This window comes from Carassius gibelio, chromosome B13 (assembly GCF_023724105.1).
Source record: "Carassius gibelio isolate Cgi1373 ecotype wild population from Czech Republic chromosome B13, carGib1.2-hapl.c, whole genome shotgun sequence".
NCBI lineage: Eukaryota > Metazoa > Chordata > Actinopteri > Cypriniformes > Cyprinidae > Carassius > Carassius gibelio.
In genome coordinates, this window is record NC_068408.1 from 12,690,678 (window position 1) to 12,762,766 (window position 72,089).

Below are 72,089 nucleotides of genomic sequence, written 5' to 3' on the forward strand. Positions count from 1 at the left end.
GATTTACACCACATCACTGACTAATATATATGACCCATGTTGGCATTTGAACTTTCAGTGTTTATAGTCCATGTTCCCAAAAGGCCTTTATGAAGGCAAATGCTATTTAATTAAGCATTTAGCCTTCATCAATAGGACACACACATGCATGCACACACATAAAAAGAGAGCAAATTTATTCTTGATTTGGATAAATCAACCTACATCTCCCTGATGAGACCCATTTGCTTGGCTCATTCTCAGCACATTATGCTTGAGCTAAATGTGTGAGGAGGACAAACTAAATAAATGAGCAGAGAAAGAGAGGAGAAAGATGCACAGATGTGAACTTGGTATGCTGGGAGAAGAAGCACCCTCAATAGAGCCTAATCTTGTACTGCCACTTACTTCAAATCACTTCTGTTGCATGAATGCTGCAAATGTGGAGTAATTGTCTGGATACTTCAATCAAGATTGTTTAATGGAATAAATATGTTTCCATGGAGATCAATTGTGTGGATACTTAAAGAAGCAACCATATTTAATTGAACTAATATGTTTCTATGGCAATCAGAGCCATAACAGATAGCTACTACTTTTAAAAATCAATTATAGATGATCAGACTCATAATTAAAACAATGTATCATTTCATGTTTCTGCCTTAAATATTTGCGTATTTGGAGGAATAAATATTGTAAGTGAGTCCTCTTCACATTTAACTCAGCTGTCAGATGCAGAGGCCTTCTTCTCAGCAGACTGTTCCGTCTTCTCAAATCTCATATTTCATGCTCAGGTCTTTACACAGGTGACAGTGAGATGTAAGGACTGGATTACTCAGATCTGCGCTGCTTTTATGTGCTCTAAATGCCACATAGTGTAAGCATCAACCAGAAGCCAGCTATTTCACGGAGCGCTGACTCATTCTGAATGGGTCTGTTTACCCTGCAAACAATTTAGGATGAATCTCCTCTCATAAAAAAATAACCTGCTATTTAGTGGCAAACCTGCATTTTGTGTGGAATACTGTAGGTCTTCAGTACAACTGACAGCTCTGAAAGGTATTGTGCTTCTCTCTGTCAGCATGTAATTACAAACAAAAACATGCATTTCCGATTAAATTCTGTTTACCCGCACCACCCTTCGACAGGAATATGAGATATGCCAGGGTTTTGGAAGCTATTTGAGATCTGAAAATGTTGTTGAAGTAATTTGTCTTGTCTCTTTATTTTAATGGTATGCTGTGCTAAATTATAGTATGGACATTTGAGTTCTGTTTTCTTGTAGAACATCTACATTGTTTTAAAAATGTGAAATGATTAAGATTTCAATGGTTTTGAAAGAAGTCTCTTGTGCTACCAAGACTACATTTATTTGATAAAAGAAATGCAGTAATATTGTGAAATAATAATGAACTGTTTTCCATCTGAATTCATTTTAAAATGTAATTTATTAATGTGATGGCAAATCTGTATTTGCTGCTCAAGTAACATTTCTGATCAATGTTGAAAACGGTTTAATATTTTTTGCAGTACAGTAATATAACACTGTACATTAAAAAGTTTGTGGTTAGTAAGATTTAAAGATAAATAAATATTGCTTAAAATCAGCAAGAATGCATTCAATTGACCAAAAGTGTCAAAAAAGACATTTATAATCACAAAACATGTCTATTTTGAATGTTTGCTGTTCAGTGAACTTTCTGTTAATCAAAAAATCTACAAAAAGCCATGAACAAGAATCGAATTAGCTTAGTAGAATGAATTGTGAAGAATTGAGTAATGGCTGCTGAAAATTCAGCTTTGCTATTACAGGAATAAATCACTTTTCTATATATATTCAAATAGAAAGCAGTTGTTTTAAATTAAAATATTTCTAAAAACAATAATAAAAATATTTTGAAATAATTTAAAACAACTGCTTTCTGTTTGACTATTATGTCTTTTTGAGGATTAAATGCAAAAATAAATGCAGCTGTGGTGAGCATAAGAGACTTCTTTTCAAAAACATAAAATCATTTATTATTCCAAACATTTTACCAGTAGTGTACTTGCTTGTTTGCTTGTATTGTTCAAAGTTAAATGAACCTTTAGCAGATACGTTAGCTGTTTCATGAGAAATTTCTTGGGTCTTTTATCACTAATAAATAATTCCTTTTTGAGCAAGTTTCGCAGAACTTTGATCTGTTTCCCTCGTTGATGATCCTAGCAGTCCACGGTTCCACATATTACAAGCAAGGGATTCTGAAATTGAAAAAGCAGAAGGTAAAGACTCTTGGAAACCTTTGTCTGACCTCTCTGCCATGCTTTTTTACTTTGTTAGCTTAAGGCCAACTCCTACATTTCAGCATCCAGCTGATGGAAAGGGTTCAAAGGAGCATGCGAACAGAAAATTCTCATTTTTCCCAATTGTTGTGGCACCTTTAATTTCATTAGCTTTTCCCCATAGCCCCGCAGGAAAGCTGAGTTTCTAGGGCAACAATCAGAGTAATAGTCTTGCCCATGCAATCTGCTAAAAGCTCCTGCGGCCCACGGGCCCAGGTGTACCCGGGGATTAGAACAAGGCGGGACAGGTGAACTCAGCATGGAATCACTCACAAGTCATACTTATAACCATGCACCCATTATGATAGGGCCTTTTCATTGTTATCATACTGAGCTTATTAGTATGTTTTCTGTATGTTATAACCCAACACCTACCCTTAAATCTAACCTACAGTGACTGTTTTTGCAATTTGAGATTTTAATTAAAATGTTACTTAGCCATTTTCCTCGAGGGGACCATTGGAAGGTTCGTGTCAGGTTTTACATTCCTCGTGGGAACCAAATATTTAATATTGACCTAATTATTGTCTATTTATTGTCTATACACTAACCCTACACCTACGTTTAAATGTAATGTTTAATTAAAACATTATTCATCTTTACGTGGGAAGGTTGTAAATGTATTAAGGTTTAACTTTCTAGGGATGTTTCCCACAAAGTATGATCAGAAGAAGAAAACATATCTTACTTGAAATCTATGGCATGACTTCCTTTCTAGCGCAGCAGGAATAATAAGTCTGTGGTTTAGGGCAGCTCCATAATTCCTGAAAATAATTTTCTGTTATCCCACTCTATTACCTACAGACTATTTTAGGGTGTCCTTCATGAATTTAAGGGACACGTTATATGCTTTTCAAAATTTGATTTTTAATGCGAGCAGTGCTAGACATATATTTAAGCATTTTTCTTCTAATGACTATAATAGAATGTGCATGTTCTCTTTGTCTCTCTTCAGTGAGCAGCATCATCTTCCATTATTCATCCTCTTTACCCCCACGCTTCTGTCATTCTCACTCCTTACCTACTCAGCTCACTGTTACACGGCTCATCATGAGTTACATTTCCAATTAATCTCAACATTATTCAGTCTGAAGCACCGCAAATCTTATCGCAATTGCCATCTGCACAGCAACTGAAGATGTGTTTGAGATATGCATGGGAAGTAATGAAAGCAAACCATGTTCCATTAGTAGGCTGCAAACTTATCTGAGCTGATGACACAGAGGATCAAATCGTTTTGACAGTTTGCTCAGCTAGTTGCAGTGTCTTATTGATTGAATTAAAGATACAGCAGAGTAATTCTTTATGTCCATGCTCACAAATCTGCCATCATTATTAATTGATTCTTGAACCTGAGTATTAAACCAATAGTTCACCCAAAATTGAAAATTTGCTGAAAATGACTCACCCTCAGGCAATCCGAGATATAGATGAGTTCGTTTTTTCATCAGATTTGGAGAAAGGGATCCTCTGCAGTGAATGGGTACCGTCAAAATGAGAGTTTTTTAACTGCAGAGGAACCACTGTGGTGAGCAAGTGATGAAATGCATAATTTCTCCAAATTTGTGCGGATGAAGAAAAACACTAATTTACATCTTGGATGGCTTCAGGGTGAATATATATATATATTTTTAGCAAGTATTCATTTTTGGATGAACTAATCCCGTAACCATTCACTCTTTTTTTGCTTGACAAATCTTATTTATTGTATTTTATGACCAGACTAAACTCTGAATTCTGAAACACATCCAGGTTCCAGGAAACTGAAGAGGGAAAAATGCGGCGAATCATCACTGGTCCGCTGGGATTATGAGCTTTCAAAGTCAGATTTGTGTTAAAGACTGCCAGACACAGTCATTTTAGCATGAACACTGTCTGACAGTTAACGAGACTTTCTTTTTACAAGCACCATTTTTAGTATGTCTTCACAGGATGTTTTTTTTTCTTCCTATTAGCTACTTTAGCAGGTGTAAATAGAACATATTTATAAACTTAAGAATTTCACCTGATATATGGGGTAAAAAAGTTGTAGTGCTGTGCCTGTAAACCATGAAAAACTTTTCACATTTTCTCGATTTGAGATCTGTAAACATTTAGACTTTTTAACATTGACAAATCAGTGTAAACTCTCATTAAATATCAATTTAATGGTTGTTTACAGAGCATTTCCCCTGTCTGCTACCCGCAGATCAGGAACTGCTGCCCTTTTTAACATTGATGATGGTCTATGATGGTCCTCCTCCATCTGCATTACAAACGATTTTGCTTCCTGTGGTAAGTAGACTGCAATTTGAATAACCTGTTTACATTTTATTTCCTGCTTACACAACCAAAACTTGAGAGCTCTGACTGCAGCCTTCTGAAGGGGAACAATGAAACCAAATGGACACTAAACAATCAGCCCATATTCAGCATCTAAAATGATTCAAAAGCACATGTAGAAACTGTCGCCCTCTTGTGGTGTTCCCAAAAACACGTTCATTAATGCACTGAACGTGAATAAAACGTGCTGGGAGGCATCACAGTAAATTGTGATTGTGTTACTAACACTAATACTAAAGCTAACATTAACACATTCTAAACACCGTTCATCCAAACAACCCTTTATTAAACATAATAACAGAAGATCATGATTAAGTACATGGTAAAGGTCAAAGAACGCAGCTCACCTTACTAGAAAAAAACGGTTACATGAATAACTAAACAATTATTTGTTTATTATATTTATAAAATATAATCTATACAACAACAAAACGACAATAATAATGACAACAACAACAACAACAACAATAATACTACTAATAATACTAATAATAATAATAATACAGTTCCTTTTAAAATTAAAAAATCATTTTAATTCAGCTATAATTAATATAATGGATATTGTTCCTCCCCGTGAATCCCTGAATCCGTCTCCGTGATTTCCGTGTTTCCATCCACATCTCTATTCGCGTCTCTGCTCGCCAGCGCTCAGTTTGGGTCTGTGAAGGTTGATGATTGGTTGATGGGAGATGAGAGTCTGGAGGCTCGCGCTTCATACCCGTGTCCGTGTGTTTACACTCAGTACTCCAGACACAGAAGAGCGGCAGCGTCTTGACTATGGCGCTCCACAGATAACAGCGGAGACCACACAACTATGGCATTATAATTTAACGCTTGCGGACAACTTTTTCTACTCGTCCCAACAGGAATAAAGCTGTCAAGTACTTTTGTTTTCGACTTGTTCACGGAAAATCCAGTTGTTTTCAAACAGTACCAGAGAAAACGCATTCGCTGCTTCAGTGGAGTTGTGAATGGGATGAACTTTACGCAGGTTGTTGGCTATTTTGTGTCTCACTACGGAGGGAGACTGCAATGTGCATGACTGAACATTTTCTGTAACTGTAATTCAAAATTTGTCGCTTCGCGATTTGGGTTATTATTATAAACCACGGTGCGATCTTTTGTGAGTTTGTGAAGTTTAAGGAAAAACCCGCCTCCACGTTTTACACTCTGTTTGGAGTGTCCTTCTCAGAGGATTCAGCGAGAGTTCAGCCGACTGGAGCGAGAGCACCTGGGGGGCGTTTGGCAGTAGCGTGACCGGGTGAAGATGCTCTCAGCGTGGACACACCGCGACCAAACTCCCGCTTCCCTGCTCGGTTTAGTTCTACTCTGCGCAACCTTTGTGATCCACGCAGGTACGAGCCATTTTAATAAGAACATATTAACATGCACTGTGTACGTATTAATAATAAACCACTTCCTTATACTTTCGGTCTGAAACATACGAGAGAGGAGAGGAGTGGAATGGATTTTCTAATCACGCGCACTCACGTATAGGCTACACACCCAAAACACGGATAAGTTTAGAGATAACGAGGTCGTCGAGCAGGATTTGTGTTTCTCAACATTTGTCGACTATCAAGACCATTAAGTGATGCCTTGTTTTACACATCAGCAGATGACTCACTGATCGTTTATAAAGAAAGCAAGCTACTTTTTCTGGCCTGCTTTAAAAAAAATTGCATAGAAGCTCCTGCAACCTTTTACAAGAGATAGAAGCATTAATAGAGGGATTATGGGGGAAAATATATTGAATAATGTTTTTGTTGATCCACTTTACTAAATGTCTTTATGCATTATCACTGAAATATAACAGGTGGCACTGTTCATTTGAAATAGTAAACCCTGTATAAAACCCTATCTATCTATCTATCTATCTATCTATCTATCTATCTATCTATCTATCTATCTATCTATCTATGCCGTGATATAGATAACTAAGAACCAGATGAAGGGATGTGACTCTCTCTCTTTCTCTGTCTCTCTCTGCCTTCAGAGAGGAATATTCAGTTGATCTCCTCTCTTTCTGCTTGCCATGCTGAGCTTCCAAGCAGCGGATAAAAAGCAGAACCCCTGGTGTTCTTGGAGTAATTAAGGTTTAGCTCAATGCCTTCCTGGCTCCTGAAAGACAGAAAAAATAAACCTTGTAAAAAAGGAAACAACATCTGAAGAAAAGCAGAGATAGAGAGTTCTGAATTAAAATGTCTTCCTCTCTGGTATTTTACTTTTCCGATTGATGTAGTTTAGGGTTAGCTTAATTTTGTGGAGTAATGAATTTTGCTGAAAGTAGCTCAATTTTGTTTTCATTTGTAATCGGTAATGTGGTCTGAAGTTCATTCGGTTTAAGTACTTTTTACAGAAGAATTTGGAAGAAACCGTGTTGAATTGGCAGCAATGATCATATAGGGATTCCTTTGAAAATGACCTAATATAAATAACCAAACCATTCACTGACATATTTAAAAAGTTCTTATCTGATTGTTATTTGTCATACAAAGGAGACATATTCATGAGTAGATGTTTTTTTTTCATGTTTTTGTTTCTGTATGAAGGCTAGCATACCTTCTGTCTGACCTTAAAAGTGACGGAAAGCAATGAAGCGTCGAAGAAATCTCTATCCCTCTCCGCGCTCTGGCCACATACTGTATGTAATCAGAAGTGCACATTCTAAGGGTTTGGCTGATTGGTTTTCCAATGGGAAAGAGAAATCGGAAAGAAAAAGGACAGGTTGATTTAACGTCAGATTTGGAGACGGATGTGAACTGCAGTTTAATTGTCCTTGCCCTTGATCTGCCAGCAGCGGAGACCATTTTAGAAAACATGCTTATTTGGACATCAGGTTTTTAATATAGACTAGATCAGGCCTAGTTGTCACACAGGGAAGTTGTCTAAAAAATGTAACTGAAAAGGTGAAAAAAGTGTTTTGAGGATATGTGTAGGAACAAGTTGTTTTAAATGTTCTAAATTAATCATCATGAGACAACATGCCATGTTATTGGATTTGTGTTTAGCAAACTATTTTTTTTTCCTTTGGGCAATAAATATTGAAAGTATTCAGCTGCTTTTTTGTAGTCAAGAAATAATTAGATAAACCCACTCAAAGAATTATTCATTGTAGTGTATAAAAAAAGTGACAACTTGCCCTGATCTCACCTATACAGTATGTGAGAAACTGCTTCTGCATACATTTAGCGTCTAGATTTTACAGACAGAAGTACTCCAAGCCTGTCTCTCGTTGAGACGGAGATGTCAGCGCATATTTCATATCATCCATAAAACATCAGACTCAAGATGGATAACGTTTATCTTCTCTCTCATTCTGTCCAGTCCTGTATTCTTCCTCTGCCCCTCCTGTCTGTCTGTATTGTGGATGTGCTGAGCTCAGATTTCCTGTATGGTATAGCTCTCTCAGTGTTGACATACACATTCATTACCCAGACTGCCAGGAACCCACTTCTGGCTCCTTTGCCCAATCAGCTTTTCTCCTCCCTGTTTGTGTGTGTGTCTATGCATGTGTGTTTGTTTGGCAGAACGTCCCTGTATACACTCTTGAGCTGGATCGAGACGGCAGACGTGTGCTGTTGTATACGCAATGGAGTCGCACTGTCTGGATTCACGTGCAGTCGTGCACGGGTTGTGTGTTTTGGGAGCTGGAGAAGATTCCACTCTCGAGACTGCGCTGAATAACACCTAAACTTCTGATTCGTATTGTTTGGACAGTTTCAAGAGGATTAAGTTCAGGCCTAGTGAAAAGTGGGCGGATGTAGGTCAAGCTGAAGTGCCTAAGGTCAAGATGGAGTAGGGAGGTGTCCTCTTGCTTGCCTATCATGTTCAGAGAGCATAACATGTCGGATCCCCCCCATTCAAGGCTGCCGGAATTCTCTGCCGGTAGTCCAGGGCATGGGGGGATAATTGGTTATGTCTGAGAATAGGTCAACTGTGGTTGAGTTTGCTTGCTGTGAAAGGTAAGATTCATGTTGTTAAATTCGTCCATGAATGCAAAATCTACAAAAGGCATAGAGAAGAAAACTTAGGTAGGAAGAGAACCAGCTTGTAATTAGGTCTAGAGGAAGGGAAATGCGAAGGAAGGAATGCATGGATCGGTGAGAGGTCTGGCAGAGATCTGAACCGCCAGTCTTGTGGTGTGCATTAGCTTTATGGCCGCTGTGGGAGGCAGAGAGAGGGGTGAGGAGAGGGCACTGGAGGAGATTGCTGGTTTTCCACTCACCCCCAAACTGTATTATTCATCACTGTAAAGTGGCCCTCTTTAATATTTTAAAGCAGTTTATGGTTGTGCGTGTGATCTGTTTATGATGCAATGGATTTCTGAAGTGGTGTTGGACATGTTTCGTCTGTGCAGGCAGGTGTGAGAGGGGTGGTACAGAAACTTGTTGAGGGTTGTTAGTAACACTTCATTATCGCCTGACTGAATTACATGCTGAATTGTCAGATTATTATTATTATTATTTTTTAAACATTTATTTCAGCCGGTATTTGATATATAATAACTTTTATTCTGCAAGGGTGCATTACATGTATCAGAAGTGACAGTAAAGGCATTTATAATGTTACAAAACATATCAAGCCGCACAACTGTTTCGAGCATGGCTAATCATAAGAGATGTTTCTTGAGCACCAAATATCATATTAGAATGATTTCTGAAGGATCATGTAAGACTGAAAACTGAAGTAATGACTGCTGAATATTTAGCACTGCCATCATAGGAATAAATAACTTTTTAAATTTGTTTATATATTTTAAAAATAGAAAACTGTTATTTTACATTGCATTACATTATGTTTATTTTTTAATTAAATAAATGTGGCCTTGGTGTGCATAAGAGACTTTTCTGGAAAATAATCTTACTGACCTCAAACTTAAGTTTGTGTGTATAAAGTATATATATATATATATATATATATATATATATATATATATATATATTGTAATCTTCATTTTGATTATTTACTCATAGGGACATAGAGAGTGGGTGTATTTTGTTGTTTATCTACCTTAACATTAAAATAGATATGTTTTTTTTCTTTCTTTTATGTGGATATGTGTGTGTGAAGTATGGAGTGCAGCTGTATTCATACTTAAGAGTAAAAAGCAGTGATAAAGAAAAAGCCTGAGAGATATCATCGAGAGATGTAGATCGATGAAGCATAGGGATTGCCTTTTAAATAGACTTTATTAAAAAAAGAGGGTGAGAGTGGAAAGTCAGGAGTCAGAAGCATTGGCATTCAAGCATCATTAAGTCCCTGGCACAGACTGAGAGAAGAAGACAGCGACAGGACGAGAGAAGGAGGGAGAGTGAGGGACAGCGACAGAGAGGAGCGAGTGATGAGCAGATCGTTGAGTGGAGAAGTTTTTATTAAGGTTCTTATCGATGCCTAGAGCTATCTATATTAATGGTGGACATTTTTAATGCTTTGCCAATACTGTGCATGTACAATATCATAAATCTGGAACAAACAGGAAAGGGAGTGTGTGGGAGCGGAAGGACACTAGACTAAAAAGATTTATTGCACATCTCTCTGCAATACTGGTTCTGATTGGTCCATTGCTATATTCAGCGGTTTTTTTATTTTTATTTATGTGTAATGAAGATTCAATTATTAATTTCACTGTTGCTCATGCAACTTTCATATCTGCCAATGACTTCGCTGTCATTGTCTTTTAATGCCAGAATAGCTGACTATAGTAAAAATCACTTTTGGCAAACTTTTAGCATATATATGGTGGGCATAAATTCTGCTAAGCTCAGAAGAAAATAGAAGTAGAAAATACTGTTTATAAAAAAACCCACAAATAGCTGAATAAGAGATTATTTAAAATTAAGAAGGAATTTGTTTTGGCTTACTAGTCCATATAAATATGTATTGCACATGAATAAAATATGCAATTGAATTTTCTTATAGTGTTCACCTTGCTGCTAGGCTGATTTTTTTTTTTTTACTTTGTAATTTACTAAATGCTTTATTCTAATTTAAGTTAATATTTAATTTCAGCTCAAATCAATATTTAATATGGGTGTATTTGTTTATTTATATATTTGGTAAGTAGTCTTTGTACTACCTTACAAAATAACCATGGTTTTATTACAGTAAAAGTGTATCAAACTTTTTTTGGGGGGTGGGGGGGGGGGGATTGATTGTCACAGTTTTACTACAGATACTATGTGAGTAATAGCAGAAAGACTGACTTCAAGGATACATGAACAAGAAGAACAGAGAATCTGTTCAGAGAGTGTTGTGGGGGAACATTGTGTGTAAAGCAATGGGTGGATGATGGGAAAGCAAAGAAAGAGACTTTAATGAAGTCAAAGCGAGGAGTGGATAGCTGAATGAGAATACAAGAGAGAGAGAGAGACTCTTCACCCCTCCCTGGTTTACGGCAGCTGGGTGGTGGTGGTGGGTCGGAGGGGCGGAGAGTGACAGGGTCCGTAGAAGAATGACTCGGTGGGGTGGCTTTGTGGCGGGCTGAATAGAGAACTGAATGGGGCTCTTTTCTGCCACCGTGTGTGGGGTGTTTGTGGGGTGAAGGGCGATGGGGAGGAGGGGTCAGTGTACTCGCAACTCCTTTAGGCACTGAGAGAGTGACTGACGGTGTATGTTTGCGTTTCCTGTCCCGGCTTTCCATTCTTAGTCACACTTGTTTTTCAGTTCTCCCGAACAATGAGCCGTCATGTTTGAGTTTAAAGTCGTAGGGCTTTACTGTACATGTGACCAAGTCTTTCATCTTCTTCTTTTTAATGCCAGCCAGTCGACTCCAAGCTTCACACTTCCCTTGTAGGAGACTCCTGAATATTTCACAATGAGCCAGACCTGCAGCCGAGGCTCATGCCAAGCCAACAGTGTCTTTGGCGGACAGCCTTTCCCCAGGCTGCTGTGTCTGGCAAGGTCCAGCTATGGCTGCATACAGTAGCATCCATTCCAAACCCAACTGCATGACAGACATCTAGAAGTGTCATTCGCTCACTCTCAGGGTTTGCTTTGAGTTGCTGGCTAGAGAAACGATACTCCTCGTTTTGATTGATAGATGGATGTGACTTGTAAAGTTGGTCTTTTTTTCTCTCTAAGCCTCTCTTCTGAGTCAGACTGGCAAACCGATGGCTTGCATCAGGATCTTGAAAGTAATATGTGAAAGTTAAAAGAGTTATGAAAATGAATGAAGGAATGAAGAGCCTTCAGCTCAGACCCCCTGATGGTGCTGGTGGGGGTTTGGGTAGCATGTCAGATTCCTTTCGGCAGGGGTCTGGAAGCGGTGGTGCCAGGGCCACGTGAATAGTTCTCCTGCAGTCCACCTGCCTTTGTGCTTTCTGCCTTGAAAGAGAGACTTTCTGAGGCCATGGAGATTTCCCTCATCTTCTTAGCCTTCAAAGGAAGTTCAACCCGGTCCATGCCTGAAGATTAGACCACAGCCAACCTGTGGTTTATGCCCAAGTGTGACGCTATGGTTTTGTTTCTGTATCTCATACAGAGACAAAATATGGCATCTCTTTCCAATATTTGATTGTTTTTGTTGTCAAACACCTTTCTCTTGTTCTTTTTAGTAGTTCATTCATCTCCTATCCACTCCCTCATGTGCTCCCATTTGTTCTGGTTCCTTTATTGTGAGGGGAGTTTGCATTCCCTTTTCGAAAGCTGGTGTGGAGAATCCTATCATTTTTGTGATTTGAAGGCAGATCTAAAATTCGTGACGAAAAATATGTGCAAACTGTAATGAAAAAGAGATCAGTTAATTACTCATTATCCGCGCTGAAGTTGTAATCGTTCGCCAGCTTAAGTGAAACAAAACACGCCACATTGCACGTCACATTACATGTCACATCGTAATGTCACGTGTCTTTACGGGATGTGTGTGTGGATGTGTGTGAAGATTTGAACAGAAAATCACTTGCAGTGTGAATGAACCACAATTATACGATACCGGGACAAATCCCGGGACACAATATCCATGTGTTTTCAGGAATTTCTGTGTGAAAGAGGCTTTAGTTTAACGCCTATTAAGACTCCCATCTGCCCCAGGGGTGGAGGAGATCTCTTGGGGTTTTTATTAGGGTTCTGCCATGGTTTGCATGCTACAGGGGGCCTCTTGGGAGGGATGTGGCCTGTCTTATCCGAGAACACACACATGCTTGCTCACCGGCTGGTTTTCAATGTCGAAGTGCTGGAACGAAACGTCCCCTGTGTGTGTGGCGTGCTGGTAAAGGCAGTCTGATGGTGTGTGACCAAAGAGTAATGTCCTCTTGTGGCGTCGCTGTAGCTTTCTTTGTGCCAGATGTAGAAGGCCACACACAATGTGCTTTTGTAATAAAGCAACCCTGACTCTGCCTGACTTGGAAATGAGAATGTTTGAGAGTGTATGACACCCGAGAGAAGTGTATAAATGTTAATAAATATATCCAGTCTAGAGGTTCACAGGGAAAGCAATGCAGTAAATGTTTTATCCACTGGAGCTGTTGTGTAGAATTTGACCTTTACAAATGAACCCAATGAAAGGCACTCTTTACACATCTAAAGCAGGTCATGTCTAGTCAAGGAGGCCCAGTTCCACAGTCAACGCCCTTGGGATGAGTGTCATGGATTTTGGCTGCACCCTGACTGCTGGGCTTGTTCTGGAAAAAGCAAAATAGTGATGCTTAATCCCTATGGAGTATGTGTTTTTGCCGCTTCCACACCCTCTGGCCCGACTCCCAGACTCTGGTGATGCGTCCCCACCGACAAGGTTCTGGAGCCATTTAATGTTTTTAAATGCAGAAAAGGGTTAATCGGAAAAAGTTGGTTCTGTGATTCCCTGTGAAATCTGCTTTTAGGGGTGGGGTACTTTCAGTCGTACACCAAGTAAAGTTTTACTTGTAATAGTTATAGTGACTACTTCTGGAAGCTGTTTGAAGTGGGAATGCAGAGGTGCAATGCACGCTTATTTTACAGACATCATACACAAAGGCTTCAGACACTTTTTTTTTTTGAGCAGTCTCTTCCATTTAAAAAAGCGTATGATTGCATAAAGACAGTGAACTAAAAAACTTTTTAGGGCTGAGTAAATATAAAGATTTTTTTTCTTCTTCAAATAATCACAGTTTTCATTGGAATAGTATGAAGCGTGTATTGAATTTGATGCAGTAAAACTACAGTATACCAGCCACATAACGGTGAGAAACATTTTTTTTTTTTTACTTGTTCTAATGGGCTGCTGGCAAAAACAAACAAAACTGAAAATGTCTAAAACCAGTTCTTTTTAGTGAATTAAAAAAACATCACAACCCGCTTGATTCCGAACGAATGACTCTTACAATACGTTTATTTTAAGGAATAGTTAAAAAAAATACAAATTACTGATTTGAATGAGTCTCATACACAAATGGGTTTTATAATGGAAATATATTCAATTAATCTCCAAATTACTTTAGATGTTTAAATATGTTCTCAAATCTTTTAGTTAGCCGGTTAAGTAGTAGCATAGCAAGTTCAGACACAAGAATGGTTTAAAAATGTGAGCGGTAGCTGAACCTGACAGGTTGTGGGTGATGGGATGAGTGCGAAAGAGCAATTGGAGAGTGAAGTGAAGCAGAGGGGGTCTTAAACTACTAACTGGGGTTCACAGCAAGGCCATTTTCACAAGGCCTGTCAATCAGGTGTGTTTTCACACACCTCACTTGTGCAAACTCAACAAGCTTCACTTTGACACTTTACCTTAATCTAGATTGGCATCTTCGCACTTATTGCTAGTGCAATGTTTGGATTTTCTGCGTTCACTTGTTTTTTTTTTACTTATGCCCCCTCTTCAGTTCCCCAAGCCTCTTACCCACTGATGGACAGATGGATGGCACGGCCGACCTCACTCTCACCTTTCTGCTCACTCAGCTCCGCTTCACCTCTCTAATATGGCTACTTGCAGACCCTGATACTTTGCGGAGACATCTCATAAAAGCTGTCACGGCCGACACTTTCCCAATCCCCGCCTGCTCATCCATCCATTCACAGTGAGCACTGTCCTTAAGTGTGTAAATCACAGCAATGGGGTTGACTAGCACCCTATCACAGTGTGGCTCATGTTTACAAGGATTAAGGAAACAGATGGACGGCCATGCTGACTGGTGTGGCTTCATTAACTCCCTGCGCGACCGTTCTAAACTCTGCCGCCCCTGCACGTCTCGCTCCGGAGCGCTCCGTACAGAGCCCAGCCAGACCTGAGGTCTGTGGGGAGGGGGAGCAGGATTGCACTCATGAAGGCTGTGAAGATGTTTATCGATCTGAAAGCTGAGATGTGGGCAGGGTGTTTCTCTTTGATTGATTAATGTTGAAGTGAAGCAGTGGGACTTTCTTTAAGAATGATTTCTGACATCATGTTGTCAGACCATCGGTGGGAGAATGTTTTTTTTTTCTATCCCACTACAGTTCTGTATATGACGGTTCTTAAGGTTTTTATGGCTGTATTTGACTTGACTGAGATTAAGCTTAATAATAATAACAAACATTATTTAAAATGTACATCAGGACTGATAGGAGTTATTTTTATTATTTGACCACACATTTGTCAAGATCCAAAGTGTTTCTTTCTGATTTTTGTTGTGAATGCATGATATTTCAGAGCAACATTGTTTATTGAATGGTTTTAGATAATACATATTTACATTTTTAATTTTTTAATGTTTATGCTCATTTTTCCAATTTTATATATAAACAACCATTGCCATTGTCTTACGCTTAAAGTTTACCTTTTAAAACATGAATTTAGTTACATAGAAAAGTGTAATCTTCTGCAGGTATTAAAATGAATCTCAGTATCTGATAGTTTACTACATTATTGCAGCATTTAAATCTGAAAATAAAATGAAATTTACATTTTAAAATTTTTATAAAAAAATTTCTTTAAGTCATATGATGCTATTTAAATTTTCCTTTCTCTTTGGAGTGTTAAAAGATCTGTAAAGTTTCAAAGACTAAAGTCTCAAAGCCAAAGAGATATTCTTTATAAAAGTTATATATATATATATATATATATATATATATATATATATATATATATATATATATATATATATATATATATATATATATATATATATATATGTATATGTATATATATGTATATGTATATGTATATGTGGTTGAATAAAAATATTTGGAAATTATTTATAAAAATTACCTCAAGTTAGCACCAGCAAGCTTGTTAGCTAGACAGTTAGCATCAGCTAACAATATTTACTTATTTTCAGTACGGTTATGAATAAACATTCATGTCTGTCTACTCGTCTAGTTAATCCAAACAATATACATATGTATAACGTTACTGTTGATAAACAATATAAAAACAGACGTCACATAGGACATGGTAGCATTTTAATAAAGCTGTTAATATTACGGCAGCAGGGAATTTGAACATACACAAATTATTTTATTTAATCTATTAGTTTAAGGTTTTTTTTTTTAGTTTTTTTTTTTTAACCTAAAACACAGAGAAGCTGATTGATTTGTCTGCATCGTCTGCACTCGAGAATTTCAGTGGGCTTTAACAGATTAACTCCCAAACAACTGACAATTTTGACCTAAATATGATTTTCAGTTACAATAATTAATCCAAAATTTTGACATTAATAACTTACTTTTAGCAACATCAGACGCACGCGCACTCACAAGATCTCTCTGTTCTCACTTCTGTAGACTCGCACTAAATGGTTCATTTGAATCAGTGAGTGGTCGACTCCAGAACAGCTGCAATCGGATCATTCTAATTCGTAAACAAATCGTTTGGTGCGCTTCTGCGTGTCGGAGCACGTGATATATTATAGGGAGTAACGATGTGTTTTATGAAATGTAGTGAAGTTAAAAGTACGATTTTATGCTTTGGAATGTAGTGAAGTAAAAGTAAAAGTTACTCAAAATAAAACTACTCCAGTAAAGTACAGATACTTGAAAAAGTACTTAAGTACAGTAACGAAGTAAAGCTACTTCGTTACTGTCCACCACTGAACGCCGCCCAAATGGTCACTTAAAGAAACAAGGTGTAGCTTTTATTGTCACTGTTGCCACCGGCGCCATGTAGTGGAGACACTGTGTGTTTCGCTGTGAAAGAGAAACTACCATGTTTGGCCTTCCAAAAGAGGACACAACTACAAATCAGTGGTTGAGTTGTATTTACAACACTGTTCCGGAACAGTTCAACCCAAATATTCAGATGTGTGCAGCACATTTCACATAGGAGGAGGACTGTTTCCTGAATCGGTAGCCTACGATGCATCTGTGCACAAAGGCTGTTTCTGTAAAGTGGGGCAATTCCAACTTTGCAAGGACATTCTGGCGCTTCTGACTCACAACCTGTAAATACGTTTACATATTGAAAGAATTTGCCACTGATGTTATCTAACGCAAATTTTGAGCAGTGTAGAGTAGCGCTTGTTGTTTGTTGTTTCTCTGATCACAAATGCAGATATGGTTTTATGTTTATGTGGCGCCATACGCAATGCGTAAAAAGACAGTATAAGCCATTATAATCAGTAATTATATTCCCATTGGATGAAACAAATGCCTCGTTTGTAATGGGTTTTATTCTGTCGTCGAACTGGGACACACGGCATCACAGTATGTTAAGGGGGCATAACATTTCCATCACACGCTTGAGACATTCAGTCAATCACAACGCACTGGATAACTGGCCAATCGGCGTACACCTCGCTTTTCAGACCGATGAGCTTTGTAAAAATTTTACCTTAAAATTACACAAAATAATGTTATTTTTAGCAATTTCATATAACCCATTTAAAGAATTCAATCATGAAAGATATCTAAGTAGTTATGGAAAATACAATTCAGTTTGAAATAATCAGATACTAATAAACAGATAATTATTTTCATGTTATGACCGAAAACTGATAAATGGCTAATATTAATATCTTGATCAAATTAATTAAATAACTAAATAAAGATACTACAATTACAACATTATAACATACAGTATGGAAAATTAGATTTTTATTATGACATTATGTGAAGATTACATTTAACAGTGTGTATTAAATTATTTGCGTTTTTAGAGATAAACTTTAAGTGTGATAATGGGTGCCTAAAAATTTAAAAACAGGGGATATTAGAATTAACAATTAAATATCCATTAGCAAGCAGTTGAGAACAATAAATAAAAAAATGACATTGGCTGTTTTGAAAATGAATTTTGTTTCTAGCACTGAAGATGACACAATAAATTTGTCTTTTACTACAGAATGAGAGAACTGAAATCAGTTACACTTCATAAGATTCTCATTCGTTCTATAGCAGGAAAAAACAGTCTTCTATCTGTACCTTCTCTACTGTAAGCCACGTAGAGTGCAGTTAAGCCTCAAAGCCTAACCTTTTGTGCCAGCGCACAAGGTTAACCTAAACCTCCAAACCCTCTTCCTTTGTCTGAAGTGTAGCATTTTAACATTAAACGACCAAACATTAAATCTTAATAGCTGACTTGAGCAGGGACAAACAGACAACCAGCAGCCCATGGGATAGAGAGGTTTGACAGAAGATGCTTTTGGAAGGACAGGCTCACAGGAAGTCTTTGTGTGTATTCTCCGGTCTGTCAGGAGAGATGTAAGAGCTGTACCCTACAGTATGTCACTCAGGGGTTGACAGGTGGTGGAAGAAACAAACTGGCATGAAAGACTAACTTCTGTTCTGGGGTCAGAGAATACTTTTGGTGGAGGTCTTTATGTTGCCATCTGTCCATAACAGGGATTTAGGCACAACAAAAGCTCTACGGGGATCTGCAAGGGTAAACGTATTCCCAGTCATTTAAACTTTTTAAACTTTTTCCTATTAACAGATTTTATTTTATTCACTAATATTGATCAATTAATTCGTCTATATTTTTGTTTATATTATGTTTTAATTTGAGGTGTCATCACTGTAATACCTTCTTCTAGTCTCTCATAATCACTTATAAATACCCCATTTGTCCCTTTTAATTTTTTATTTCCAGAATAAATTGAAGGTGAAATGGTGGAGAAAAGAAGGCACATGAAGCCTATCTCGCAGTCATTTGCTGCTTACATCTTCTGCTGTCAGCAGCAAATAACGATTATGTTGTTGTGCACACGCTCTTGCTATTAAGTGCAAGAACGCTTTTGTTTCATTGATTTAAATTACCAAGTGTTACTGAAAGCAAGTCTTTGTTAGTTGATGTGTCCACCCTTGTCTCATACGCTTGCATACATCTGCGTTTAAGCATTTATTTGTTTGTGCACGTGTTTACATTGAGTGACCGTTATACAGTGGTGTGGAGTGTGTAAATCTGGACGCTTAAGCGCCACAGATATGTCCCGAAGACACAGACGCATTGGAAAACATGACCTACAATCGACTGGAGACAGTCAGATAGAAATGGTGGGAACAAGGATGAATAGGACATATTGAAACAAACCCACCTGCCCTCTTTTCCTCTTCCCTCAGCGAGAGGGCCAATTACATGACTATGTCTTACCTGTCTTTCATCTAGTGAGGGGAGCAGTGTTGAAATGACGGCCCTCTTGCATGTAATTATACAGAGACGTCCTGGATAAGGGTGTCTGTCGCACCCTGTGACAGAGATACAGCCTTAAATACCTCTGAAGGACATAAAAAGAGTCGTCTGACTCTTTGATCAATTCGAACCTTGAGGCTTCTTCTGTTTCTTGAAGAGTCTCTTTTTCAATCTGGTTTGGTGATTTGTCAGAAACATTAACACTAATTATTATTCCGTAATGTGGTTCTGTTTCTGTTACAGAATGTCTGATGTGTGAAATAGGCTTCTCAAAAATGAAGGACAACTCCAAAAGAGGCCCAAGTTAATCAAATATGCAATGGCAGTGTGATTTCATAGCTTAGTATTAATCTAATTTGATTAAAATATTTGTTTGTGAATTGTTTTAGTACTCCAAAAATGTGAGATTTTCTATTTTCAGATGTAACTGAAGGGTACTGTAACTTTACTCAAAACTTCCTCCATAAAAAAAGAAAACGGATTTAAAATATGACCTTATTTAAACGTCAGTGACACCTTTTGAGTGTTCAGAAACTTTGCCCACCCAGTCACAGTGAGGTAATAGAAAGTATGGCCGATACTGTTATTCCCGAACATTTTCTCCCTAAATTGTTTGGTAATTATCACCTCGAGAGATGAAACTAACATTTAACTTCAGAAATGTTACATTGTGCAATAAAATTACCACCAGACGAACTGTGAAACTAAATATTCTTGTCTATTATAAACCAAGCTGAGGTCTTTAGAGTGGCTGTTCTTCAGAGGAAGGAAGTATAAAATAAATGTAAGGGATTTTCGTTTGATATCTGCAATTTGGTTCAAAAAGAAATAATGCTAGGTCTTTGTAGATTGAAAATATTCTCCAGACTAACTAGCCTATAAATTAGCTGATTTCATTGAGCGTAATAAAGTCAGACCGCAGTCTGCTGTAAGATTTAAGAGCCATTGATGTCATGCATGGTCGAATGGCATTTCACCACAACTCATCCAAAGGTCAGAAAACAAAGGCTTCAGTAAAAGACAGATTTTGAACAAAAGACAGATTAATATATGAAACACAAGACAGTGTTGAATAATGTTGCAGCTATAGCAGATAAAACATTGCCATAGACATAAAAATGCCATGGAAGATGTGCCTGTGCAAAAAATATCTTACCAGTGCAGATCAGTTGCAACAGTTTTTGTTTAACATTTTTATCATTCAATTATAATTTATTAATGTTCCCACCAATTTTGATGTGTGTCTTGCTCACAACATTAGCTGTCTCCTGTGGTGCATCGCTCACAACTGAAGCACAAAATCTATATCATGTTCAGTGTCCCCATGCTGTGACTGGACTGGTCCCTTTTTCCAACAATTGCATAAATGCCATTCACAGCCTTACATTTAGTCATTTTTATGTCTATTTCAACCACATTTTAGTAACAGTGATTTTTAACCACCCATACCTTAAAGAGATTTGACCCATAATTGTCTTTTATGTTGTTCCAAAGACTTGGAACTCAAAAGAAGACATTTATTTGAAGACTGTTTTTGTCCATACAATGAAAGACAGTGGGGTTCAGTGTTGTTTTGAACCCCACTGACTTCCACTTTATGGACACTGAGATTTTGTTCAATTTCAATTTTTGTTCATTTTTGTATGAACTATCCCTTTAATTTTCAATCTCACTTACTACTCCAGTAATCACGTCAATTCTGGAGCTCCAGGTTTCCTGGATCACAGCCATGGATTTTCAGTCCTGGCTTTCAGATTAGCTTTGAGGCTTTTGGGAGATGGATGGTCAAAGGGAAAGGAGGATGGGATTGAGGAGGCTCACAGAAGAGAGAGAGAGAGAAAGAGAGAGAGGGATGGCATAGGGATTAGCGTGGTTTTGATGAAATGGTGTTGTCCATCTCAGAGGACCTACAAACGGACTTATTATCAAATGGTGTCCGCAGGAGGGAGTTCAACCCCCACCTAAGCTTTTTTTTTCATGCTCACTTTTTTACCCTGTTTATTCAAGGGATTACGGACCCCTAATCTCTTTGAACCATAATTCAGATTAGATTCTGTATTATTTTTAGGGCCTGGCCGGTCCTGTACCCAACTCGCGCTCTTACTGACCATGTTACTCTAATAGAAAATGTATTAAAATGCTTGACCACTGTCCTAGATTCCAAAAACATGACATCAGAGTGATGATCTAAACAGACAGACTCCATCAGCATACAGCGCATGTATTCATCACTTCGCCACTTATGACACACCGCTATTGATTTCTTCGTTGGCATGTTTGCGTTGTTGTTCATGTGAACGTTTAAGCATGCCCACGGGGAGTGCGGAGCGACTGAGACAGAGCGGGAACAAGCCAGCGTTGAGAAGATTACTTGATGATGAGCTCTGTCATTGTATCATACATATTCCCCCTTCAACATATTTTCTCTGTTGATTATTACTGCATACATGGCCTGATCTGCCCTTTTTGTGTGTGTGTGTGTGTGTGTGTGTGTTGATTCCGGCAAAAAATAAAAACAGATTAGGGATTACATAGCCTCTGACACATGCTGTTCACTGACCACTTGATGCATATTTTACACACAAATGTCAACTGAGTTCAAATCTTATTATTTGGTGCAACTTAAGTGCACACAGAATATTTTTTAATCACTCCTAAATCAAGGCAAGATACCAAGTTCGTACAGTGGTTTCTTTTGAGGAAGAACAAACCGGGAATAGTCTTCAGAGTTTTAAGGCATTTAGCAGCAAGGTGACTACATACTGTATCCATGAACAAAGCTGAAATTGTGTCTGTGAAGTAATGAGTGTTTTCTTTTTTTTTGACTGCACAACTTCTGATCACAAAGTCTACACATTTTTCTGCCTTTTTTTTTTTCTTTTTTCTTATTTTTGGCCAGATTGAGCTACAGGTTTCCATGGTCTTGAAAGATCTGGACATTTTATAAGAATTATTGAGATTAAATTAATATATTTTTTAAATTAATATAACTTTATTTATTTAGGATTTTGTATAAAAAGAACATGATATCAAAGTGAAACAAAAATATAAAGGTTTAAAAGGTTAGGGTTGGTAAGATAAAAAAAAAAATGCTTTTGAAATAAGTATTTTATGGTCACCGAAATTGCATGTAGTTGATCAGAAATACAGTAAAACATTACAGTTTTGAAATATTATTAAAATGTAATATTAAATATTTCTAATTTAATATATTTAAAAAAAATTCCTTTGATGGCAAAGCTGATGTGTTTCATAGTCCTTCAGAAATCATTCTGATATGATGAATTGGTGTGTGCATAAATAAATATATACATGTATATTTTATTATTAATTCTTAATATTTTTGTGGAGAATATTAAGTTTTGAAATAGTAAAAAAAAATTCTGAATTCTTTGAATATGAAGTAAAAATGTTGTGGAACATTTATTAATATTTTTTACTGTCATATTATTCAGTTTAATCAGAAATAGAAAGCATTTTATTTCCACACAAGGAATTCGTCTTGGTGTCAGGCATCCTCAATAAGTGTTCATTTCATTTAACAACTGAAATTAATATGGTATGTTACCCCATACTGAACCCAAACATTCAAATGAAAGTTATGTGTACCTTATCTGCAAGAAATTATTTTTGGTAAGTACAATATTTTATTCACTGATTATTAATCTATAAAAAAATGTCTGGGAAATTCATTGGTCAAAAGGTGTGCTCGAGGCTGCAGTGAGTATCAGGCATGCTGTCTGTCTGAGATGAAGAATTACATCACTTATTCAATGAATGTTTAGTATTGTGTCATTCAGCTGTACCTGGGCACTTGGGCTGTTATGTAATAGCAGAGGCTCATCTTTAAGACAGCCTAGACACATACACACGCATCTGTCCTCTTCTGCTTCCCCTAACATACAGTACAATCCTTTGAAAGATGGGCTTTGCTTTTAGCATCCTCATGTTGCTTTACTGCTTGTTTGCACCCCCCCCGTTTAAGATGAATTATGAAGCAAGAAGAGGGAGCAGAGAGCTGCAGCAAGTGAGCGTTGAGGTGTTCAGCCCCGGGCAGAGAGAGATACAGAGATAGAAAGAGACTTTGTCTTCTCCTTTAGCTTACTAATGCATCTATTCTCACTGGACCACATAATATGCACCTGAGCTAAACAAATAAAAGCATGCATCCAACTGCATATTAGAATTGGTTTTATTGCTCATATGAGGGAGATTGAGGGGTTTGCTGTGTGTTTACACTAGCTTCCTCTCAGCCGGGGCCCGGATCTGGCTGCAGTGTACATTTCATTATTCTTCCCTCCTCCAGGGAACGCCTGAGAGGATCTAGTGGGCTAGGCTAAACAGAGCGCAATTAGATTATGAGCTGGAAGATTTTAGGGTGCTGGCAGGTAATTGGTCACCACTTCTTTTAATATCACCTTCCCAACTTGAGCGCATCAGTGATGTTATCCAATTTACACGCGCTACTTTGTGTTTTCATTGCATTTTCCTCTCGTCTAGTTCGGTTTGCTGATAGCGATCTTGATGTCTCTTGGTTTATCATTCCCTTACTCTCTCGCACTCTCTCTGTTTTTCCTCATGTGATGTTTACGAATTGCATTTCATGGTACAGTGAGATTAGAGCATGACTTGAAACGCCCTGGTTCACTTCAGACTTCTGGGATGGATTTTAAGTATGCATGAGTCACAGTGGATGCGGACTAGTTGTTGAATATTTTACTTCATAAAAGTTAACTAAGAACATTAATATACAACATGCAGTGTACGTCTGTTGGATGTTGTACAGAATATGGTTTAGATTGTACACTAGGGAGAAATCTTATGTTTTTACTGTACAGTATTATTAAATATATAGCACTTATGTGAAGTGATAAATTGCTCCATGTCGGTAAGTGACTCATGGTTGCCTTGTAGTGGTAATAAAGTTTCTAGGCTAAAATATAGCCTCTTAAACTATGTACAAATACACAGGTGTGATATTATTTAAGTACTTCATAGTCTCTTAAAGAACTTCATTACATTAAAAGCTGACTGGTGTTCTCCACAGTACATTAAGTAGTCGAACGTGTTTATGTGAGGTGATAAAAATGAACAGATTTTAATAGTATTTATACTTTTAATTCGTACTGTGGTTTTAGTAATAGCCCCTAGACATTTTTTGTTAATTTTGGTTTAGATTGTTAATTTCCCTCAAGGTATTATACTTGCTTTTTGTTAAAAATCTTTAGTGAATTTTTTTAACCAAGGATTTTTTTTTTATCTTAAAGTATTGTTACAAAATTTGCAATTAAAATTGCTCCTTAAAATTCTAAGTTCATAGACTTTGCACATGTAAATGTAATTCATAGTGATTCATCAAAAAGTACAATGTAGTATAATTGTGCACATGGCAGCTTAGTGGCGAGGTTCTTTTACAGGTTTGATCCCAGGATGAGGTGACCTGTGAACTGGCAATTATTAAGAGAATGCTATTACCATTTTGCCCTTTGAGCAGGACACTTAACCTCAGGTTGCTCCAGGGAAACTGCTGAGTAACTATTCAGCTGAAGTTAAATACCCAGAAGTCAAAAGACTTACCATTCTGTTAAAAATATAATACTTTGTTCAGCTTCTTTTTCATTCAAGCAATTCATTTTGATGGGCTGGCTGTTAATATTTTAAGGAGCCATTATTGACATTATTGATCATTTAATGTATAGTGACAAGGAATTATGACGGTTGTGGTAATATATATATATATATATATATATATATATATATATATATATATATATATATATATATATATATATATATGATAATTCAGAAATAAAACAAATATGCTGATTTGCTGCAAAAGAAACAATATTATCATTGATGTAAACCATTGTGTGTTAACTGATGTTTTTTATGGCTCTTTGAGGAATAGAAGATTCAAAAGAACAGCATTTATTTAAAACATGTTCTTTTGATTAATTCACTGCATCCTTGCTGAGTAAAAGTAATAATTTATTGGGGGAAAAAACAAAATCTTACTCTCCCCAAACTTTTATGGAAGTGTAAATTATAGAACTATACCTGAAACTGCTATTGAGTCAGGCATAATTGCTCTGAACGCACCTCATTTACCATCCATTTGTACCTTCAATGTGAAGCTCTGATTGCCCCTTTTACCCCTGCTGTAACCTTTCATGTCTTTTCTGAGTTGTCCCATGGCCAAAGGCCCACTCAGGCTTGTTGTCAGTAGTTGTCCTGGGTATTGTTTCAGACAGCTAAGTGTGAAGAGTCAGTTAATACAAGACCCCTGAGATATGCAACATTCATATGACAGGCTTTTCTCTTAATAGCAGACAAGCGCTTTCAAAAAATACACACCCATTCCACTGAAATAGCAGGTTCATTGGCCCTAAAAGGTTTGAGAGCGTCCCACAGGGACACTTGGATATTATATTGGTTTGAGTGTGTGAGGATGTGTGTGTGCATGCCGGTTGCGGTGCACATGGAAATGATTTTGGACTCATATTGGTTTTCTATTCTCTGTTTCCATGTACAATAGAGGCTATTTTTTTCACCTACAGTATGTTTTTCTAAAGCATTTCCCGGGAAAAAATGTTTTTGGCTTGCATGTGATTTAGCTATGATTTCACAAAGCGATTATAGGCTCTCGTGGAAATATAATCTATTATGATTGACTGCAATAATCTGGGCTTTGGTGAAGGTCTGAGGGGGGGCGAGTATGGGCGGCATTGTTTATTCCTATACTCCTGTAGACCACCCTGACCATGACATCATCCGTTAGAGCCCCCATATGTTGCCTTTGCTCATGTTAATGACATTCGTAAGTGGATTTACCCACTCTCTCAGATTTTGGCTTTAGTAACGGTCACCGTGTTGCTGTGGAATCCGTACGGATTTGTCTGTAACAGCACATTCATAGATAAAGTGATTTTTTCTAAAGCACCTCATGTTATTTGTCTCTGTCCTCTCTTCTAAGCTGGCTGGCTTGCCCTAATTGTGTTTGGCATTGTGTTTAAAGGGATAGTTCACCCATAAATTTCATTTACTCCCCCTTATGTTGTTCTAAACTTCTACGACTTTCCTTCTTGATGCACAAGGACTTGAGCTTAAAAGCATCAAAAAGGAATGAAATGCATCATTGAACTCCATATGACTTGTGCACTATATTCCAAATCTTCTGAATCCAGATAGTAATTTATATGAAAGCAGACCTAAATTGAAGTTTATTTAGTAATAGTCATCACTGATAATATGCTGAGCCACTGCTTCTAGTCAGAGAGTTGAAAGGATCAATCCAATTCATGAAAAAATCAATTCATAAAAAAGGATTCAAAAAAGTAGTACATGAATTAAACTTCTTTTAGTTCACTTGAACACACTTTTATAACATTTTTATTGTAATTTAACATCCTTGTTGAAGCTTGAAAGCTTCTGTCTTCATCCATAGTAATTGCATAGAAATGTATTTTTATGTTCTACAGAAAAAAATAAGTAATACATGTTTGCAATGACATAAAGATGAGTAAATAAAGATAAGGTTTTATAAAGTAATGCTGTCAGTCGATTAAAAAAATATCTAATTAATCAAGCACGTTTGTGTTTAATCACAGTTAACATAAAAATGTGTAATCCTAAATATATTCTTACATTGCATCTCCAAATGAACATAGAAGAAAGAAAGTCTATTTTAAATAATTGTGTGAAGTGGTCATATGATGCTTTTTTAAAGATCATTATTTTGTGTATTTGGTGTAACAGAATATGTTGACATGCTTTAATGTTCAAAAAACACATAATTTTTCAAATACTGTACATTATTGTATGTCCTCTATGCCCCGCGTCTCTCAGACACTTCAAGTCCCTCCTTCAGACAAGCACAGTCTGCTCTGATTGGCCAACTGACCCAGTGCATTGTGATTGGCTGGTTAATAATGTCCTTAGTTTTACCATCAGGTCAAGCCTGAAAGTGATAGTGTTTAATTTTGATGAAGAATATCTTTTTGGATTTGAAACTTTAGTCTTTGCAACTTTACAGATCTTCTTTATGGACCAAGAGCTTGTTACTCTCCAAAGAGAAAGGAAAACATTTAAATTGCATCATATGAGCCCTTTAATGGCATTTTTTTAATGGGATTTTTTTTAATCAGTTTTTTCGGATAAAATGAGTAAATATAGCCATTCAACATTGCAACAAAATTTGATTTTGTACCATTAAAGTGAATGAAAACAGAATGAACACATAAACCCATTATAATAAATGTCACATTTAGCTGTGCCTTTAATAATAATAATAGTGCGTTGAATATAGTTTTTCTTAGTGATACATTGATGCTTTTGTCTTCATCTATGTCATTTTAAATATGATGGTGAGTAAATGATAACATTTTAATTTCTTAGTGAACTGTTACCTGTTCAGTCTAGTCTTTACTCTTTTAAACGTTGCGCTCTTGGTCAGTCCAGCACTAATTTAGTAATAATCAATATTATTCTCTGTTATGCAGGTCAGACTCAACCTACATCATTTTTCTCTTACCTTTTCCTCATTATTTCTCTCTATCAGTCCACACTGCATCTCCCCATCAGTCTCCCTGCCTTTCTATTGATTTACCCTCTACATTTAAAACCTTAGTGCTTTTGTACTATGAAGGCTCCTCTGTTACACCACAGCCTAAGAAAATCTAGACTACAAGCTTAGAAATATAATAAATATGGCCAAGAGGTACAGTCCTCTTTCTTTCTGTGTTTTCCCCCACTCTATCTCCGTCTGTTCAGTCTCTCAGCAGGCTGTTTGGCGTATACGAAGCTCTTTTGAAGGTAAATCTTATGTCAGCTCTTGGCCAGAGGGACTGAGCTGATGAGAGGTCTCTTTATCATCCTAATGGGAGCCACATAGCTCTGGGCTTACCTGAATGCGGTGAGGGACAACGGAAAGCTCCGCAATAGTCAGGCCCACGCCGCCCCTCTCTGCTCTGGAGACAGTGTCCATATGCAGCCACAGTATCTAGAGAGCGCTGCTGCATACAAACAGCTGACCCAGAGACAGCATGTGATCCATGCGGCATGTCAAAGCCACTAATACTGATGCACAGTGAGTGGAATGGTAAAATTATGTAGATGTGTAAAAGAAAACTTTGCAAACAACAAATATAGAAACGCTTAAATTCCTAGGGTCTGAGGCTCAGTACATGTACCAGTACCAGAGGGGTCATGGTTTGGCTGGTTAGCACGACCTCATTGGCCTCTGGTAGGAGAGATCATAACTACACCATGTTGCTGTAAAAAGCATTTTTCTCCATTGATAGTTGTTAAAAATTAGCTGACGGTATACATTTTTAGAATACTATATATTACTGTTAAAAAGGGTTCGGTAAGATTTATTAATTTATTAATAAAAATTAAAATATTCAAAATATTAAAATATAATTTCTCTTTGATGGCAAAGCTGAATTTTCAGCAGCCATTATTGTGGTCTTCAGTGTCACATGATCCTTAAAGGGGTTATTATTATTTTTTTTATAAAATAATAATAAATTAAATAATAAAGTGTGATAATACTGTTTAATTTTAATATTAAATACAAATATAGTTTATAGTAAACTTAAAAATAAAATGCTAATATTTTGATTATTATTATTTTAATTTGAATTATTTAAATGTTTCATTTTCAAACTTAATATCAGCATTTTATTTTGGCGGGTTGCCGGCGCGTCAGTGAATGAAATGCCACAGTTTTGGATTGTGCTTTGAATACGTTACTGGGTAGCCTAGATTTACATTTAGTCATGTAGCTAAATATCATAAAGATTTATGTTTTCAATTTGAATAGAAATCTTATACAGTACAATTTGTCAATCTAAAATGGTAATTGTGCATTAACAGCTGTCAATCAAGTCGTTACGTAAACGCATGCTCTGAGTGCAATTTTCTTATTTTGGTCGCGCCTGCGGACCACTTATGTGCACCCCTGATTATAATCAAATTCATCACAATTACACACTTATATATAATTACATTTAAATTCTACATTTTACCATATATTTGCCTATTGCTTATTTAGCTATTATTGGCGTTTATGTAAACACTACAAAACAGCTGTAAAATTCATCAGACTGCTAATGAATCAATCATGCAGGGTTGTGATAACATGCACAGCAGGAATGCTTGAACTGATAGAGGCACACAGTTGGCATCCTCTCTGCACTCCAGAGCACTGCCACTGTTACAGAGACTGGAGTCCTCATCCATTGCCCTGGCTGTGTGAAACGAGTGGGAAAAGACACCGTGAAGGAGGGAAGAGCAGCTGAAGGAGACGAGAGAGAGACAGGGGACGTCATTGCTTGTTATCGTCATAGCAGGCACAGGGGCTCGTCACGCCAGTCGCTGTGTCTAGGCATCAGAGAAGAAAACATCCAAGCCCAGGGCTCTGGACATGTGACAGGACCAGTCTTTCTTTACCACAGCTCCCAGTAACACACTGTCACTATCTGTCCATCACTGCAGTGCAGCTGTGATTTCACACAGCCTGCATTTTGCTATGCATCAAGTGGAAGGCTTTCATTTGACAGGACCCCTGATAATGTGTTTTCAATTAATGATGCAATATAACAGTTTCAAACAAAATTGATCAAACCCTTCTGCCAAAATATAGTTAGTCAGAGGAATTAGATCAGTCGTGACACATCAAATGACTGACGTTCTGTGAAGATTTCATTCATCAGAGGTTACAATATTTTGCCTCATGTACAAATTAAGTCAGACTTTGACTTTAAGTATAAAATCTGGTCCACACTCAGCTTGTTCTGGCCAAGGAACATTATTTAGACAGGAAGAGACTGTCCAACTTAAGTCGTGCCTTAAGGCTGTGTAATTAATCGAAATAAAACCAAAATCTCAATATGGATAAGTGCAATTATTAAATTGCAAGAATGTAATTTAATTAAATATAGTCTATGCATTGAGTGTTTCGGAGTGAAGTGCGGCACTGTGTTCATTTACACGCATGCAGCTCATGATCCAGTGTTTTCAGTGTTTTAGAGTGGCTTGGTTCATAGTAAATGCTGCAAGCGTGGGTTTAACTAAAATGCATATACAGCAGTATTTTTTTCCAACCGAATAACTGTCATAACGTTTCTCCAGGAATTCTAGACTTCCATGGTTCAGACAACCCATGTGAGCTGACAAATTTGAGACTTGTAAAAGATTTGGTTACTTATTTTCTACGCACTGTGCACTAAATATTGCATTTCAACTTGCTAGCTACAATCTAGCGATGCCATATCATGTTCATACACACTCGCTCATGTCTGCTTATGATGAAAATACCATCAGCATGTCAGTCACTGTTTATGAATAATTTACATCAGAGTGCCAAGTCACTAGACTGGGAAAACAACCAGTAATGTAAGTGAGAGGCATTATAGCCTATAAGAGCTTTTTTACTGTTGTTTTAATGGAGGTGAAGGACAGGAACTCTGTGCTGTCTATCTACAAGGTGAGTGCAGGAGAAAATTAGAGGTTATGAGGGGGTTGTGGGTCAGAGGTTAAATAAGTTAAATCTACAAGATGGATAGTGGCATGGCGGATGGAAAATAAATCAGTAGGAAAGAGCAAAAAGCAGGGTAGATAAAGATTGTAAACTGCATTACGCTTTGCTAATCTGAACCCAGGACACATTCACTTAGCCAAAGCCAATGTAGGGTCAGGAGATCAATGAAGCGCTCTAGTATTACCTTATTTCTTGTTTTATCTATCTTTCGTCTTCTTAAGTAAACTTTAGGTTTGTCTGCTAATTTTACCCTACGGCTCCAACTCGAAGCATCTTTCCATCTTAACTGTGTGTACATGTGGAGTGTTTTGTAAGGAGCGCCATTGGTGCTCTTTGTACCTGTTCTTGCCTGAGTGAGCACCAGGGGAACACTCTGATGCAAGGGGACGCAATGACAGAGCAGAGTGATGCCAATCCCCCTGCTTGTGTGTGTCTGGCTGTTTACAGCCAATATATCACATCCCATCCATTCACAGGCACGAGTGATCATGCCAGTCTTTCAGCATCTGTTATGTACGTGGAATATCGGAGTGATACAGCATTGCGTCGGCTCATCAGTGAGCTTCAGTCGGCTGTCTGTTCTTACCGCTGTGCATCTGTGCATACATCAATATGTTCGTGTGCAAGACCATCGCAATGTGTCGACTGGTTGCCGGTTTTGCACGTCTTCACACGTCTTCATTAACATGACGGGTGCAGCATTGCTGAAGCATTTTTTCAGGAGATGCTGGGCTGTCACAACACATTTCGTAAGGACAGCTCAGCGCCGAAGACAACAGCGGCCCAACATACCCCTGGCCACATTAAACTCATTCAGGGAATTGCATTAATACCTTGTCTCTTTATTTTCCTCTAGCTTTCTCTCTCCATGTTCCAGTCTTTCCCATGGTTACTTAGACACGGCACACATGTTTTCATTCCCTCCCTCTTCCTGGTTCTGTCCTCCTCCTCTACAACAGATTGCCTTATTCTGTCTTCACTCTTCTCCTTTCTCCTTGGTTACTTGAACAATCAACCTCTTTCTCAGCCTGGTCTCCAAACTATGTCGTTTCATTACTAGACTTTCTTATTTCTCTTTTTTTTTGTGTGGAAGTAAGATTCTTAGGATTAGCCGCTGTGCTGCACATCCTTGTGTTCTCCAGTGATTTCTAGGGTTGCTGGGTAAATTCCCCTTTGCTCCATCTCTCGTTCTATTCTGTCTGTCTTTTCTTCCTATCTTTTTTAGTATCTTCTCTTGAGTCCTGATGAAATTTTTCTGGAAGGTTCATCTAATCGTATCCCTCTCTAGAGAACCCTGCTGCAGATAAAGTCCTGATGTTCACTAGCACTCTGATATTTGCTTTGTCATTTTTTATTCTATTGTGTGTTTTGTTTGCATTTTTTTGTTTGTTTGGATTTCGTGTTTTTGTTTTGTTGTTTTTTTATTTGTTTTTGTTTTGTTGTTTCCTTTTTCATGTTACTTTCTTGTGATCTTTTTATTCTGTTGGATTTTTTTAACTGTATGTTTGTTTGCATTGTTCTGTTTTGTTCATCTTTTACTTTTTCATAGTTTTAACTTGCAGTGCTCCTCCTTTCCCTCATTACATGTGTGAAGCCACATATCTCAAAGGCAACACTGGTATTCTGATGATGCAGCAGTTCACACACACGCACACACACACATACACATAAACACACGCACACACACACACAACCAAGCAAAAGCTCATTACATGTATACAGTGCTGTACCATTTAACATGATTTTTAAAGTGAGAACTTGTTTTTGCCACATATTTGAATAGAATTATTCACAATTATAAGCTTTTGGCTGCTTGAATTTTCTTTTGTAAATGATGACAGCTTATTGTCTTAAGTCTATGTTTCCACAATACAGCATATTGTTTTGTTGTGGTGTGATTAGTTTACTATTATTGTAATTATTCCCAATGCATGTGTACCTTTTTTTTTTTTTTTTTTTTAAGAGGTTCGTAAGACAGGTTAGGGTTGTTCTGATCCACTAAGCAACTTGACCACTAAATCAAAAATGAACTAAAGATCTATAACTGAGCACATCTGTGGAAGTGATCTTTGTATTTAGCAAAGAAATTAGCTGACTCTGCTCTAAAAGAATGTGATTATAGACAAACAACAATCCACCACACATCACTGGCTCTGAATCAGAAAACGAGACTGGTTTCAACGTGTTTTGTGAGTGTAATGTAATGCATCGCATCGTGTTAATCTTTTATTTTTCTTAATAATGTTTTTCCTGGCGAATACACATGCACATACAAACAATATTTATCTGTTTGCCTATTCTTTCTGTTTAAATGTCTGGGAAATATTGGATCTAACTGATACACGTTTGAGAGTGTGCTTATGAATGTTTCAGAAATCTGAGGTTTGAAAAGAAATGTGTTTAGTCTTTGACTCTCTCAAGCGCAAAATAAGACTTAATGACTTACAGGTTGGTCTTCATTATAATCCACAGCGAGTGAGCGTCTCTCAACATACCATTTTCTATAATTACCACAGTCTCTCTGATATGATACATTGAAAGAAAGACAAAGAAACGGTCTGTGTCCATGGTTTAAGGCGAAGGTATTGTTGGGCATTACTCCATCACTGCCTGAGACGTGTGTGTTGACATCAAGGGTCAAAGGTCAGAGCGTTCAGCTCACCTCTCCAAAATTGGCATTTTAGGGTTTGAGTGCTTGTGTGTGCATGTCGTCCTCTATATGTCCTTCTACTGAGTGGTAATCAGGTGGAGTAGTTTGTTGAGGGGAGAGAACATTCCTGTGTGTGTGTTTGGAATAGAGTGGGTAATTGTAGGGAGTCTAGAGAGGGCCTGTAATCACCCTGCCCTCAGGAAAGAATGCTGCTCATCTTCTCATCTAATTACACCCATTTAAAGCAGCCTGGCTCCACGGCTCAACCCGAGGAGGAAGGGGGTGGGGTATGTGTTGGGGGTAAAGGTGCACAGATGGAGAACTCCCCATGTACTCACTATAGTAGTAAAATAGGCTATATATATATATATATATATATATCAAATCATCATAGACACCTTAATTAAATAATTACTGGTATGTCAGATGAAAAATACCTTTTTTTATTTTGCATGACACCAAAATATTAAAACAGAAAAATATAAATGATAAAGGAGCTCAGCTTGAATCCGAGATGAAAAGCTTCTTCCATCCAGATATGACACTGCTTCTGTCCTTTGGAAAAATTATCTTGAAATATTTAGTTCTGACAGGAAACTAACAGGAAGGGAGCACTGGATGGTGTTGAATTCAGTAATGTGCTGTTCCATGGAGATCTGTGTATCAACTAAAGGTCCTCAGGGGGATCTGGTCCATGTGACTGAACGTCATGGCAACCAGCCACACACATACAGAGCGACTGGCACCGGTGCCACCTTGCATTGCACAACATACACACCCATGAATTGCTGTCACTTGACTGACTTTAAGAGCTATTTGTTTCAGCGATCGCATTCACATGAGTAAAAATCCCTCACTTGATCTTACTTTTTCTTTCTCCTCCTGGTGTTTGTCTGGGGGTGATTGATGGTTTGGGGGTTCTCTGTCTGTTCCCATGCGGTAGGTGGTGTTGGGGGAGAGTGGTTTTCAGAGGGGGGTGCTGCGGAATGGGGCAGTTATTGATGGTGGCTGATAAATGGGCTCAGTGGGGGGTGGCGCCCTCTAGCTGCGCCCCAATACAGAGTCAGCAGCACAGGAAGAAGAGCACTGATGGGCTCTCCATCTTCATGCCATTCCCATCTAATGTGTTAAATGCCCATATAAACACTCTAGAAACTCAGGAACTACCTGATTTAAGAGGAAAATTCAGCCAAATGTGAAGATTTGCCATCAGCGTCTTACCATCATGCTCTTTTTATGACACTTTTATGTTACTTTCATGATAATATATATAAATAAAACAATAAGTTATAAAATAAACTTTAATATAATTTAATAAAATATTAGACATGTTTGTATGTATGTGTGTGTGTGTATATATATATATATATATACCGGTCCTTCTCAAAAAATTTGCATATTGTGAAAAAGTTCATTATTTTCCATAATGTAATGATAAAAATTTAACTTTCATATATTTTAGATTCATTGCACACCAACTGAAATATTTCAGGTCTTTTATTGTTTTAATACTGATGATTTTGGCATACAGCTCATGAAAACCCCAAATTCCGATCTCAAAAAATAAGCATATTTCATCCGACCAATAAAAGAAAAGTGCTTTTAATACAAAAAAAGTCAACCTTCAAATAATTATGTTCAGTTATGCACTCAATACTTGGTCAGGAATCCTTCTGCAGAAATGACTGCTTCAATGCAGCGTGGCATGGAGGCAATCAGCCTGTGGCACTGCTGAGGTGTTATGGAGGCCCAGGATGCTTCGATAGCGGCCTTAAGCTCATCCAGAGTGTTGGGTCTTGCGTCTCTCAACTTTCTCTTCACAATATCCCACAGATTCTCTATGGGGTTCAGGTCAGGAGAGTTGGCAGGCCAATTGAGCACAGTAATACCATGGTCAGTAAACCATTTACCAGTGGCTTTTGCACTGTGAGCAGGTGCCAGGTCGTGCTGAAAAACGAAATCTTCATCTCCATAAAGCTTAACAGCAGATGGAAGCATGAAGTGCTCCAAAATCTCCTGATAGCTAGCTGCATTGACCCGGCCCTTGATAAAACACAGTGGACCAACACCAGCAGCTGACATGGCACCCCAGACCATCACTGACTGTGGGTACTTGACACTGGACTTCAGGCATTTTGGCATTTCCTTCTCCCCAGTCTTCCTCCAGACTCTGGCACCTTGATTTCCGAACGACATGCAAAATTTGCTTTCATCCGAAAAAAGTACTTTGGACCACTGAGCAACAGTCCAGTGCTGCTTCTCTGTAGCCCATTTCCTGCACACGCCTGTGCACGGTGGCTCTGGATGTTTCTACTCCAGACTTCCGCAGGTCCCCCAAGGTCTGGAATCGGTCCTTCTCCACAATCTTCCTCAGGGTCCGGTCACCTCTTCTCGTTGTGCAGTGTTTTTTGCCACACTTTTTCCTTCCCACAGAGGGAACAGCCTATTCGTTCAGAAATTTCTTTCTGTGTCTTACCCTCTCGCTTGAGGGTGTCAATGATGGCCTTCTGGACAGCAGTCAGGTCGGCAGTCTTACCCATGATTGCGGTTTTGAGTAATGAACCAGGCTGGGAGTTTTTAAAAGCCTCAGGAATCTTTTGCAGGTGTTTAGAGTTAATTAGTTGATTCAGATGATTAAGTTAATAGCTCGTTTAGAGAACCTTTTCATGATATGCTAATTTTTTGAGATAGGAATTTTGGGTTTTCATTAGCTGTATGCCAGTAATCAGTATTAAAACAATAAAAGACCTGAAATATTTCAGTTGGTGTGCAATGAATCTAAAATATATGAAAGTATAATTTTTATCATTACATTATGGAAAATAATGAACTTTTTCACAATATGCTAATTTTTTGAGAAGAACCTGTATATATATATATATATATATATATATATATATATATATATATATATATATATATATATATATATATATATTGCACTTTAATATGTAAAACATTTAACTTTTATATATTTTTCTGTATTGCTTTATTGTTTTAAATGTTTAGTTATTTTTGTTATAAGGAAAAAACAAATTATAATAATACCGTATACCGTGATAAAAGCATTATCAATTAACCGTAACAGGAAAATTTGATACTGGCATATCCCTAAATATAATATAATATAATATAATATAATATAATATAATATAATAAGTTTTCTTTTAAATATTCACATTTTGAAAAAAGTGTGGAAATGACTAAATAAATATTTTTTTATTTTTAGATGACCTTCAGGAAACTTTACCTTTTAGAGTCCAAATTTAATTTACAGTCCATGTTCACTTAGCCTTTTTAAAAAATCTAAAGCAAACTTGAAAGTTTTCCAAAGAAAAGGTTTTATCCAAAAAATTAAACCCCCAACTTCCAATTTCCATTGATCCATTGACGAATGCCCCACCAAAACTCATGGATATTTTTTTTTTTTTTTTGGAGATTGTCTGGTCTAGTAGGTTTATGTTGGACTTTTGAAAATGACCACCAATCATTGATATTGAGAACTAACACACACCACAGCTGCCGTCATTAATATTCTCAATGGTAACTATGAGGCCAGATGGAATGGATGTGCACCAGAGGGGCGGAGTCAAGACCTTGTGCAATAATGTCTAAACATTCATGCCATGTGTTTCTTTGTGTCTGTTTACACACCAACATACATCTCCTAAGGGACTTCAGCGTCTGCGAAAATGCATGTACATGTGCCTATTTGTCCGGCAGCTCTTAAAATGCGCTGAACGTGTGAGAGCAGCATTCTTGTCAGTTCAAATATCTGCTTCCCACAAACCCTCACCTATGCCAATCTGCCAGCCACCCTTGAGACTCAGTCCGCACACATCCCCTCATACACAGAGGACAGAAATAGCCCTGTCACACTAGAGCTTGTTAACATGCTAGATTCAATCAAAGGCGTGACATTTCTGTTGCCATGATGATTCTCGAGCCATTATTCTTAGCTCTTCATCTCACACCTCATTTGAGTAGACGCATGTGTGTTTGTACATGCTAGTGTTTACATGTTGCAGTTTGTGTTTTTGTGTGTATCGGTGAGAGAATGCCAAGTGATAACAAGCTCAACTGTCCTACAAGGGAAGAAGTGTTGATTCTGATTCAGATTAGAGAGGAAAAAGAGGCTGATAAAGTGAAGGGCATTCTGGGAAATCCATCCAGGGTGAAATATGTCTTTCATGTTTACTGATTGTTTTTGTTCTTTTATGTTTTGTAACTCTTGTCCTCTAACATCACTCAGTTATTCTAAACACGTTTTGCCTTTTTCTTTAAGCATTGTGCATGGCAATTTAGCGAGTAAAGACAGTTTGTGTATGTGTATGTGTGTGTGTGTGTGTGTGTGTGTGTGCGTGCAGTGAACTCGTTGTGACCTTGTAGATTTGCGATGTTCCCGCTTTCTTTACGTTAGATGTGTTAATGGACCGGCAAAACCTGTCAATATACACCTTACTCACCCGGTGTTTATAAAAACACACTCTCTAGCAGGCTGTGTCACTCTCTCTTCATGTCTCCAGTGGTTTTTATCTGTTCTCACTCAATCTTGTCCTTTTCCTCCTGTCTTCTTTACACCATTTTCTTGATTTCTTCCATCACACTTCTGTTCCCCGTCTCCTTTTCCCTTTACCCTTGATTCTTCTTCTCAGTGTAGGCCCAGACGATTCACCAAGCTTTTTTCCCTCATATTTTCTCACTGAATTTTTAAGGGAAATTTACAGAATTTTATGGAATGGATTTAAATATGGCCTATTATGTAATACTAAGATTAATAGACATTTATTGGCAGCTGGAAGCATATCAATAAGGCCAAATATTGAATAAACTAACATGGAAGGGTGAAAAATGTGTAGAACAGATCTGTCCAGCTCATGTTTCTGTCCTTGCTCCAATCCAGATATTATGTTTGTGTAAATTTACTCAGAATATCAATCACTCATAAATGTCCTATGAGAAGCACCAGGGGATGTTTTATTATCCATCCCTCATTGTCTCTCTTTAGTCCAACCTGTGTGCCCATTACTACAGTGTTCCTGTGGAGAACTTGATGATGATGATGATGATGGTAGTGGTGGTTAGAACACACACACTCTCTCTCTCTCTCTCTCTCTCTCTCTCTCTCTCTGTAGTGCTGTTAAAATGATAAAGAAACCTGAAGTAGACCAGGCAAAACTCATTGAAATAAGGTGTGTGCGGTCCAAAATGAACTTTCTGACACCTGCCAGTGGGTGAATATTTCTAAGTGCCCATGAAACTATATTTTTGTATTATATTTTTGTTAAAAAAAAAAAAAAAAAAAAAGTTCCGGGTTGGTAATTTTTTTTTATTTTTGAAAGAAGCGTCTTATTCTGACAAAGGCTGCAGTTATTTGATAAAAAAACACAGCAAAACCAGTAATAAAGTGAAATATTATTACATATTTATTTAGATATAGATATAGTGAACTAGAATAGCCTAGTTTTGCTATTGTAGTAGCCTATATTTTTCTGTGGTGGCAAAGCTTAACATGATCCTTCAGAAATCATTCTAATATGCTGATTTGCTGCTCAAGTAACATTTGCTAATTATCTTTGTGACGAGAGGGGCGGGGCCAGTGGAGTTAATGTTAATGCGCTACACCTGCTCAACTCACTGGTCTGGAGTCCCACGGAGGAGCTCCGGTAGGATAAATGGAGGAGTAACGACAGTGCAAGACGACAGAGGACCAGGCCGGGTTTTTGTTTGTGTTTATTTTATTATTAATCTTTCAAAATTGTACTGTATTTTTCATAACAAATTACGACTTCAAAAATGTGAATGGTAGTGTATTTCTTTAAAAAGAAATAGCAAAAGAATAAAAACCAAAGTTCAGTATATAATTATATTTATTAATAGCAATAAGCACAAACACAGTTCTTCTGCCAAACAGTGTTGTGCAATAAATTAACCATAGGCTGATTAAAGTTGCCAGGCAACGTGTTCCATTAATAGATTATTGAACGAAGGTGTGAGAACAGGTTTCCATAAATCAACAGTTTTCGACCTCATCCAATCAGACACAATCATAAGAACCGGTTATTGTTGTCAGTTAAGATGAAACATAACAGGTTGGTGTAACACAGGTTATATCAAACACTTGCTGATGAGTCAGTAACACTAGCTGTTTGCTGTGCAAATTACTGTAAAGTGGTAATTATTTTAAAATTTGTAAAATGTGTTTTTCTACCTGTTTTGTGTTGAGTGCTATTACATGGGTTTGAACAGAACATCTTAAAGGAGAAGTTCACAATCTTGTCGTTTAAAACCTGTCTGGTTTTCCTTCTGCTGCTGAACCTAAAATATATTTTAAGGGGGCTGAGCTATCCCTTTACATACCCTTTTCACATCCTCATTATATTTCTGTCAATAAAAATACTAATAAGTAAGTAGTGAAAACCACTTTAGGGCAGAAGATTTGAACACTCTAGTACTTAGAGTCTCTGTGGGCAGGTTTTCACCACTCATTTTCACCGCTTGAGGTCTGACTGTGAGAAATGTTGATTCTCAGCATTGATGAAGTCCAGATCCTCTAGTTTTCAAAGCATCATTATAACAGCTGCAAAGTTGAGGGTAAAGCTGTATATGTCAATATATATTATGTGGACTGTAATGACAGCCTTTGTAAGCTAATGATAAAGTGTGACTCCCATGGCTGCAGACTTTCTGGAGCTAGCAAAATTGCACTGTCTGACACCCTCTGTGGCTTCTTCAGTGAGCGTCGCCATTCTTTTGTGTATAATTTTGACTTGCATTGTTCGTTTGCGTGGGAGAGAGACGAGACAGGTCCAGGAACATTTTTGATTTCAGGCCACATCATTGTTAGCCATGTGTTTGTTTGTGCGTGTGTTGTCCCTTTGAGCATTTCTGTTTCTCTTCCATTGCAATCTTAACAGAATCGCTTCACGCACATCCCAAAGTGCATCTGCCTCTGCTTTGGACGCGGCCTTGTTTTTGTGTTCATGAGTGTGCATGGTTGTTTGCACATATGTGTGGATGTTTACACCCTTCCCAGAGACTGAGATCTGGGAGGCTTTGGTCCCGGCTGTGTCTTGTCTATCATTACAGTGATAAAAGACCTGCAGTCGGGGGCCTCTTAAGAGCTTCCCTCTTTTTAGGAGTGCCAGGACCATTCCAGCTAAATTGTGGGCTGCCAAAGGGCCTGATGGGTATTCATGTCTGCTCTTCAAACTGTTTGAGAGCCTTCTTTGTAAAGTTAGTGTCCAGCCCAGTGGAGTATGAGCTATTATGTGTTTCAGGCAAGTTGTGCTCTTCCAAAAAAAAAAATGTATGTGTGTAAATATATATATATATATATATATATATATATATATATATATATATATATATATATATATATATATATATATATACACAAACCTCCTTATTTAATTTTTTGCCTCTTGTTTTATTTTTGATTTTTTGTATTCATTTTTTGATTTAGTCTTTATTGTGTGCTTTTTTTCTACATTTATTTCACCTTATTTTTAACAATCAAGCTAATTTTACAATTTAAGAAATCAAGCTTTGTTGATTGACAGACAGACATACATTTAGACAGGCAGATAGATAGATAGATAGATAGATAGATAGATAGATAGATAGATAGATAGATAGATTAGAAAAACCATCATCTCCTTTCCATATGCTCAGGACTGTATCTGTCTCACTGATTCTATCTTTTTCACACTGACTTTCACACATGTTTTGTCACCCAAAAGATCCTGCATTCACACACGTGCACACACACCCACACACACACACACACACAAATACACATACACACATAAAGAACTCTAGCACACATTCTCTCTCAGCTTCTTTCCTTGTTTCCACAAAATGTCTTTCTTTTTTCCTCTTCTCTGTGTGTGTGACAGGGAATGACAGGCTATGTTTTTGACTGGTGATTTTCTGTAGCAATCGATGCCATATGGAGGTAGTGGGGAAAAAGAGAAACACAATTGCTTATCGACAGAGAAGTCAAAGTCTGAAAAAGACAAGCTGACAGCTGTCGGAGGAGAGAGCGACACAAAGGGAGGAAAGGAGAAAAGGGAAGAGAGAGAGAGAGAGAAAAAAATAGAGATGCAGAGTTAGTCATTGGCACAATGCACTTTCATGTCTTGAAAGGGAGAGCGATATTTGTGAAAGTGCTGAAACGATTGAATCTCTCTGTTAACAAAGTATTATTATTTTTTATGCTTTTTTATGACGTGCAGAGTTTATAATGGTGACAATTTTGTGAACACCATCCTCTAAGATATTGCTTGAAATGTCAAGAGGATGCTTTGTGTAGTCTGTGACTAATGGATAAAACACTTTTTTTGTTTAACTCTTTTCTTATTTTGTCTTTTAATTTTAATGATTTTATTTTATTTTTATTTTAATATTTCATTATTTTTTTTATTTTGTATATATTTTGTATTTTAATCTGTACTTTAGGTATATATATATATATATAGATAGATACTGAGTGTGTGTCCTAATGTTTTTTTTGTTTTTCACTGTGAGCTTGGAGAAAGGACGTAGCTGTCATAAAATGACACAAAGTTGGACTGACACTTTCAGCTATAGAACCTTCTATGTGTGACCTATCTGATGTGTGTGTGCGTAAATTAGATTTGATTGTGTGGAACACACACAGTAACACTACACAGGGCTTTGCCTAGTTGTAAAATCTCAAGATTCTGTGTAATAAATAATATTGAGACATTTTCATTTGACTATATTGTGAAGTAGCACTGAAGGTGTAATGATTTGGAAATGTTTGTGATAATGCATTAGTGGTCAAGCCTAGTTTTTTTTGCTTTCTTTCTCTCTATCCCGCTCTCTTCCTCTGTTCTGCCCTTTCTATTTCGACCTGCCCTGTATAGAGTTTCTCCTCCTTTGTATGTGAAAACACCCTCCCAAATCCAATTTTCAACTTGCTCTTCCCTCACCTCTTTCACCTCTGCAGTCAGCGGACAAGTCCAGACCCTGCACCTCTCACACGTGCTTGTTCCATCAAACACAGAGGCACACAAAGACAGTTGACCCGCATGTCAGCCTTCAGAGCACTTATGATGTCTCCTCACCACCCAGTCTCTCACGCTCTCTCCATTTCTGTCCTTCAGTCTTTCTCTTTGGATCTGCATTTTACCATTTATTGAATTCTGACCAGGTGCGAGTTTTAGGGGCACTTAACCCACAACCTGAACATAAGCTGATGTGCATGAGAAGAATATTTCTGGCTTAAGTCAGAGTTTTTTTTTATGCTATATTACATTTTATTTAGTGATTTCACTGACATGGAAAGGATCAGATAAGAGAAATGAGTAAGTATTTAACATGTACAGTAAAGGCTGTGAAATATATCCGTTTAAAAAACACTTCTGTTTTAAACTATTTTACATTTAATTAATTCCTGTGATGGCAAAGCTGCTGATTTTGGAGTCCAACCTGCTACAGGATATGAATGAGAACTTAATCATGTTCCTGCGCTGCAGCAAGATAAGCTGTGCCGTCAGAAATATTTTAGTCACATCATTACAATGCCAGTTGATGACAGTTGTACATGCGTGATAATTAAACTCAAGCAGTGCCTTCAACCATGAGAGCCTTTGCAGTTTAATGGGTGAACTCTCCCCTTTCACGGCCAAAAGGAGGTGTCATCTCCATCGGAGTCGGATTTTTGTTTGTAATTGCTTTTGTTGTCATTTGTGATTATGCCTGCCAATGAGAGAGCTGCTCTGGGATGAGTTTTTAGGCTTGACATTGACTATTATTTCCATTTTGCAGACTAGGGAAGAATAGAAATTGAAAACAAATGTAGTGCATTGAGCTGGGGGGAAAACCCCGAGGATGTTTACTTATCTGAACACATGCCATCAAGTTTTAGCACATTATCACTCTAGTATAATTAAGGTTAGTCAAGAAAATAGCATTTCACAGCCCCACCCCGACCAAAAAAAAGTGCGCTCTGAGAAGTGTGCTACAAATCACAGAAAGTGCAAACCAACAGCTCTCTGGTTTTGCCCCGCGGCGCCACTGTCTACAGACCTCATTTTCACTCTGTAGTCAATAGTCTGTGTAGCTTTTAATGCTTGAAAGGTTAACAGCATTGTCGTGTTGGAGGTGACAGGGCCTGGGTGCGGAGCCGTGAAACACGAAGGCCCCTGGATGAGCTCTGTGCTGGGAGGGATCTGTCACTGGGAAAATGTCAGGGGATAATGTGTGATCACTGGGCGTTTCAATGGAAGGTCAAGCTCCCCCACCTTCATTGTGGCTCTGTGTGGACTCCCCAGGGATGCTTTACTGAGCAGACGCTGTATTACTAGAGTACTGTACACTTGAAATGTCACGGACCGAGTCTTTCTCAACGCACACTGACTGTCTCGACCATTACCCCTCAGGCCAAACTCATTTGCTGTGACAGAGACATGCTTGTGAATAAACTGTACACATGTTCTTACCTCTCTGCCTCTGTTTTTGTAGATGGCAGCGATTACAGCGAAGTTCTCCCGGACTCATTTCCGTCTGCCCCGGCCGAACCGCTACCGGAATTCCAGAGCGAGCCGGAGGACGCCTTCATAGTGAAAAACAGACCGGTCAAACTTTCCTGCAAGGCTGCGCCGGCCACGCAGATATACTTCAAATGCAATGGAGAATGGGTGAATCAGAATGACCATGTGACCAAGGAGAGTCTAGACCCAATCACAGGTAAAGTGTGGAGATATGGACAAAAAGTATGTGGACGCCATATGTGACCCTGGACCACAAAACCAGTGTTAAGTGTCAATTTTTCGAAGCTTTCAAGTGATGTATGGTTTGACTTTTTGTCATTTTTTGTGGTCCAGGGTCACATATGTGATTGTTGAACATTGACTTGTAAAACCATAGACATTAATAGGTAGCTAGAGGTTAGAATATTAATCTCAAACATGTCTGTTGGAGTACAGGTGTTGGCTTGGTGAAGTTTCTATGTACTGTAGAATATGCTACACTTCAGAGATTGATTCCAGAAAGTTGACAGTTGAGTCGATCCCATTCATTTTCTCCACTGGGGTATTGATTTTGAACGAACGTTCTGTATAAACCTTTAAAGACAAACATACTGTGCTAAAAACATCACCAAAAATGTATTATTTTAAATAAAAAAGCACAGTCTGGGGCTTGCAATTTTACTACATCTGTCAGAAGTGATGCATGCATTTAAAACTTGATTGATATGTTCCTGTTTTTTCCTGTCTCAGGTCTAGTAGTGAGAGAGGTAGATATCTCTGTCTCCCGGACGCAGGTAGAGGAGTTGTTTGGACTGGAGGATTATTGGTGCCAGTGTGTTGCCTGGAGCTCGGCAGGCACCACAAAGAGCCGGCGGGCTTACGTCCGCATCGCCTGTGAGTTTGTGTTCAGCAGCTTATGTGATCTGTCGGTGTCAAATGCCTTCTTTGGCAGGCACTCTGCATTTAAAAGACAGAACCTGAAGAGAACCTAGTATTCTGACTAAAGAACACTCACTATTTTTGCTTGTGCTATTTTAATTCATAACACATGCTTTTTTGGTTGTTGTTTTGTTGCTTAGAATTAAAAAAAAATGGAAGCACTTAGATTTTTGTTGTTGTTGTTGTTGTTGTTTTTGTAAAAAATAAATATTTCTGTGTTTATCAGACCTAAGGAAGAACTTTGAACAGGAGCCACTTGGCAGGGAAGTGCGTCTGGAGCAGGAAGTCTTGTTGCAGTGTCGTCCACCAGAGGGCATCCCGCCTGCTGAGGTGCAATATCGCCTTCCTATGCTTTCTGTTATTGTTTCAACCTCCAACTGGGTTTTTTCTCAGTTTGTTTCATGCATAATAACTAACATACAATCTTTGATTGTGGCTGTACTATAATATCACTGGCTTGATAAAACTTTCAACCACGCAGGATATTTTACACTGTTTATTTTCATCCAGTTATACCTTTTTTGTATTCAGAGCATGCCTGGTGCTTTTTAATTTTCTGTTCAAATGGTTTTAAGTGCAGTTTTGTTCCTGATGCACATCATTCTACTTCAAAGTCAATGGATTGATTTCTTATAATGCCACAGGTGGACTGGCTGAAGAACGAAGAGCTCATTGACCCAGCGCTGGATTCAAACTTTCTAATTACCATCGACCATGACCTGATCATCAAGCAGGCTCGACTCTCTGACACGGCTAACTACACCTGTGTGGCTCGCAATGTGGTCGCTAAGCGACGTAGCAGCACTGCCACACTCATCGTCTACGGTAACCACTTGACCGATCAGAATCCCTGCAGTGATCCGAATCATTGATTGAAACTATCAAGGGGAATTTCTCTAGACAAAAGAAAACTAGAATCACTCCTAGTGTTTATGAATATTTATCATACGGCTTTCTGAAATACTCATTTTCACCATTTTGCAGTCTATAATGATCATTTAAAATTTGACCAAAGTTTCATGTTTTTTTGTCTTACTTTGCACTCTTTTTATTCTAGTGTAATTTAAATAGTTCAAATATTTTCACTGCCATTCAAAAGTTTGGGGTCAGTTAATTTTATTGTTAGAATCCATTTTTGTACATTAAGGATGCATAAAAGGTTTATAATGTTATAAAATATTTATTTTTCAATGATAACATACATCCTCGGATGCTTTTCCTTCAGTAATTTTGCAATGACTGGAGCCTTTGTTCCAGGAGGTTGTGTCATCAGATGGTTACCAAGGATCCTGAAGTGTTTCGACCCTTAACCGTAACACTCTACTGTTGGTGGGTCAGCAGTTGTAGCCAGCCATTCAACTCCTTCCTTCTGCTCCAAATCCAACAAGAGTCTCTCTTTGTTGCCTCCCCCAGTCTACGCACTGCCTTCTTTCTCTCAATCCCCTTTACTCCAGTGTCTGTCATCAGCTTCCAGGCTGATTGGGTGGGGAAGCCCCCCTACTGTACATCCAACCTCGACTGGGTACAACCATGTCTGCTAACCTTTGTCCCTTGCACTCCTGCACTAGATCTTTATAGTGTTCTGACTTCCTTTCAAATGCCTCCTCCCACCCCTCTTCCCACTGCACTGTAAGCTCCACTAGGATGATCTTCTTTCCTTCTGTGGAGGAAAGGACCGTATCAGGTCTTAAGGTTGTGTGGACGACATCTGGGAACTGAAGCCTTCTCTTCAGGTCTACCCTAAGCTCCCATGCTTGGGCAGACTGCAGGAGAACCTTGTGGCTTTGTCCCCTCCTCGACGAATGTTATACCAGGTGGCGTCTTTCTCTTATGTTGACATTTCCTGGTTCTCTCCTGCTCTAGGATGTCAGCTAGCACAGTCAGTACTTTGTCAGTGCGCCATCTGTATCTGCCCTGGGCAAGCACGGTCTTACTTCCTGTCAAGATGTGTGCCATCGTTGCCTTTTGCCCGCAGAGCTTACATGTTGGGTCATCCCTCATCCTCGATTTGTGTAGGTTCACAGGGGTTGGAATGGTGTCAAAGACGGCCCTAAGCAAGAATGAGATCCGGTATGGCTCGAGTCGAGCCTCCAAAGGTCAGCCCATGTCACCTTCCTCTTGGGGAGATACCACCTTGTCCAGGCTCCCTGGATTCCTAGCTCCACTTTGCCTTCCTTCCCTCTTCTAGGTCCCTTATTTCTGCCTGGACCATGTCTCTTCTCTCCCACACCTTTGGAAGTGGGTCATTCCTAGGCCTTGCCTTCCCATGGATGGTGCTTCTATGATATCTTTGAGCATTAAGTTTCCTTCTGCTAGGGCCAGAGATGCTGAGGCCTTTCAATTCCATCCTGACCTGGTTTGTATTGTTATAATATTATATAATTCTATATTTATAATAACTGTTTTTACTCTATATCTATTCTGAAAATTCTTACCAACCCCAAACTTTAGAATGGTAGGTTACATAATATTTCTGCACAAAATCAATATTTTATGTTAATTTATTAAATAATTTGGTAAGTATCTGTGTAATGAGTGCATTAATCTATTAAAAAAAAAAAAAAAAACCTTGAGGAAGTTTCAAGGCACTCTCTGCTTTAAATCAGGGTCCTGGTTGTCCTGTAATATTATGACATGCTGACTCACTGTACATTATCTCTTATGTTTGACATAATATGCAGTTCTTTTGTACATTGTGTCCTGTTGTACTGCTCAAAGTAGTTCATTTTGCATTGCTGCTTGTTTTTCTTTGAATAGTCCAGTGAGTGTATCTAACAGGCTTCATTCTCCTCAGAGCAAACTGCATATCAGTGTATATTGGCTCATGTATATGTTTATCTGGCTCTTCTTAGTGAGTGGGGGCTGGTCATCCTGGACAGAGTGGTCAGAGTGCAATGCTCAATGTGGGCGGGGTTGGCAGCGACGAACACGCAGTTGCACCAATCCAGCACCGCTCAATGGAGGAGCCTTCTGTGACGGCCCACCATTCCAGAGAGTCACCTGCACCACCCTCTGTCCAGGTGAAGACTGACACCTGTCACAATCTTACAGACACACTATATTCATATCAGATCCACTAACAGATTCATGATTCGCTGTGTAAATGCTCATTATGTATTTTCCTAGTGGACGGAGGCTGGACTGAGTGGGCCAAGTGGTCAGCGTGTGGGACAGAGTGCACACACTGGAGAAGCCGGGAATGTCAGGCACCCCCACCCCGTAACGGAGGACGTCACTGCAGCGGCAGCATGATGGAGAGCAAGAACTGCACAGAAGGACTGTGTGCTCGCTGTAAGTCACATGACCTATATATATATATATATATATATATATATAGGTGCTGTCAAACGATTAATGTGTGTGTGTGTGTGTGTATGTGTGTATATATATATGTATAAACGTTGCATGAATATATTCTTGAAAAATATGTTATGTCTATGTTAAATATATTTATATATAATCTATAATATAAAATATAAGTATATAAATTATTCATTTAAATATATATAATTAAACAGTACACATACATATATTATGTAAACAAAAACTTTTATTTTGGATTTAATTTTGTTTGACAGCACTAATATAGATATATAAGCACACAACAAAATTACTAAAACTTCAAATTATTTTAAAGTAATGTTACTAAATATTTATATTTCAAATAAATGCTGTTTTTGATCTTTTGAACTTTCTATTCATCAGAGAATCCTGAAAAAAAAAATCATGGCTGATGAAAATTCAGCTTTGCCATCACAGAAATAACTGATATTTTAAAATACATTAAAATGGAGAACAAATTAGCTTAAAGTTAAAATTTTTGCTATCACAGAAATCTTAGCTATCACAAAAATAATTGATATTTTAAAATACATTCAAATGGAGAACAAATGTACTTAAAGCTAAAATTAATACCATTAAACATGTTACTTGAAATAAAATACATGTAACTGTAAAATATATCTAACAAATATTTCTAGTTGCCAGGGCAGTGTTTCTAATTTTCATTTAGTAAAAAAACAAAAAAAAAACAAAAAAAAACAAACTGTCACTGGTCCTCACACCCTCAGAAAATGAGTTAGCACATGGCTGTGAGCACAGATGGGCAAGAGGGTAAACGGTGAAGTATGGGCAGCCAGACAAAATGTACTTTAATACTAGCAAGTGAAGAAACACATCAGCCATGTGATGGTGAGTTAGATTCATCTTGACACTGGATGCTCAACCCAGAGCTGATTTTGGAAGAGCACAACTGACAGCATTGAATTATCTCAGGAGAACATCAATAGCATGCTCACACACACACACACTCACACTCACATATGCACACGCTATTCAGCCAGAACACAGTGCAGACTGGAAGTTTAAGTGCGGTCTGTCTGGGCTTAAAGTTGGAGCACAACCCAGATTCAAGCATCAATAATGCAGCATTGACACACACACACACACACAAACACACACACATACATACATTTATATATATATATATATATATATATATATATATATATCTCCTCACAAATGATTCCTCTAGTGCCTACCGTCCCTTGAGAACGCTAACATATTTACTTTTGCTCTGCCTACCATAAACTTACTGTGATTTCTGAGTTTATGCTTTGATGTATCATTTGCTGAGTCTTGTATTTGCATTTATGGATTATTTGTTCCACTTTCATTTGCAGTCATCTCTGATCTACGCTCATAACTTTGCTCATCCATCCTCATGTTCATTATTTCTTGTTTTGTCTTTGTTTTTGCCTTTTTTCTGACAGATAAAAAGGTTTCTATTGAACAAGCAACCCATCGTAAGTTTTCCTTTTAATAACAGTGTTTTTATTTGACATCCACTTTTAACCCTCTCTCTCTGTCCGTCTGGCTACTCATGTGATTGTGTCTGGGAAACCCAAGGAAAAGTGACTGGAAATATGAATCTATATAGATGCTATATAAGTATGATCATGAAGTACGTGTGTGGGTGTGTGTGTGTGTGTGTGTGTGTGTGTGTGTGTGTACTGTTTCACTCTGTCACTTCTGTCCTGTTCATCTCTGGATATGCAGCACACTGTCCTGCATGATAAAGCTGAACCTCATGAAATGAAGTCAAAACTTCATATGAACTGAGAATATGAAATAGATGATAGCACCTCACAGTCCATTTTTAAAATGTATACAGTCACAAGACTTGTACAGCTTGTGAAGACTTGTACAGCTTGTTTTTTTATATGTCTATTTATTTATTTATAATTACCATTTCTAATTTTAATTAATCAGTTAAAGTAATTATATTATATTATATTATATTATATTATATTATATTATATTATATTATATTATATTATATTATATTATAATATATTATATTATATTATATTATATTATATTATATTATATTATATTATATTATATTATATTATATTATATTATTAATTACGTAGGATGTCACCATATTTTGAACTGACATGGGACAACTATTTATTTATTATTTATTGGCTAAGAATCTAAAAATAATCAAATATTGGTTGATTTAATTGACTTGGCTTCTATGTATGTGTGTGTGTGTGTGTGTGTGTGTGTCTGTCTGTGTCTGTGTGTGTATACATATATTATGTATTATATATATAATTTTTTATTTTTTATTTTTTTATTTTTTTTACTATTTAGATACTACTTTTAGTCGTAAGACGTTTTGGCAAATATAGTTAAAGGGATAGTTCACCCAAAAAATGACAATTCTGTCATCATTTACTCATTACATAACCTCATGTCATTCCAAACCTGAATGAGTTTCTTAATTATGTTGAACATAAAAGGAGATATGTTGAAGAATGATGGCAATCAAAGAGTTGATGGTCCCCATTGTCTTCAATAGTACTTCTTTCCCTATAATGGAAATCAATTGGAACCAACAACTTTTTTTCTTAAAAATTCTTCAAATTATTTTATTTTGTGTTCAACGTGAAAAATAAACTTATACAGGGTTGGAATGACATGAGGGTGACTAAATGATAACAACGTTTTCATTTTGGGGTAAACTATTCCTTAACTGTTGGACATTTTAATAAATTTCAGACTTTTATCTCAGACTCTGTGTAATTACTAAAAGCTTACAAATGTACTTGTGATTTTACATTAATTAATTCTAAATAGCATATGCAATTTATTAACACACACTCACATAACACACAGGAAAATGTGCATAAGAATTCCTGGAAGATGATGTATAATACATACAGTATGCGATATGGGTTCAGAAGACATTTAAGTTAATGGCTGTGCATCTTACTGGCCCAGAGCGATCAATAGTGTAGCTCACAGTTCAAGTGATGCTAATATTCTGAGATCAATGTGACATTCAGCACTTGAGAGACCAAAAAGTAACGCACCTAATTCAGCTTGGTACCTATTGCTATAATAAGTTAAGACGGCTGTCAGATTCACTTCTGTCCTGCCACGTGAGCCCTTTTTCCTACTCGCACACTTCACACGCATCTGCTCTCTTCCTCATTTTTTTTTTCGCCTCTGTGTCTCTTGGGTGCAGCACCTATGTGATCACCCCTATCTCCCCTCGTCTCCTAAAGCCTTTATATAGCATACTATGGTATGTAAATATAGGACTTAATTCAGTGATGACTGAATAAAAAAGATCTAGGGATCAAGAGTCACAAAGAGAGTCCCACAATGCACTGTTAGATCCACAGCACCCCCAACTGTTCATAGGCTACATGTTTTGGATTTTAGACCCTTATTATTATCCTCAGAGCACCTTAAATCTGTTTAATAACCACAAAAATATCAACCAATGTTTGCAATCACTAGTTACATTCTGATAGGCTGCTGCTACGAAACTTATGAAAAGTATGAGAAACTTTTTACATCTTTCTTTCTTTCTTTCTTTCTTTCTTTCTGATTATTGGTTACTTACCTATGAATTAAATAAACAGACCATTTTTAAATTATTCACATGCATCAGATACTTTTACTTATTTAAATAAACAGTTAATTTTTAAATGACACTTTTTGTAGCTTTGCAGCAATACAATTATTTCTTGTTATTATTGTGAATTTATTATTACTATTTAAATAATGGTTATTATTAATAAAGGTTGTATTAATAGCAATCGCTGTCTACATTCACCAGTTACAATTTGATTGTCCAGTGCCACATAGAAATGAAGCAGCTGAAGGAAAACATATAAACCTCCATAAATGACACATAAAAACTAAATGAACTGTGAATGGTCACTTTATGTGTCAATCAAACTGCCATTTTGCAGTGGACGATTCTTGGTTAGAACAAGCTGCTATGTTAAATGTCTGAGTATCAACCTTCTCCTTCCAACTTATTTTCTTTTGATCACACTTTTGTGTTGCATAATGTATTGATTTATATCTGTGATATGTTTGCATGTGTGAATAAGTGTGTATCTGTATGTGTCTCAGCCCTGGGCTCCGGCGCTGGTGTAGCGGTGTACGCCGGGCTGGTGGGAGCTTTACTGCTGTGTGTGATCCTCGTGCTGTGTGTGGGCATCCTGGTCTATCGTCGGAGCTGTCGCCATCTTCACGGTGAAATCACAGATTCGTCCTCGGCCCTTACTGCTGCCTTTCACCCTGGCAACTACAAACCTCCACGACAGGGTGAGACATCCGTGTTTCCTCAATTTCTTTTTCTTTTTCATTCTCACTCCTTCTCTCACACCTACACTCCTTATATAAACTCGATGTATGTTAAGTTTTAATCCTTTCTCCTGCTGTCACCTGCTCTCTCGAAACTATTTAATCTGCTATAACTTGTTTATATGGCTCCCTTTTTAAATCCTCTCCTCTTTAATACTCTCATTTCTTAGGCAAATCCTCTCTTAACTTTGCAGCTAGCCGGAAACATTTCTTTCTCTCTTTTCGCTTCTCTACTTTGTTAGATAATCCACACCTCCTGCATCCGACAGCTCCTCCCGACCTCACAGCCAGTGCCGGATCCTTCCGCGGGCCGCTTTTCTCACTGCAGCAGGCCACCCTGGACTCTCAGCATAAGATCCCCATGACCACATCTCCCCTGTTGGATCCACTTCCTAGCCTGAAGATAAAGGTGTACAACTCCTCCACCATGGCCTCCCTCGAGCTGCCAACTGGCCCGGGCTCCACTGATGGGGAGATCATGAGCCTGAAGACTGTGGGCTCTGGACCTAAAGACCATCATGGGCATACGCTGCCCAGGGAGCCCAGTCACAGTGCCAGCGCCACACTAGGCTCCCTTGGGGGCCGTCTCACCATCCCTAATACAGGTAATAGGCCTTAAAGAAGCCGGATCTGACACTTTTCTAGTGTTATTTTGATAATGTCCGCTTATGTTAGTCAAGTCCACTTAAGTTGGATATTTTTTTTTTTCTAGTTTGATGCACAATTTTGTAAAAATAAAATTATAATAGTAATAAAATATTTTATAATGTTTTTCTTAACAATTTTGTAAATATTTTGTATGAGATATTTCTTAACTACATTTAATGTATGTTTAATATAACGAAAAAAAACCTCTTATATATATATATATATATATATATATATATATATATATATATATATATATATATATATATATTATTTGATAATAATATTATTTATATTATGTCATTAAATAAAATCAAATTAAATAATAAAAACTAAATATTTAATATCAATTTTGTTCATGTTTTAGTTATTTCTTAAATAAATAGAATATTTAAAAGGTAAGCAATAAGGTACGAGCTTATTCACAATAAAGCCTTGACTTATTCATAATAAAATATTAAAACCAAAAATTTGGTTTTAATATTTTCAGGCATGACTTATTCACAGTAGAAGATATTAAAATAAAATAAAAATTATGTATTGATATGTTTATGGATAAGTTGTCCTTTCTGCTAAAAAAAATAGTTCCTGATAGCAACAGTGAACGACAAGAGAATGTTCCGATGTTACGCGCCACACACATACAGTACATCTGCTTATCCCTCAGCATGAAAAAATGTCTGTTTTCCGGCAGGGCACGAGTTTGCAAGCGTCATTACAGTGTAAATTGATGGACATATAGACATACAGAATCATACCTGAAACAGAAAACTCTTAAATACAGTAATATTCCCTCCTCCTTTAGGCTCACATTACTGTGCAAAATACTGTAATGATGTACTCTCTTAAACTAATAAATTAAGCTTTTTTTTTCTTTTCTTTTTTATCCTCCCTCTGTCCTCCTTTTCCCCTGCCAGGGGTGAGCCTGCTGGTTCCACCAGGGACGATTCCTCAGGGCAAGTTCTATGAGATGTATCTCATTATTAACAAATGGGAGAAAACAACGTAAGTCAACCACTTAAAACAGTTTCTCAGTGCCCTGCCCCCATCACACTGTCATTTCCCCACTTATACCGCTTGCATTTATCTGTCATTTTGTGCACTAGCAAACAGTCCAGTTCAAGACATCTCAACAGCCTTTGCAGAACAATATTGACTGCACAAACGCTGTGACCCCAGTGGCAGCGCTAGGGAGAAAATAACATTTCAAAACTGTGACACAGTGGAAAAACACAAACAAACAAAAATGTCTTGAAAACACTGAATGGTTGTCTGACTTTTTTGCTGAGGCCCTCTCTCTCTCTTTTTTTTTTTACGGTGTTTGTTTTTGTTGTCAAAAATGAAATATATAAATATCACTGTGCCTTCAGAGCTTACAGACTGCAAGCTTTGTGTTTCTCACTATTTGTAGGTGCCATACGTTTTCTCATAACACTAATAATTAATGTCAGAGCCATAGGCTCTGGGTTAACACATCCTAATCTTTTCACACACTGAGCTTTGGTGCGCATGTGGTCGACACAAGTCTGAATATGGCTTGCAACATTTCTTTATCCCGCTGTGGTAGAAGGACAGAAAAATATTAAGAAAAAAAGCTATTTTCTCTTTCAAAAATTTCAATCTTAGATTACTTTAAACGAGAGAGTAGAAACTTTGGGACACTGTGTATTTGATGATGTGCTCTTTAATTTTTTTATTGAATTTGTCAAGCGGCATGAATGTCATTGTGAATTAGGGCTGCTAACCTCTCTTGCTCTGTGTTTTGTGTCAGCTTGCCGTCAGATGGAAGTCAGACCGTATTAAGTCCGGTGGTGAGCTGCGGACCCTCTGGCATGTTGCTGAGCAGACCTGTGGTCCTAACCCTCCCTCACTGCGCCCAGCTAGAGCCCCCAGACTGGACCCTCACCCTCAAAACACAGAACCATCAAGGCGCCTGGGAGGTGAGGATGAGTTCTCCAAAATGAGAGAGTTCATTTCATAAACAATGATGGGGAATAAATGAGACATCTAGTGACACACTACTTTCCTCCCGTCCACTAGGAGGTGCTAACAGTGGGAGAGGAGAGTCTGTCAACGCCATGCTACCTACAGGTGGAGGAGCAAAGTTGTCATGTTCTGATGGAGCAGCTGGGGACGTATGGTCTGGTGGGACAGTCGGCTCCCCCTCGGCCAGCCTGTAAGAGGCTGCAGTTGGCCCTCTTTGCTCCCCGGGCTCCGTGCCTCTCTTTGGACTACAGTCTGAGGGTCTACTGCATACAGGACACCCCACATGCCCTTAAGGTCAGTCTGCCTGCCTCTCTTAGCGGCTTTACTTTGCCAATACATTTAGTTTGGAAACAGGCTAAAATCTTGTTATTCTCTTCCCGTAGGAGGTATTAGAGGTCGAGCGAAGTCTGGGTGGGGTTTTACTGGAGGATCCCAAACCTCTCCTCTTTAAGGACAGTTACCACAACCTGCGGCTATCAATCCATGACATTCCTCATTCTCATTGGAGAAGTAAACTCCTGGCTAAGTATCAGGTGAGAGATTTCATGTTGTTATTGGTTATACGGGTAGAATTTATTTTTATGTTTAAACCTTTTGGGATAAATGCAAAAGTAAATTTCTCCAACTCTGAAACAACTTTCCTAAAAAAAAAAAGGGATAAATACCTTAAAATAAATCTTACACATCTGTTGGGTTAAAGCCTGGGCAAATGTTTGGGGTCTGTGATTTTAAAAATAATAATAATTAGTCTTTCATGGTCACCAAGGCTGCGTTTATTTGATCAAATACAGTAAAAATATTTTATTGTGAAATATTATTTCAGTTTAAAACAACTGTTTTCTATTTTAATATATTTAAAAATGTAATTTTAGAAACTGAAACTGAATTTTCAGCAGTCATTACTCTAGTCTTGAGCGTCACATGATCCTTCAGAAATCATTCTAATATGCCGATTTGGTGCTTAGGTAACATTTCTTAATGTCATTGTTGAAAATGTCATGCTGATTAATATATATATATATATATATATATATATATATATATATAATATATTATTTCCAAATTGTAGGGAAAATTAACTTTTTTCAAGATTCTTTGATGAATAGAATTCATCCATTTGAGTCCATCACTTTTTCAGTATTTTTCATCAGCAATCCATTCATTTTTTTTTATCTTACTGATCCCAGACTTTTGAATGGTTTTGAATGTTTGTATCAGTAAATAATATTTTTTTTTCAAATATATAAATGTATAAAAGTCTATCTGTACATTTTTCTTAAATTATCAAATGTTACCAATTTCAGCATCCACAGATGGAATTGATGAATTCTGTCCCTGTTTCCCAGGAAATCCCGTTCTACCACATTTGGAGTGGGAGTCAGCGTCCGTTGCACTGCACCTTCAGTCTGGAGAGAGGAAGCCTGGTGGTTTCCCAGCTCACCTGCAAGATCTGTGTCAGACAGGTGGAGGGAGAAGGACAGATATTCCAGCTTAACACGGATATTCAAGAGGTACAGAGAAGATCTATTATTTATTGTCAAGTCACTAGTGCATGATTTAATAACTACTGATTTGTTTCTGCTCATCCTCTTCAGACCCTGCCCCCCCACTCACCTCTGCCAGCAGGCGGTTCATGTCTACCCTCGTCTCAGGTGGGCCCGTATGCTTTCCGCCTGCCCGTCTCCATACGCCAGAAGATATGTGCCAGTCTGGATGCCCCCAGCGCCCGCGGCTGCGACTGGAGAATGCTGGCTCGCAGGCTGGACTTTGACAGGTCTTTTACCTGCACCAAAATAATCAGCATATATGTTTCTACACGACAGAATAATTTCATCTCTTTCCACGTCTCTCCCTCAGGTATCTGAACTATTTTGCAACCAAACCCAGCCCCACAGGTGTGCTGCTAGACCTGTGGGAAGCTTGTCACCAGGGTGACGCAGACCTGGTCTCTCTGGCGACGGCTCTTGAAGAAATGGGCAAGAGTGAGGTCTTGGTTGTCATGACGACGGACGGAGATTGCTGATCGGCGAATCAGAAGTGTGACGAGGGGACATATTTGCCACTAAAAACCTAGAATTCATGCAAGCGGATGGAAACTGCGTTCCAGTGCATCGTTACCTCAGTTCCTTTGTGCTCATGCAGAATATTCCAAGGATCACAACGGGGTCAAGCGCTCTGGGTGATCTCCGAATAATACATATCGAAATGTAGCAAACATGACGATGCACAAAAAAAAAGAGATGTTGTTCCAAAAGCAAGTCAGTGCATTTTCTGGCACGGTCCTGATCGGCTCATGATTAAATGATAGTTGCATCATATTGATACACACTGATTCTCTGCTACACATACCAAGTGTTAAAGTACACGATCAAATGCCATCGCACATCAAGCTGCTGGCTTTGTTTCCTAGCGACCGCTAGATGCTAAAAGACACTGAGATTCTGCATCCGGTAAAACAGCAGTGCGCCAAGCTCCTCAGGAAACACGCTCGCAGAGAAATAAACAAGAGTATAGATGGAAACCCGGGATACCAACAAGGAACTCAGATCATCTGCCCTAAAATGAGCTTTCATGATGATTTCACTTGAAACAAACCACATGCTTCAGAGAGTTGCTTCACTTCGGCTTTAGTTTGAAGCATTGTTTTCTGTGTGTCTTTTGCAATGGCATACGTCCTCGTTAGCAGAGGACCAATCTTTTTGCTGGATTTTCATCTTTTTTTTCTCTGGTTTTCATACCTTCATTAGCCTCTCTCTTTTTTATATTCTATTGATCATTTGTAACACAGGACAGCTTTCTGGTAAACACATATTAGTTTCCTATAGGGAACAGACTTTTTTTAAGTTATTATCCCTATTTGTGGATCACTGTTTTTCACTTTTCTGTTTGTTTCTGCTGTTATGCATCTGCTGCGTCGTTGCATTCGTCTGTCTCTTGGGCAGGATTGCAGTTAATATGTGCATTCAAAGGTTTTGTGATCTACTGACTTTTTTTGGTCATTGAAACTGAGATGGGATGAAATTGAAATGTTCTGCTGAGGTTAAATGTGCTTTGATCCTTCTTGGGAAAGCGTACTGCAAATATACTGCACTGGTTAAATAAGATGAAAATTGTGCGGATGGCAGAAAGCCCTTTTCGGGGTTTGATGCCAGCCAGTCGTGCTGTTTAAATTATAAATAGTAGCCTTGAGAGGTGGCGTAAGTGCTCTGTTGATTGCAGTATGACCCACTTGCTCTTTATTGTCTGTTTTGACTTTCAGGTTTTAATGGGTTTCCCTTTAGTAAGCCTGAAAGCCATGGACTGCTTATTATCAGAAGTCATATAATCAGTTGAAGTGGATGTTGGTCCATTTCTTCTTTTTTTTTTTTACATTTTCTTCACAAGTGTTCAAATGTCTGGCAACAAACAAAACTAAAAGAAAGTGCAGTATCTGTCCATGTCTGTAAAGGTGTGAATTAAATAACTGAGGTGTGTGTGTGAGAAAAAAAAAAAGAAAACAGCGTGAGAGAGCTTGTTTGTTCCAACCTATGAGTCAGTGCTACAGTGTATATGAATGAACAGGCTTCATCATATCTGTTGTTCCTCCTTTCCCGTTATAAGTACTATGCAAGTGCACAACGAAAAGTGAATCTGTGGACGTCTTGATGTCTCGTGTGTAGAGATGTTCCGATACCCTTTTTCTCTTCCCGATACCGATTCCGATACCTGGGCTCAGGGTATCGGCCGATACCGAGTACTGATCCGATACCTGGGTGTATATCTGTATATACAGCTGTATATACTACTAGCCCTGTGTAAATTGCTAGAATTTTTTTATGGTGTGCTTCAGACAGATCCCTCAATAAAACATGAACAAATACATGGTGAACTACTGTATTTATTACAGTATTTTTATTATCTAACATGAATTTGACAGTATTATTTATTTTCTTATGCAAAAAAGAACTTCAAATGCAGCCAAAAATCTAACACCGCAAACTAAAAAAGGTATTTAAGTTTTACAATATAACTGTATAAAAAAACTGCAACAAATAAGTCTAGGAATATAAAAAAAGATCTATTAATCAGATAATCTCTAACAAGTAAAAAACAAGTAAAAAACAAGCAACCATCTAGGCATAATTATTATTATTATAGAGATGTATTATTATTACTGTAGGCTACAACAGTAGCTTTATATATTGTCAATTTACTCATGTAAACCAAACATTTATTTTAATGGGCTGCCATGAAGATCTTTGAGTGTCTGTGTTTATGATATGACAGTATTCTCAAATGAAACGGTAAATTCTCATGAAGTGACGGTTTATGCGTTCGTGTCCTCATGACACACAGCAGAGACTACAAAACAGCGAGCTCTCGCGCATCTGTGCCAGTCACCCACAGAGATGTAGATTTTGCGGGAGTAATATTTAAATAGTATTTTGCAGTTTAATATTCACAGACACTAGTATATATTCGGCTACTGTCTGGAGCCCTGCGTTTTGACTTACACGGAAGCGACTGAACGCAGTTGCCGGTACTGAATATACTCGAGAGTCTGTAACTACCGGTACTACAGAGACATACTGCTAACCACTGATCTATAATATAGTAGCGGCTTCACTGTCTTTTGGCAGTTTAGAATGTGATGAGTGATCCAGTCATATATAGATAAGGGCTGCTAACGCGTTTTCATTTCTTCTTCGCTGCTCTAAACAGGGGTTGCTTGTGGCAACACAGCACAACTTCCTGTGTTTTCAATGCATTTTGAGCAGCGAAGAAGAACCGTGCAGCGGTTAGGCAAAGCTTGCGGTCATAACTAGGTCTTTTTTAAGAAAATGGTATCGGATCGGTATATGGGTTCATGTACTCGCCGATGCCGATGCCAGAATTTGTTGTGGTATCGGAGATATTTCCGATACTAGTATCGGAATCGGAACAACTCTACTCGTGTGTATGAAGTACGTGGAATGGGATTCTTTACTGCTTTCCATCTTCTGATCACTGCTGTAACTAAGCTGGGGAAAACTGGACCTCTTAGGCCTCTCAGCTGTAATAAATGCAAACAAATTGACTTTAATTGCGGGTCAGGGATCCATGACCTCTGTGACGTTCCTAATAAATTGTTTAGGAAGCTTTTGGCTTGTCACCTGTGCCCTCACAACGAAGGTGTTGTTTTTTTTGTTTTTTTTGGAGGGTTATTTTTAACCCCTCTTCATGACGAAGGGTGCAAAGAACATTGAAAATCCCTGATGAACTCTGAAATGGCTCTGAAATGTTGCCAGTCTCTTTCGGTCAATGTTACATGAAAACGCCTTTGACATGTCTCATGTAAAGCTTCTCTCTGGATGGTAGTTGCTGTTTATGGATACTCAAGTGTGGCCGAATTTAACCTTTTTTTTTTTTTCAGATGTTATTTTATATCAAAGAAGGTACAGAAGAAGTCATGCGTTTTTTTTCCATGTAATGCTGTAAAGTAATACTGTACATAAATGTTTAGACTTCTTACTGTAACTAAATATAATTTTTATGCAATAAATTATATTTCCTAGTTTAACAAGACAAGTGTGTTTTTGTGTTACTTAAAAAAAATAATCATACAGCCAAAATTGTATGTGTGAGTTTGTTTTTTAATTTTTTTTTATTTATTTTTTTTAAAGCTATTTGTCTTCTGGATCATCTTTGCATTAAATCATAAAATCACAAAGTTGAAGCCATGAGCTAACTATTTCATTAATCAGATTGTGGTATGGCAAATTGAAGCTTTTTAAAGACATATTAAATGCATCACAGGGTGAAGAACCTTTTCCCCTCAGTCTTTATAGACTTGTTACAGAGATGTGGAGAGGATGCACTCTTCCGTTTATCTCTGAGATAAAAGTGTACATAATGCCCTGGAGGAGAAAGTAAGAGCGATTGAGAGAGAGAGAGAGAGAGAGTGAAAAGGTTTTCAGTGTCTGGATCCTGCCCTCGGCGGATGCAGTGGGCTTTTTGGTTTGAGCAAGAGACCCGTTTTATCATTTGGTTAAACTGGTTGAATAGACATGTAATCGTGCCCTCCATATTCTTTCCCTAGAGCAATTCACATGCTTTTTCAGCACTTAACAATACACCAAATAAATTGCCAGACATTCATTCTGCCCAATTTTATTAAGAATCTGTTCCGCACGATAGGTTATTTAAATAAAGATTTACGTCTTTAGATTTGTAAAATTGTATATCCCCAGGTGAAATAAAAAATAATTCTTTAAAATACACACGTAGAATATTTAGCTTGAGACGAGGCAGAAAAACAGCGCTTCAACTCAATTTTTATGTAAGTTGTCATTTACCACCATCGTCTGGTAGTTAAAGAAACTACAAGTTATACAAAGTCTTCTGTAATTCTATGAACAATGTCAAATAGCAGAGATGGGACCAAGTCACACATGTTCAAGTTTCAAGTAAGTCTCAAGTCTTAACCTTCAAGTCTCAAGTAAGTCCCAAGTATTTTTTTCTTGGGCAAGTCAAGTAAAGTCAAGTCACAAGCTATGTCAAGTCAAGTCCAAGTCAAGTCACCTTAATATTGTTATTTTACCTGCAGAATCTGATCTTAATAAAGTTAAAAGACAAGATATAAGTAACTGTCAGTAAATTAAAATAATTTGGATTTGCATTGTAAATACTCATGTTCAGTAAAATACATCATGGAATCAAACAAAATTGTAACTTCCTAAAATTATTTATTTTTCACTTCTGCCAACAGTGTTTGAAATGTTTTACATTTTCAACATTGACTCCATAAAACAAATAACAGCTAAACATCCAACAGACTCCTCTCTGAACACCTCTCTCTCTCTCTCTCTCTCTCTCTCTCAAACACAGTTTACATACAACATTAAACTGTTACATTTCTCCTCTCTCTCTCTCTCTCTCTCTCTCTCACACACACACACACACACACACACACTCTCTCTCTCTCTCTCTCTCTCTCTCTCAGAGAATAGAATATAAATATGACGTATTTTCAGTTGTTTCATACTTTTTTGTTATGTACAGCACAGACCAAAAGTTTGGACACACCTTCTCATTCAAAGAGTTTTCTTTATTTTTTCTGACTATGAAAATTGTAGATTCACACTGAAGGCATCAAAACTATGAATTGACACATGTGGAATTATATAAATAACAAAAAAGTGTGAAACAACCAAAAATATGTAATATTCTTGGTTCTTCAAAGTAGCCACTTTTTGCTTTGATGACTGCTTTGCACACTCTTGGCATTCCCTTGATGAGCTTCAAGAGGTAGTCACCTGAAATGGTCTTCCAACAGTCTTGAAGGAGTTCCCCCGAGAGATGCTTAGCACGTGTTGGCCCTTTTGCCTTCTGTCTGCGGTCCAGCTCACCCCTAAACCATCTCGATTGGGTTCAGGTCCGGTGACTGTGGAGGCCAGGTCATCTGGAGCAGCACCCCATCACTCTCCTTCTTGCTCAAATAGCCCTTGATGCCTTCAGTGTGAATCTACAATTTTAATAGTCATGAAAATAAAGAAAACTCTTTGAATGAGAAGGTGTGTCCTAACTTTTGGTCTGTACTGTACATAACAAAAAAGTATGAAACAACTTAAAATATGTCATATTTATATTCTGTACTGTATATATATATATATATATATATATATATATATATATATATATATATATATATATATATATATATATATATATATATGCACTTCTCATGATTGGGTAATCGCGGCAGCTACATTTGTTTTTCTGATTAATTGTTTTGCTCTATGAGAAAGACAAGGTAACAAAATATTCGGGGCTTATGCCCCCTTAGCCCAGCCCTAGCGCCGCCCCTGGAATGCGTTTTTTTGACGGCCTGCTAGCGGATCATTAGGGGCCGTTCACATCACGTCTTTTGCGCGCGCAAGTTCGTTATTTCCAATGTAGGCGCGCGGTATGCGCGCTCATAATGATAGCAACGCGCGCGCGTCGCACCGCATCGGGTTAAAAACATCTAAACTTTTCACAATGCCGCAAGCGCACCGCAGGTCATGTGACAATAACTAACCAATCAGCTTCATCCTTTCCCGTATCAACGTTGAAAACTCAGCTAAGATGAAGGAACAGCTGTTCATAGCTGTATATGGATTGCCATTTTGAAACGAATTTAGTAGCAGAGTTACTGCGAGCGATTTTTAGTGCTGCAAATCCATTTATCCTTTGCTGAAATTTCCGCGTCTTCATTGAGAGAGAGCGTGTCATGGATGCTTAGCAACGACAGACGCCCCAGGAGCACTTCTGTCCGAGCGCTTTGGAAAGAAGTAGAAAGCGGCGCGACTAGCGTTTTCCACGCGTTTTTAGGCGCGAACTATTGAAGACAAAAGCGATGACCCTCTGGTACCTCTCAGGCTGACATGTTGATGTGATGTGATATCTGATTTAAGTGGGCGTGGTGTGTGTAAGGTAGAGAGGGCATGACTGATGATTGTGTCCTGATCCAGTCACGACGCTATTCTCAGCCTGCGCTCCAGCTGAGTAATCAACTCTATTTAAAAAAATAATTTATATATTTTATATTCAAACTGAAAACATGATGTGATTAACACTCAAGTCATTCAAGTCATCGTGTCTCAAGTCAAGTCAAGTCCCGAGTCTTTAACTTCCAAGTCCGAGTCAAGTCTCAAGTCCTAAAAATAGCGACTCGAGTCAACTCGAGTCCAAGTCACCAAGTCACAAGTCCCCATGTCTGTCAAATAGTATATACAAAGTAAGCCTATCAAATAACTACAATATTTCTGTTTTAAATATAATAATATTTCCCCTGGATTCAAAAATAAATGTGTTTTTCTACAGTTTTACATCGCTTTTAATAAATGTCAGTCTCACAAATGTTAAATTAATCGATGTAAATTAATATTCCACCACAAGGTGGAGACTGAGTACTATTCAAATTTTTCAAATTTCTATTCAAATAATTGCCTTTTGTTTGTTGTGTGTGAATTTAGATGCAGACTGTTCACTGTTCGTTCATTTCGCTCTTATTCATTTGTATCGCCACTATTTTTCCCTCGGATCTGCTAAACCCAGTTTGTGGGGTTATATATATATATATTCTAAGAATCCAAATAAAATTATAATATAAATAAAATATCAGTTTAACAGTTTAAATATAAAGGGAAAAAGTGATTGTTTGAGGTTCCTGTAACTGGACTACACATGGTCCCTCCTCTCATTCAGCGCTTCTCATCTCTCCAGCAGTACTTCCTTCTCTGATGGTCAATGTTTCTGCTCTTGATGATGAAGTTTATCTATTAGGTCGATGTCTTCTGTGCAACAGTAGCAGAATTCACAATTGGCAACATGTTGAAGGTGGTTGTTGAATCCGCCAAAGGAATTCCCAAAAAGACACTTGGAATTCCGGATCCAATAGCAGGAATCATCTTTAAGGGTAAGCCTTCACGTTTTCCCCTCAATGAGTTATTATTATTATTATAATAATAATAATTATTATTATTATTCGCATTTAATGAGTTAAACTGTGCGTTTGAAAACCTAATTAAACTTAATTAAAATGTAACTAAAAAGTTGAGTCTTTTTAAATAGCCTATGTAAAAATATTTTAAATATGTTTTCAGAGTCAAAGCTGATGTAGTTTGATTGGTAATAAGATAGTTCAAGTGTCTTGACGGCTTACATATTTCAACTTACAGGTGAAAAAAAGAAAACAAAAGCCATTGACAAAGAATTAAATCCTGTGTGGAATGAGGTCAGTACAAGTCATAGTGGTTTCTTTTTTGAAAGTGATGTAATTGAAATTAATGCATCTAAGATGTGAAGATAACCTAGACCTGATTTTGCCATTTCAGATTATTGAGTTTGATTTGAAAGGTACCCCACTGGATTCCTCTTCATTCATTGATGTGGTTGTGAAAGACTATGAAACCATTGGAAAAGACAAGTATGTTTGCATCCACCACTGTTTGAGCATTTGTGGATTCTAACAAGCCATAAAATGGCGAGCATGGTGAAAGAAAATATATTTCTTTACATTTCTGCTGGTGAAGGTGGTTTATGTGGTATTCTGGATTTGCCAAATGGGTGTGGTAGGTTTCCCTGCAATCATTTCACACTGTGTGTAAATATCACTGAAGTTGAAATCACTGCAGTGTAAATGATAAACCTAAGGGAGCCTTGTGCTTTTGTTAAAGCTCTGTGAACTTTTAGGAGCAGCAGTGGGTTTGTGAGATTAGTTAGTGGAGTGCAGAGTTAGACACAAAAGCCTTTAAAAGCCACTGCCACACCCAACCACCTTGTCTAAACTTGCTGAGTTATGGTGGCGAGAAACTCTGAGCAGTCCAAAGTAGCACCATCGGTGAGTCCTTTAAAAGGCTTGTTAGATTCACATGCAGCCAAACCGAACCGAGTGAGCATTTGGTTTGGATCAGAAGGTTGTTTTTTCTTCCATGTGGCAAGTGTTACTGTGCAAAGTCTGCCATGATAGTGAACTTTCCATGAGTCACGCAGATGACTTCTCCACAGCTTTTTTTTTTTTTTTTAGTTTGCAGGCTTTCATATGTAAGCACATACTTGCTGAAGTTTTGTATTCTTTGTTGCCACGGGCTAGAGAGTAACATAGCAACAAATGTAAAAAATAAAAAAATACATTACAAATATAAACTTGTGACACCTTGCTTGATTTCAGTGTTTACAAGCATTAAATAATTAAATTCACAATTGGCTTTGGCTTAATTTGGGAATTTAAATGTGATTTTGTAAAGGAAATTCTTTGAAGGAATTTCAGGAAGTTTATCCTGATTTTATCCTCATCATAGTTTATGACTCATAAGTAAATCATGTGCGTGGTTTCTTTATATATATATATATCTCTTGGATATGTTCTTTAGGCCTATGTTAAGTCAGTTTCAGAAGACCACAGGGATTTGACAAAGGAAATGGCAGCAGATATTTTTGGCATGGGAAAAAAAGTGCTGGTACTGGATGTTTACTGAGTATTTACAGGGAGTGTTTAAATAATCCAAAATTATGTTCCAAAACAGACAAGCTAATGTCAGTAGCCCTCTCAAATATGTTTATAATGCAATAAGCCAGTCTTCAAAAAACCTTGATTTTGGGTGATCAGGACTATAACACAAAACAGTATGATTTATTGATTATGATTTAGTGATTATGACAGATCATGACTGTTGAATTTCCAGGTATTACACAACAGGCATGTTAATCTCCATATGATGCTGAGTCCTGTCCATATGGTGAATTTATCATTCATGATGTAAATTATTTATATTACACTCTTACTCACTTCACGTTATGTGGGTCTCCACAGAATTTGTAGACAAGCTGTACATAAAATTAAGGCATAGTACAGATAAGTTGTGTTCTCAGGCGTCCCCCCTCTGAAGTTACTCTTTTTCTCCCCTCTGCCTGACACATAAGTCTCTGGCCTAGTGTAATTGCTTCCAGTTGTTTTCCCTCTTTATTTCAACTTTTTTGATCTGCTGTACAGTAACCAGGATTGAAAGGGGACGTATCATGGAATGTACAGACATACTTTAATGTTTTCTGCACAGTTTATTATACATCACTATATTACAGAAAATGCTAACCACCTCTCTGTATGCAGTACATCACCATTCCAAGGTGTCAGGTCAAAAAGAGCACAACTTTTTTTCAAAATAATAAGAAATGTTCCTTGAACACCAAATAAGCATGTTAGAAGGATTTCTGAAAAATCAGGAGTAATGAATGCTGAAAATTCAGCTTTGATATCATAGAAGATTTATTTATCAATATTAATATTTGGACTGTATTTTGATCATATCAATGCAGCCTTTCTGAGCATTAAAAAAAATCATACAGACCCTAAACTTTTGAATGGTATTGTATGTACATTTGTGGACAAAAAAGCAACTTTTATAGTAATATTTCATTATTTAATTTTAGATTAAGACATAATTTCTAAATGTTGTGACATAATTTTAATAGGGTTGTGTAAATACAAGGATGCTGTTTTATTCTTGACATCCATATTTTCCCCATTTCGAAATCTGGTGGTTGAGCCCACCCAAGATAAGTCACCCTGATTCATCAACCATTGCAAAACTATAAATTGTCTCTTTCAGGTCTTTGTCAGAGAGTTCTGACTGGACATGTCCTGAGTGAGAAAAGCAGAAATGAAAACGAAATGTAAACCTATTCTGAAAATGTTTTCTGCTGTCGTTTCACTGCTTAAAATCAATTTATACTTGATTTTATGCTCTACTCTATATGCAACATTACAAACAAAAGCAGAGAATCGCTTAAACTGTATGTCCAATTTGTGTAAATATTGGAGTTTGCGTCTCTGTTTAGTATTGTTTTCTTCTGCTTTCTAGATTTATTGGTTCGGCAAAGATCTCTCTTAAAGAACTGGCTGCAGGTCAGACCAGATCTCTTCCTTCCAAGAATATTCCTCTGATTAATGAGAAGAAACAGGAAATTGGGGTAAATATGTTTGTACAGTATGGACTTCAACAACAAGAATGATGCGGACAAACATATAATAATTGAGTATAACTATTCAAACTGCATTCCTCTGCATGTCCTACTTTAGGCAACTATCAGTTTAACGATCGGTTATGAGCCTCCTGCAAGTACTGTCCCGAACCCAAATGATCAAAACATGGGAGATGGCCAAACCGGAGAAACTGCAGGTATTTTCACTTTCCTGCATATAACTCTCCTACATAAACTGTTGTTCTTTTTTTTAACCAGTTGGGATAGACTGCCCTACAGAACTGCAGGAAGATTTTAGGCATTTGTGTTTACATACTGTATGGAAATGATTGATGCAAATGAGGACAGAACATGGAACACCCACAAACACAAAGGACACTCTACCAGAGCCTGCCACATTGTCTCTTTAGGCTTAACAGTAATAATGATTCCCATTTTAACTATGCTGTAAAACTCGGTCATTCAGAAATCAATGCAATATTGCAGTAAAAAGTTCTCTATTAACACATTAACATCTAACCGCCCACATTTACATATCAACACCGACTTATACAGTATTCATCACCTTGGCAAAGCTTTTTGTTTTGTGAAGTTAACATAAGTCATTTACATCTATGTGTCTTAATACATTCATACATGTATATATATCTGTTGGCTATGCTTCTAGTTGGTGAAGAGGAGAAAGGTGTTGATAGTGATGAAGATGCAGGTTTTGTGGCTGAGCCAGGGGCACCTGGAGTTTCTCCTTCTGGACAGCCAAAAAAGATGGTCCGTACAACTCGCAAGCGACAAAGAACTTTGGCCAACAAACCCCAAGATTTCCAGGTACGTATTCCTCTTGCTGAACATCCTATCTGAGAAGTTGGTGAGCTTTAATCTGCTGACATTGTTATTTTTACTTAGATCCGTATTCGAGTAATTGAGGGTCGGCAGTTACCCGGCAATAACATAAAGCCAGTCGTCAAAGCAAGTGTGTGTGGACAGACACACAGAACGAGGATCCGAAGAGGAAACAATCCATTCTTTGATGAGGTATTTTGGTTTTTAACGTGCCCATCTGTATCTGCTTCCGCTTCACTCTGCACTGTACCTTTTTTGGCTAAAAACCTCCTGGCTTTTTCCTCTTTTCTTTTTTCCTGATATTTCTTTCTCTCTTCACTTGCCTCAGTGAGTCTACAATCTCTTAATTTCTCATACGTACATGTTTGGTTGCGGCTACTTGAACCAAAAGTTTTGTTTCTATTAGCATTTCATGGCCTGTCTTGTGAATATAATTTAATTTAGATGACGTTTCCACAGATTTTCTTCTACAATGTCAACATGTTGCCTTCTGAACTTTTTGATGAGAGCATCATGATTCGGGTAAGATGAGTCTTTAGATGATCCTGGCACAACACAATCTCCAAAAGTAGAGAATGTTTATCTTGATCAGCATTCTATCAACCAATCAATCATAGCCCCCAACCCTATGACTAATATTAAAATCTGAAGACACTGATTGGTTTATAACAATGTTGTTCCTGGATCAAACCAGGATACAGGAACATGTCCTACCTTTGCAAATCTTGTTAAGTAAATAGTTTTATATTTGAGAGAGAGTTTATACTTTCATCTCTAGTTCACATTATATGTAGACCATGGTTGCCACTTTTTACTGTCTGTGTTTTTAATAGATATATTTCTCTCTTAAATCTAGGTGTTTAATGCCTACTCCCTTAGAGCAGACAGTCTTATTGGGGAGTTTAAGGTATGCGTTCATATAATCCATGCAATGTTTTTATGACTTGGTTAGAATCATAATATTGATGTTGAGCATACAATATGTCCTTACAAACTCCTTACAAACCTTGTTTTAACAGCTGGATGTTGGCTATGTCTATGATGAGCCTGGTATGTGACGAGTTTGGCATTTCGATTCTGAACTGTTAAATTGTGCAACATAATGAAAATTGTGTAATGTTAAAAGTTTAAAAAGTTATCACGCCAGTACACATTCATATTAGGTAATCTGTGGTGTGTCTCTGACAGGCCATGCAATCATGAGGAAATGGTTACTGCTAAGTGACCTTGATGATTCAGTCTCTGGAGCCAGAGGTTACCTGAAAGTCAGTATGTTCATAGTAGGCACCGGAGATGAGCCACCAGTAAGCTCCCAAGTACACATCACTCTAAATGTTAAAAGGGGTCATCGGATGCACATTTTCCACAAGTTGATATGATTCTTCAGGGTCTTAATTAAAATTATTTTACAAAGTTTAGTTAAAATGTTTTAATGGCAGTGTAAAAACACCTTTTTTTTTGGTCAAAAACCGTTTTGTAGCATTTTCCTTTAAATGTTAATGAGCTCTGCTGACCCCGCCCCTCTTTTCCGAGCCACTATCAAGACTGTTTACTTTAGCCACATTCACCATGAAACTTGCCAAGTAGCTCATTATTTGGAAAGGCGATTTGCAAAGATTTGTTAAAAAAAAACCTTTCTGTTGGTGAAGCTGCAGATCTATTTGAGAAAGGGGAAAATATTTTAGTAGATAAAAAAAAAAACACTGGGTAGATTTTTCTCATTATAGGATGATTGTGTGCACACACTGATAACACACATTTCAGTTCAAACAACTTGTAAAAGTGCATGTAGCATCTGACAACCCCTTTAAAAGTTAAAACAGTTCATTCTGTGCCATAGCCTTATGGGGAGAGTTTTGATATGTTGCTGCGCCTTCAGCAACCCATGTTTGAGTCCTGTCTCGAGGTCCTTTACCGATCATGGTCCCATCTTTCTCCTTCCCATTGTCCTGTCTATACTTTCCAAGGCCAGAAATATAATAATTTGTTTCTAGTTTTCAGTTCCCGAATTTGAATTCAGTTTATAATGAGGAACCAAATGGATTGTGCAAATATGGACATTTTTAATACAATTTTCAGCATTAATTGTAATAAACGTTTCAAATGTTGTTCAAAATTTATATTTGGGGGAAATTAGAGCATTAATTGGGAAGTTAAGAAATTAGGAAATGAACTGTTCTTTGTTCATCCACCCTGGTAAATATAAGTAAAGATTCAAGTGCCATTTTAACATCATTTTAAAAGTCACTTGGGTATATTTTTAGCAATAGCCAAAAAAAAAAAAAACATTGTATGGGTCAAAATTCATTATAATATTATGTGAAGATCATGTTCCATGAAGATATATTGTAATTTTCCGTAAATATATCAAAACCTATTTTTGATGAGTAATATGCATTGCTAAGAACTTCATTTGGACAAATTTAAAGGTGATTACCTCAGTATTTAGATTTATTTATTTATTTTGCACCCTAAGATTCCAGATTTTCAAATAGATGGAACTGACCCTATGAGTGGTTTTATGGTCCAGGGTCACATATTATAAATTATCTATTCAGAAAAAAGAAAAGAAAACATAGAATTATTAATTAATTAAAATCTTTTGCTGTGACTGGGTGATAACATTGTGTGATACCTATGATTAACTTGTTGGTCAGGTGGAAAAGCAAGAAGCCACTGAGGAACAGGATGACATTGAAAGTAACTTGCTGCTGCCAGCTGGAGTCGCTTTACGATGCGCTACGCTGAGTCTAAAAATCTACCGTGCTGAAGACATGCCACAAAGTAATCATCACAGCTGCAATTCTATATACTCCTATTTCTATTCCCATAGTCAGTATCAGTAATATGCATCTTTTGTCACTTGATTTTCAGTGGATGATGCATTTGCCCAGACAGTAAAGAACATATTTGGTGGAACAGATGATAAGAAAAATTTGGTGGATCCTTTTTTAGAAGTCAGTTTTGCTGGCAAAAAGGTGACAACAAAACAGATGTTATTGATGCTTATTGTTAAAAATATGCCTGATTGTTAAAGAATTGTGATGACTTGCTTCATTTTGGTCTTTTAAGGTGTGTACAAAGATCGTAGAGAAGAATGCCAATCCAGAGTGGAATCAGCTGATTCACCTGCAGGTTAAGGTAGGAAGGGCGCTAACCTGGAAACTAGGTTAATAGGTTAATAAAATTGAATACATATCAGATTTATTAAATCAAATGTAACAATTTCTATGGAAAATGCCTAGAATGCTTTATTAAACAGCGGTGGCTGAAGTCTACCACACAAACTAGGTGAATAACTCTTCAATCTTTCCTTTTAGTTCCCATCAATGTGTGAACGCATCAAACTTACTGTATTTGACTGGTAAGTTCTTCATATGACTGATCGTTTTACAGCTCAGATTTTTAATGTTTTGAAATAATTATTTTATGCTAAACCAAGGCTGCATTTATTTGATTACAAATACAGGGAAACAGTAAGATTATGAAATATTATTACTATTTAAAATTACCATTTTTTGTTTTAATGTATTCCTGTAATGGAAAAGCTGAATTTTTGACTCATGCTTTTCACAGGGATCGGCTGTCAAGGAATGATGTTATTGGGACCACATTCCTTAATCTGACGAAAATAGCATCATCTGGGGGCGAAATTGAGGGTAGGGTTATCTGTTTGTGTCTTATTGGGTGCAG

At 37.6% G+C, this 72,089-nt stretch overlaps 2 protein-coding genes across 4 annotated transcripts in view; both read left to right on the forward strand.

Moving 5' to 3' along the window:
• The first annotated feature begins 5,258 nt into the window (after nucleotides 1-5,258).
• Nucleotides 5,259-58,934, forward strand: unc5b (unc-5 netrin receptor B). Of its 3 annotated transcripts, none has more exons than XM_052573214.1 (17): nucleotides 5,259-5,978; nucleotides 43,819-44,043; nucleotides 44,577-44,720; nucleotides 44,992-45,095; nucleotides 45,410-45,590; nucleotides 47,618-47,785; nucleotides 47,892-48,056; nucleotides 49,538-49,570; nucleotides 52,206-52,400; nucleotides 52,709-53,044; nucleotides 54,005-54,092; nucleotides 54,859-55,027; nucleotides 55,128-55,367; nucleotides 55,457-55,606; nucleotides 56,420-56,584; nucleotides 56,669-56,847; nucleotides 56,931-58,934. In XM_052573214.1, the coding sequence occupies exons 1-17, from the start codon at nucleotides 5,891-5,893 to the stop codon at nucleotides 57,094-57,096; spliced, it is 2,796 nt and encodes a 931-aa protein (XP_052429174.1). In that variant the 5' UTR covers nucleotides 5,259-5,890; the 3' UTR covers nucleotides 57,097-58,934. The 3 variants fall into 3 exon arrangements, with proteins under 3 accessions (XP_052429174.1, XP_052429173.1, XP_052429175.1); XM_052573213.1 differs by having other exon boundaries at nucleotides 5,260-5,978; nucleotides 52,682-53,044; XM_052573215.1 differs by lacking the exon at nucleotides 49,538-49,570 and having other exon boundaries at nucleotides 5,260-5,978; nucleotides 52,682-53,044.
• A 5,337-nt stretch (nucleotides 58,935-64,271) lies between these two features.
• The window catches only part of LOC127970085 (myoferlin), a 24,922-nt gene continuing 17,104 nt past the window's right edge, over nucleotides 64,272-72,089 (forward strand). Inside the window, exons 1-16 of the mRNA XM_052572337.1 lie at nucleotides 64,272-64,491; nucleotides 64,754-64,809; nucleotides 64,910-65,001; nucleotides 67,436-67,544; nucleotides 67,654-67,753; nucleotides 68,224-68,381; nucleotides 68,460-68,588; nucleotides 68,856-68,918; nucleotides 69,253-69,303; nucleotides 69,416-69,446; nucleotides 69,585-69,700; nucleotides 71,054-71,180; nucleotides 71,271-71,374; nucleotides 71,469-71,537; nucleotides 71,717-71,760; nucleotides 71,973-72,055. Of these exons, the coding sequence (XP_052428297.1) occupies nucleotides 64,404-64,491; nucleotides 64,754-64,809; nucleotides 64,910-65,001; nucleotides 67,436-67,544; nucleotides 67,654-67,753; nucleotides 68,224-68,381; nucleotides 68,460-68,588; nucleotides 68,856-68,918; nucleotides 69,253-69,303; nucleotides 69,416-69,446; nucleotides 69,585-69,700; nucleotides 71,054-71,180; nucleotides 71,271-71,374; nucleotides 71,469-71,537; nucleotides 71,717-71,760; nucleotides 71,973-72,055 (1,420 nt within the window). The 5' untranslated portion in view covers nucleotides 64,272-64,403. The remainder of the gene's footprint in view (nucleotides 64,492-64,753; nucleotides 64,810-64,909; nucleotides 65,002-67,435; nucleotides 67,545-67,653; nucleotides 67,754-68,223; nucleotides 68,382-68,459; nucleotides 68,589-68,855; nucleotides 68,919-69,252; nucleotides 69,304-69,415; nucleotides 69,447-69,584; nucleotides 69,701-71,053; nucleotides 71,181-71,270; nucleotides 71,375-71,468; nucleotides 71,538-71,716; nucleotides 71,761-71,972; nucleotides 72,056-72,089) is intronic.

Excerpts from the sequence above, each read along its gene's own strand:
- unc5b (XM_052573213.1), top strand. The coding sequence starts at position 5,891 with ATGCTCTCAGCGTGGACACACCGCGACCAAACTCCCGCTTCCCTGCTC. Across the intron at positions 5,979-43,818 it reads AACCTTTGTGATCCACGCAG|ATGGCAGCGATTACAGCGAA; the intron begins GTACGAGCCATT and ends CTGTTTTTGTAG. Across the intron at positions 56,848-56,930 it reads CGCAGGCTGGACTTTGACAG|GTATCTGAACTATTTTGCAA; the intron begins GTCTTTTACCTG and ends TCTCTCCCTCAG.